General features: G+C 42.0%; 1 long non-coding RNA gene across 1 annotated transcript; it reads left to right on the plus strand.

The window, feature by feature from the left end:
- Nucleotides 1-39,456: 39,456 nt before the first annotated feature.
- On the plus strand, nt 39,457-60,096 carry LOC130277670 (uncharacterized). The gene is made up of 3 exons (XR_008845518.1): nt 39,457-39,539; nt 59,090-59,137; nt 59,857-60,096. It is a non-coding gene; the product is annotated as an uncharacterized LOC130277670 (long non-coding RNA).
- Nucleotides 60,097-62,056: the final 1,960 nt, after the last annotated feature.

Here is a 62,056-nt window from a genome sequence, read left to right on the forward strand (position 1 = left end):
AACATCATCCAGCCCCCTCTCACCCCCTTTAGTTCTGTACAGTACTCCCCTCCGCTCGGCGCTGGTCCGGTGCTGCAGGACTGTCCGGTGAGGAGGTGGTCCGGTGGGATAGTGGTTCCGGGCTGCTATCTTCACCGGGGAGGCCTCTTCTAAGCGCTTCGGGCCCGGCCTCAGAATAGTCACGTTGCCTTGACAACGACGCAGAGGTGCGTTCATTGCCAACGTACTTCTGCGTCGTTGTCAAGGCAACGCCTCTATTCCGGGCCGGAAGCGCGGAGAAGAGGCGCCCCCGGTGAAGATAGCAGCCCGGAACCAGTATCCCACCGGACCACCTCCTCACCGGACAGCCCTGCAGGACCGGACCAGCGCCGAGCGGAGGTGAGTACTCAGAACTAAAGGGGGTGAGAGGGGGCTGGATGATGTTGAAGGCCGCAGTGGTCTTCAACCTGCGGACCTCCGGTGGTTTCAAAACTACAACTCCCAGCAAGTCCGGACAGCCGATGGCTGCCCGGGCTTGCTGGGAGTTGTAGTTTTGAAACCTCTGGAGGTCCGCAGGATGAAGACCACTGAGGGCGAATGATGAGAAGAGGATGATGAAGGGGGGGTGTGGGGATGATGAAGGGGGGTGGGGATGATGACAAGGGGATGATGAAGGGGGGGTGTGGGATGATTACAAGGGGATGATGAAGGGGGGATGTGTGGGATGATAAGGGGATGATGAAGGGGGGATGTGCGGGATGATAAGGGGATGATGAAGGGGGGATGTGTGGGATGATGACAAGGGGATGATGAAGGGGGGATGTGTGGGATGATGAAGGGGGGATGTGTGGGATGATGACAAGGGGATGATGATGAGGATGTTAATGACGGGTCTGGATGATGACAGGGGGGGATGAGGTATTTCCCACCCTAGGCTTATACTCGAGTCAATAACTTTTCCTGGGATTTTGGGTTGAAATTAGGGGTCTCGGCTTATACTCGGGTCGGCTTATACTCGAGTATATACGGTATATATGCATACAGATAAGAAAGAGCTATTTGGCACCTGTGATTTTAAATTAACTCTTCGTGCGCAACTATCAATAGAGATTGCACTTTTATTATAATAGATGTTGTATGGGAAGAATGGGTACTTTACTGGGCCATCCTTGATGGTCTATAGGAATTAATTTTGGAAATTAACCCTCCATATACTGGTCTCTTGTTCTGTTGACATATAAAGCCACAAAAAAGTCGCATCGCATGAAGAAACTTACTAAATTTACTCCAGCTCAGACATGGAGCAGAAAAAGCCACTACCAAAGCACAAAAAAAAAAAATAAAAATTGTTTACGTAAAAAAAAAATTACTTACGTGAAAAAAAATTGCTTACGTGAAACAAGTTAATAAATAAGTCGCACATAAGCAAAAAAATTGTACGAGAAAAATTGCTAAAAAAAAGGAATACATAAGGAAACATTGATAAATCTCCCCCTTCGTGTTTAGTAACCATATGTGACAATATGTGTGACAATTTTTTTTCACAACTCCACCTTAACAAAAAAACCTGCATATACCCCTAAACTATACTGTATATTTTTTTGTTAACTTATGTATATGACAATTTTCAATGTATGATAGTACCATATACTTCTATAAACTTATAGCACATAACGCTCAGACCCCAATAACTCAAAACTTTTGACATGTCTGTCTGCCAGCTTTTTCTTAAATGACAGGGACACTTAAAGTTAATACATATATAACACAATGCTGACAATTTTCCGTGTTTCCAAGTAATGAGTTAAAGGAAAGCCAACTCCCAAAGACCTGCCCTTGACCAGGAAAAAAATCACAATATTAATGGTTATTCACAGATACTTAAATAACTATTAATGATTATTCTGGTATAAAAGGCTATAAAGAGTCTATGCTATCTTCCCAGAAGACACATGGCGTCAAAAGTTAACCCATAAATCTTTATGTGGTTCATGTTAAAGCTTTGGTGAGCAAATTAATTGGAATATTTTCCTGCATAGACATTCTGGATCATTTCATCATTTGCAAGTTATGGCTGTAATCTACTTCACTAAGGAAATTATCAGCATATTATCCCATGTATTTTTCTATTTTACTTCTCTCTATGGAGATAACAAACTGGAGTTCTATATAACTTAAAGGGGTTATCCAGGAAAAAACTTTTTTTTATATATCAACTGGCTCCAGAAAGTTAAACAGATTTGTAAATTACTTCTATTAAAAAATCTTAATCCTTTCAGTACTTATGAGCTGCTGAAGCTGAGTTGTTCTTTTCTGTCTAAGTGCTCTCTGATGACACGTGTCTCGGGAACCACCCAGTTTGGAAGCAAATCCCCAGAGCAAACCTCTTCTACTCTGTTCAGTTCCCGAGACAAGCAGAGATGTCAGCAGAGAGCACTGTTGCCAGACAGAAAACAACAACTCAACTTCAGCAGCTGATTGAAAGGATTAAACCCTTAACGATGCAGGACGTAAATGTACGTCCTGGTGAGGTGGTACTTAACGCACCAGGACATACATTTACGTCCTAAGCATAACCGTGAGCATCGGAGCGATGCCCGGATCATGCGCGGCAGGTTCCCGCTGCTGATCGCAGCCAGGGACCCGCCCGTAATGGCGGACATCCGTGATCCCGCGGATGTCTGCCATTAATGACGGGACTCAAACCCAAATCCAAACTGACTCCTTGCTTCTCCCAGTATCCAAACATTGACATCTTTGTTGACATTGTCACTCAAGAGATAAGTAAGATCCGACCAGAAGGGAGAAGAATTAACTCCAATTTGGAGAAGGAGGAACAACTAGCCCTAACCACATTGAGAAACAATGAGGACATTGTGATTAAGCCCAGTGACAAGGGCGGCAATGTGGTTGTTATGGATAGATCAAAATACATTGAGATGGTAACGGACTTACTGTCGGACCACACCAAGTATGAGAAACTGAGATCAGATCCTACTACAGCCTATCTACAATAATACAAGGCCCTTCTGGTTACTGCTAGAGATGATGGATTTATCTCCGAAGACGAATTTAGATTTATTTTCAATCCCCGTCCCACTATAGCCACGTTTTACGCACTACCTAAAATGCACAAGTCCACAATTCCCATTAGAGGTAGACCTATAGTTTCGGGGAATGACTGTCTCACACATGGGGGTAGTCTTTATTTGGATCACATACTTTCACCCTTTGTCACTACACTTCCTTCTTATCTGCGGGACACCAAGGACACGGTCCTCAAACTGACAGACATTACTGTCACAGATACCACCATACTTACAAGTCTGGACGTTGAGAGTCTCTATAGCAATATACGGCATCAGCTAGGACTTGCAGCAGTCTCCAGATACTTAAGCACCAAGAGCACTCGCTTTCACGGGCACAATAAATTCATTTTAGCACTTTTGGAATTTATTCTTACACATAATTATTTCTTATTTAATGGCACCTTTTTTCACCAGACACAAGGCACAGCTATGGGGGCTTCATGTGCACCAAATTATGCAAATCTTTTTTTAGGGTGGTGGGAGAGCACGTTTGTTTTTTCTGATGAGTTGAGTTTATACACAGAGCACATTTTATTTTTTGGACGATATATAGATGACGTCCTGATATTGTGGGACGGACCGATTGAACTCTTTCAGGAGTTCACTAACAAATTAAATATCAATGATATTGGCATGACTTTCACCTCGGAGATCGGAGGTAGAAGCATCAATTTCTTGGATTTGAGAATTTACATCGATGAGGAAAATCATATCCAGACGGATATCTATCGCAAGCCCACCTCTACTAATTCCCTCCTGCACTGGGATAGCTGGCACCCGGGGTCTCTTAAAAAGAGTATCCCGGTTGGTCAGTATCTCAGGGCAAGGAGGAATTGTTCTGAAGAAACCAATTTCCAACAGGAGAGCTCGAACCTGTTTAAACGATTCAGACAGAGGGGTTATCCCCGTAAGCATCTGAAGAGAGCCTATTACAGAGCTTGTCACTCAGAAAGGAATCAACTACTAACAGAAACAAGGGTAGCCGATACTTCTAAAAAAGTTAGATGCATTGGCACCTATGATGGCCATACAGATCAAGTTATGGCTGTCCTTAAACGACATTGGCATTTACTGGCAAGAGACATGGATCTCTTGCCAGTCATAGGCAAGACTCCGAGTGTGACATTCCGCAAAGGCCCTAACCTCAAAGATCAACTGGTACACAGTCATCTTAGAACTACAGCCAATAAGGAGAGTTGGCTACAAACGAGGACAGTGGGTATGTATACCTGTGGACACTGTAACTTATGTCGGCATGTTCACAAGACTAAAGAGATAATTAATCCGGTAGATGAGCGAACCTATCAAATTAGGCAGTTCATCAACTGCAGCTCACATAATGTCATCTATGTGGCCAAATGCACATGTCCCAAAATCTATGTGGGAAAAACAACCCAAGAGCTAAGGAAGAGGATCTCACAACACCTAAGCAATATTAGAACGGGTAAGGATACCCCCTTGGCGAGGCACATGCTCGCAACACATAATGGGAGATTGGAGGATCTTAAGTTTGCTGGTCTTTGCCAATTAAAATTAGGACCCCGGAAAGGTAACATAGACACTCGCCTCTTACAAGAAGAGGCGAGATGGATTTGGCGACTACGTAGTCAATCACCGTTGGGCCTGAATGAAGGTTTTTCTTTCGCAGCTTTTCTATAAGATCATATACTAAAATAATAAAAACAAGTGCACATTATTAATTTCCCCAAATTATATTTACTAATTTTTGGTAGCAGCCGGTTGGCAATTGACCTAATAGAAATAGGAATAATTCTACTCCTTTTCGCACTGGTAGCCCTGTCATAACCTTTTCCCCCCCCCTTTTTGTTTAATGTTAGTCCTTACTTTTTGAGGAATAGTTGGAATTCGTATTGAGCTACTTATTGTGTTCCAAGCTGGCACATGAGAAGGAAGTTATATGCCCAATGTGAAATGATTATATACCCCACTTTTTTATTTTTTCCCTTCCTCTTTTTACCAACCCCGCGGTATTCTGTTAATTCACCTCTTGAATGGGAACATCGTAACAAGGTTACTAATTGATGAGATAAATGACTATATCATAACAAGGTGACTAAACGGTGAGATAAATGATTATGTGTTCCCCCTTCTCCCCCTTCTCTCCTTGTGCCCTTCTGACAGCTATATATTGGTACTTGTAAGAGCTGGTCGTGTGTATCTTATATACTAGGCAGGGGTTTGATTTAGGGCACTTAGAATCTTTTGCTAACTAAGAGAGAGCATCAAGTCACTGTTTTTTTCTAAGTTCTAGCGCATGCGCGGCGAATATATGGGGAGACATTGGCGCAGGCGCAGCTGATTTCAGCAGACCGGCGGATGGTTGAAGTTCTCCGCAGACGGCTTCTGACATGCGCCGCGCATCTGGATGATGTCGGTAGCGAGTGCTGACATCAATTGATGACGGAGCATGACGTGGGACCGCCGGATCAGGTAATTCAGGTCCCGCATTGGTGAATTATCTTTGCATACAGCTGGTGTTGATTACAAGTTACACTTCATTGGTTGCCCAAGCGGCAATGTATGTCACAATGGATTACATTGGAGAACATGACTGGGCCCATATTGATGACATCAGAGGGATTGGTTATTTATACCCCCTCCGCCATTTTGGCAGCTGCCATTGCCACCATTGCCTCTTGAGAAAGCCGCGGAGGCGGCGAAACATGTAGAGGCGGCAATTGTGTTCATGTTTTAAGCGACACCAGTGTGATCCCCTCAATAGGCAGCCACTGCAGGGCTACCTTACATCTGAGAGGACATTGATCCTATAGACGCATCTACTGACTTATTTGGATCACATGGTTGTCAGTTTTAATGGTTTTCTGTTGGGGAAACATATTTTAATAAACACCAATAAAAGTTAATTTTTAGGGGGTAAGCAATAGGGGTTTACACCCCGGGCTTCGGCCTTGGGGTTTAGTTAATGTATCTGATTTTGGCCCCTTACTATCCTAGGGCATTTTTTTCATATATGTCTGCCATTAACCCATCAGATGCCGTGATCAATACAGATCACGGCATCTGCAGCATCGCGGTCATTAAAATGGATGATCGGATCACCCGCAGCGCTGCCGGGGAGATCCGATCATCCAGAACGGCAGCCGGAGGTCCCCTCACCTTGCTCCGCTGCCTTCCCGGCATCTTCTTCTCTGATCTGCCTTCCCGCAGACCAGAGCAGAAGATGCCCGATAACCCTGATCAGTGCTATGTCCTATACATAGCACTGAACAGGATTAGCAATCGAATGATTGCTATAAATAGTCCCCTATGGGGACTATTAAAGTGTAAAAATAAAAGTAAAAAAATAAAAAAATAAAGTAAAAAAAATTAGAAAAACCCCCTCCCCCAATAAAAACGTAAATTGTCCCATTTTCCCTATTTCACCCCCAAAAAGTGTTAAAAAATATTTTATATACATATTTGGTATCGCCGCGTGCGTAAATATCTGAACTATTAAAATAAAATGTTAATGATACCGTATGGTGAACGGCGTGAACGTAAAAAAAAAAAGTCCAAAATAACTGCTTTTTTATAACATTTTATTCCAAAAAAATTTATAAAAAATTTATTAAAAGTTTTATATAAGAAAATATGGTAGCAATAAAAAGTACAGATCACCTCGCAAAAAATATGCCCTCATACCGCCGCTTATACGGAAAAATGAAAAAGTTATAGGTCGTCAAAATAGGGGGATTTTAAACATACTAATTTGGTTAAAGTTTGCGATTTTTTAAAGCGCAACAGTAATAGAAAAGTATCTAGCCATGGGTATCATTTTAATCGTATTGACCCAAAGAATAAAGAACACAGATGTCAATGACTAATCTGTCAATCTGAAGAAGGGGGTATGCTAACCCCGAAACGCGTTATTGTTACCTATAGATAAAGCTTGAACCTTTATTGACTCCCATGATTTGCTTGTGACATCTTTTGGCCCTCCGAGGGCCTGGCTAAAGGTCATCTTTTTCCTGCTGTACCAGTTCCAATTCAGGATCTCCTTTGGACCTATCCTGTGACCTGCGGGCCTGCACGGACTCCTACACCATTACCTCAATTGAGGTTATATGCGTATTTCATATACGCTCCAGGTGAACGGCCATCTAACAGACCCCTGACCTGTCCCCACTTTGTGTGGAGTCCCACTTGCCTCCTAGGGTAATGCACTAGGCGCCTTTCTGGGCCCTCTCTTTTTTCTCTATTTACAGGCTATACTAATCCGGTCATACGGACACCATATCATCCACTAATCCGGCACATAAACTCAACACCCGAGTCTTTGCATGGGGACAGACTGCACATATACTGGGGGTGGTGCTCCTCTATCAGAAAAAAGACATTCCATATAGTACATCCAGAGAATTCAGAGCGCACTCACCCGGAGTCGGTCGCCGTACCAAGAATTACAACATCGGTTATACTCGGTCCATCGGGAATATCGCAGGAGATAGGGTGGGGGCGTTCTCACACGCTGGCTTCTGAGAACTCCCCTACTCTATCTCTTGCGATATTCCCGATGGACCGAGTATAACCGATGTTGGAATTCTTGGTACGGCGACCGACTCCGGGTGAGTGTGCTCTGATTTCTCTGGATGTACTATAATTTACAAATCTGTTCAACTTTCTGGAGCCAGTTGATATATAAAAAAAAAAAGTTTTTCCCTGGAATACCCCTTTAAAGGGTAATTCCATGCATTAACACATCCCCTATTAACAGGAAAAGGGAATAAGTGTATGAATAGTGGCAATCCAACTGCTGGGACTTCCTTTGATCTTAAGATCAGTGTCCTGAGTCTCCAGGCAGAATTAAGCTGCTGTCATTCATTGCCTATGGGAGCTTCTGGAGATAGTCAATTACAGTGCTTGGCTATCTCTCCTGCTTCTCTAGACAATGAATGAAGTGGTGGTGTGTACATATGCATGACCACCACTCCATTCTGCTGGGAGACTTGAGAACCCATTCTTGAGATCACATGAAGAGTCAGTCTCAGCAGTCAGACCTTCCACAATCATACATTTATCCCCTATCCTGTGTTAATGCCTGGAAAACCCCTTTAAATACGTTTCACCCAGACTGTATGAATACACAGAATAGTATCTTATAGAAGACTTAAAAAACACCCTGGGGGTTTTAAAGCTTCCCACATAGAGATGCTTGTTCAATAACTTGTTATCTCTTGTGTGATGAGTAAATATCATGTAATCCATCGTCTTCCCACTTTTTCTGGGCAAGCATTCTAAATGTTCTGGTGTATCACTCATGACTAGAGATGAGCGAACTTACAGTAAATTCGATTCGTCACGAACTTCTCAGCTCGGCAGTTGATGACTTTTCCTGCATAAATTAGTTCAGCTTTCAGGTGCTCCGATGGGCTGGAAAAGGTGGATTCAGTCCTAGGAGACTCTTTCCTGGAATGTATCCACCTTTTCCAGCCCACCGGAGCACCTGAAGGCTGAACTAATTTATGCAGGAAAAGTCAGCAACCGCCGAGCCGAGAAGTTTGTGACAAATTGAATTTACTGTAAGTTCGCTCATCTCTACTCATGACTATTGTAAGACACCCCTGTTATTACCTTTATGTTCCTTTTGATTAGGAAATTAGCTTTTCAGATTGTTTTCTATTGTTTTTCTTGCATGAAACTTAAAATTTAAGAAAATTATGTTTGAAAAAAAAAAAAGACAAGTTATAATTAACATCTAATATTGTATTGGGATAATTGCTAACCTAGGGTTTCCCATTGCTGGGACTTCCTGCTATTTCCAGAACAGGGCCCCGGCTTTAAAGAGTACCTGTCACCAAATAAGACTTTTAATATAGTGTTCCTTGTGTAATTAGCAGATACTTTCCCATTCACTTACTTTTAAAATTATCAACATAAATATGTTTAAAATGTAATAGAAAAAATACAGCCACTAGGTGGCTCTGTTCTGTTCCCTGCCACAATAAATACAGTGAGTTTGGTCTCCTCCCAGCCTGGCAGGAGACCAAACTCAGGAAGTGCTTCTCTGCACTGAGCTTGATTGAAAGCTGCAAAGAGCTTCACTGAAACATGCAAAGAGCCTCACTGAAAGATGTACAGAGCTTGAGGTCTTCCATTTATCACAGCACTGCAACGATGTAAGAGTGGAAGTGGTCCCCCCAGCAGGCTTCAGTGGTGTCATGCCTACTGAGAAATGCCCACTTTCTCCTGCTGGATTTGCATTCACATACATTTATTCTCACTTTCTGCTCTCTGCTGCCACCTCTGGTGGGACAGCATTACTGTAGTTATACTTATAATATTCTCCAGAATTTATCAGAATTTTCTAGTAAATAGGTGGGGCTATTATGATTAGCTCCCTATATTAGTCTAGCTTTCCCAGGGCATATGGTCTCAAGTGTTAGTAGAGTCTGCTAAGGTTTCTACCATTTGTTTTACAAGCTGGAGTTAGAGCAAAGTTGCTAAAGCTCACCAGCATCCTGTACAAGCACTTTACCCTGACCAGAAGGACTTACTTCTTAGTGAGTCGAAGTCTTTGTCAGGTCAGATGAGCGTGTCCTGTTGGTTTTCCAAGGTCTTCAGGGATTTTTACCAACTCAGGAACTGTTTAAAAGAACATCTACTGTTCACACCATCTACCTCGCCATCATCTACCTCAGATACTGCTCTGTTGGTACTGATTTGTGCCTCAACTATGTAGACGATGTTTAGTAAAAGTTACCCATTGTGCCGTGGCACCCTTTGAGCCTCATTGCTGCACACGTAACATCACAGGCCCTCCACACTCCTGTTTTTTATGCTACAGACATCACTACAACTGGATGCTTTTAACTTACACAACATTGTTACTATTTATTTAGCATAATTTTCTTATACAAAAATAGATTTTTAGCCATTAAATAGCTTGACGAGAAATATCCAGCTATACAGTAAGGTGTGTAAAGTCGGTTGACCTTGGGTCAAGCAGATGGACATGGACTTTTGTGTCCATTACTATGTAACACAATAGGCAGCCACAGTAATAGACTTTTTGATATCCTTGGGTAGGCTGGGCACTACATAATATCTTAAAGGGCCACAATACAAACCATAAACAATTTAGGATAGATGCGTTTTAGTGTTGCAGCATAGGCTTTACAGACCTTCAAATGATTGACCTTATTAGATAGTTAACTTCCTGTTTGGCGTTGGCTGTTCCATCCATCCGCGATCATGTCACAACCTTCTTCTGGAGAATAAACAGACTTTTTGACTTCTTTAATCTGCCCCTCATTATAAGGATTTAGGCTCTATGTATTTCAGTTCATCTGACAAATTACAAAGTATTGCCAAATGACAATTCACATATCATTTACAAAGTTTTGTCCTTGTCCCGCTCTGTATGTCTGAGGAGCAGCCGTCTGGTTCTTCAGACATCTGCTGATAACTGCGCTGCGTCTTAGCTAATCTCTATAAACACAAATGGGACTTTGTATCACACAGCTGCCACCGGGATATATTTCCTAGTTTGCTATCAATATCAGTATATATGTATGGTAAAGAAAATCGGAAACAGCAGGTAAATAACACGTAATGGCTATATTTATTTTGAAGGGTACTCCGCCCCAGACATCTATCCAAAAGGAACTGGAAAAGATTCTCCCCCACGCAGATTTAAGACTTTGTTGGTGGCGTGGACACCATTGGAGACCTTTTTAAATCAGAGGCTTTATCTACATTTCAGTCGTGAGTGGTCAGCTATCCCTCCTTGCTTCTGAATTTTTTAAGTACCTCCAAATCCGCCATGTCATCCAGGGGTTGACGGTGTTGGGTCTAAGAGCAGACAGAACCCTATTCCTTTACCTCTCAGGTTCTCAAAAGGGGTTGAAGCCAATATATACCCTTAGTTTACAACCCATCCACTTCCTGAGGAGCTGGGATGGGGAATTGGCCTTAAAAGGGTACTCCGGTGAAAACCTTTTTTCTTTTAAATCAACTGGTGGCATAAAGTTAAACATATTTGTAAATTACTTCTATTAAAAAATCTTAATCCTTCCTGTACTTATTAGCTGCTGAATACTACAGAGGAAATTATTTTCTTTTTGGAATGCTCTCTGATGACATCACGAGCACAGTTCTCTCTGCTGACATTATTATAATAATAATAACACTTTATTTATTGTTGTCCTTAGTGGGATTTGAACCCAAGTCCCCAGCACTGCAAGGCAGCATTGCTAACCACTGAGCCACAATGCTGCCCTTAGCATGCATCTGCTATGCATCTGCTATGCATCTGCTATGCATCTGCTATGCATGGTTGCTAAAATGGACAGAGATGTCAGCAGAGAGCACTGTGCTCGTGATGTCATCAGTGTTCCAAAAAGAAAGGAATTTCCTCTGTAGCATTCAGCAGCTAATAAGTACTGGAAGGATTAAGATCTATTAATAGAAGTAATTTACAAATATGTTTAACTTTCTGCCACCAGTTGATTTAAAAGAAAAAAGGTTTTCACCGGAGTACCCCTTTAAGCCTGATGGCTCAAGACTAGCTTGGCTTTTCAAATTATTCAGCGACACTTTAAATGTTCATCTCATGTAGAATCAGCCATGAAAACAATACTTAGGTGGTATTCTACACCAGACAGGTTGGCACACATGTATAGCTCAACCACTAACACTTGCTGGCGGGGATGTGGAAGTAGGGATACGCTACTACATACTCTATGGAACTGCCCCGCAATACAAACTTACTGGACTTCTTGCAAGATTCTTCTTGCCGGTATCCTACCCTCCCAGCTGACCTGGACTCCCCAGCTAATACTATTGTTGGTGGGGGTAAATTGTTGCTAAACTACAACCCCCATCATTCCCAGACAACCGTTCAAAGTGCAACTGTCATAATTTTTTAACCCCCCAGACTACTACACTGTTGTTACTGAGGACCATAAAGTGAATGTAGCCATACCTTTATTTCTGCTTTTCCTTGTTTTATAAGTCATAAAATCATTTTATCAAGCGGTCAGGCACTTTTGGGTAGGCGTGGCTTGGGGTTTGCAAAGCCCCGCCGCCACCACGCCTATCCTCACTTTCAGCGCTGGGGCTGCTGTGTAGTAAGACTTCAGCTTATGTGCCCCTCCCTGTAGTCTGGGGGGTTAAAAATTTATGACAGCGCTTTAAAAAAAATTATTCCAAAAAACACTCCCCCACAAGCCTTCGTTAACCATTTCATTTAAATAAAAAAACCTAAATAGGCAGTGTCTATTTTTTTTTAGGCAAAATTATGTGTGGAACTGACACCAAACCAAAATGTCATGTAAGCCAGTTTTTGCCACCCATTATGCCAAAACTCTGGTGCATTTGCAATAGTAAATCTGTGTATAGTGGAGCTGGGTGAACTACAGTAAAACGATTATCAAAAATTAAGGTTATTTAGTTTAGAAAAAAGCAGTCTGAGGGAGCAGACTTATAACTGAATGGAGCAAAAGCCAATAAAGAGATTTGTCCCATGATTTTTTATACCCAGGATGGTATCTATAACAAGTAAGCATCACCTCTAGAGATGAGCGAACTTAGAGTAAATTCGATTAGTCACGAACTTCACGGCTCGGCAGTTGATGACTTATCCTGCATAAATTAGTTCAGCTTTCCGGTGCTCCGGTGGGCTGGAAAAGGTGGATACATTCCTAGGAAAGAGTCTCCTAGGACCGTATCCACCTTTTCCAGCCCACGGGAGCACCTGAAAGCTGAACTAATTTATGCAGGATAAGTCATCAACTGCCGAGCCGAGAAGTTTGTGACGAATCGAATTTACTGTAAGTTCGCTCATCTCTAATCACCTCAGTCCAGAGCAGTGTTTACCAACCAGGGTGCCTCCAATTGTTGCAAAACTACAACTCCGAGCATACCCAGATGTCCAGGCATCCTGGGAGTTTAAAGTGTACCTGTCGTCAACAAAAACTTTTTATATACTGTAGATAATACCATTATATGTAAATTTGTTATATATTTTGTCCCTGCAGCTATTGCATGTGTGTCTCTTTGAGGAGTCCAAATACAGGAAGTGAGGAGAGGACAAGCAGCGCTCTGTGCACTAAGAAAAAGCAGGACAGTGTGCACCGATGTTCTATAACAGTGGTCTTCAACCTGCGGACCTCCAGATGTTGCAAAACTACAACTCCCAGCATGCCCGGACAGCCGTTGGCTGTCCGGGCATGCTGGGAGTTGTAGTTTTGCATCATCTGGAGGTCCGCAGGTTGAAGACCACTCCTCTATAATATTCTCCTTGCTCATACATCAGGATGATTGACAAGCCAGGAGTCTGCACAGAGCCCTGCTTGTCCCGCCCTCACTTCCTGTATTTGGACTCCTCATAGGCGCACACAGACAATAGCTGCAGGGACAGCATTTTTTCACCCAAAAAATATACACAATTTTTAACCAATGCATATTACAAATATACATATAATGATATTATCTACATGATATATAAAGTTTTTTTTTGACAACTGTACACTTTAACCCCTTCATGACCCAGGGTTTTTCCATTTTTGCACTTTCGTTTTTTCCTCCTTACCTTTAAAAAACCATAACTCTTTCAATTTTGCACCTAAAAATCCATATGATGGCTTATTTTTTGCGCCACCAATTCTACTTTGTAATGACATCAGTAATTTTACCCAAAAATTTACAGAGAAACGGAAACAAAATTCATTGTGCAACAAAATTGAAGAAAAAACATAATTTTGTAACTTTTGGGGGCTTCCGTTTCTACGCAGTACATTTTTCGGTAAAAATGATACTTTCTCTTTATTCTGTAGGTCCATACGGTTAAAATGATCCCCTACTTATATAGGTTTGTTTTTATTGTACTTCTGGAAAAAATCATAACTACATGCAGGAAAATGTATATGTTTAAAACTGTCATCTTCTGACCCCTATAACTTTTTTATTTTTATGCGTATGGGACGATATGAGGGCTAATTTTTTGCGTCGTGATCTGAAGATTTTAGCGGTACCATATTTGTAATGATTGGACTTTTTGATCGTTTTTTATTCATTTTTTCATGATATAAAAAGTGACCAAAAATAAGCTTTTTTGGATTTTGGAATTTTTTTGCGCGTACGCCATTGACCGTACGGTTTAATTAATGATACCACATATGTTTGTTTTTATTTTTATTTACACAGTTTTTTTTAAAATAGGAAAAGGGGGGTGATTCAAACTTTTATTAGGGAAGGGGTTAAATGATCTTTATTCCCTTTTTTTTTTCACTTTTTTTTTTGCAATGTTATAGCTCCCATAGGGACCTATAACACTGCACACACTGATCTTTTACATTGATCACGGGTTTCTCATAGGAAACCAGTGATCAATGATTCTGCCGCTTGACTGCTCATGCCTGGATCTCAGGCACTGAGCAGTCATTCGGTGATCGGACAGCATGGAGGCAGGTAGGGACCCTCCGGCTGTCATGTAAGCTGTTCGGGATGCCGCGATTTTGCCGCGGCGATCCCGAGCAGCTCCCTGAGCTAACCGTCATTAGTTTACTTTCACTTTAGATTCGGCATTCAACTTTGAACGCCGCGTCTAAAGGGTTAATAGCGCGCGGCACCGCGATCACTGCCGCGCGCTATTGGCCACGGGTCCTGGCCGTTGCTAGGTGCCGGGCCCGACCCGCTATGACCAGGGGCCACGCCGTGGCACCACGTTATAGAATGGGAGCCGACCCATGACATACATGTATGCCATGGGTCGGGAAGGGGTTACGTTTTGCAACAGCTGGAGGCACACTGGTCAGAAAACAATGCACTTTATTATGGAGTCGAGCCTTTCATTTAGGGATTTATTGGTATTGACAGATCTGGAGTAAGGAAGGATTTTTTTCCCCATAAGGTATGAAAATGTGCCCTCCACTGGATCAACGTTTCAAGAGAATAGACTGAACTAAATGCACATACGCCATTAGGCAGTCTGACAAATTAAGTTACTGTTCTATGTTAGTGTTCGCAACGTGTCCTGCTTCCATTTTGTCTGCGCTTTGGATACAGACATTCAGGGAAATTTATCAAAACCTGTGCAGAGGAAAAGTTGCCCAGTTGCCAATAGCAACCAATCAGCTTGTTTCTTTCATTTTTAACAAGGCATCTGCAAAATGAAAGAAGCAATCGGATTGGTTGCTATGGGCAACTGGGCAACTTTTACTTTGCACAGGTTTTGATAAATCTCCCCCTCATATGGGATGAGATATAATTATACAGAAACTGGATGTACACATATATATTGGCTTTATGTGTGGCATGTGAAACACTCTGTATGGAAAGGTGGGACCCGTGACTCAGAGGCATAACTTTAATTTCTTGAACCCCAGTGCAGAATCTGTAAGGGTGCGTCACATTTGTCCAGCGATCTGGCTTAATTTTCTTAGGGAGCTGTAGAAAAGTTCTGTAGGGAAGCTGATGTTCGAATTGATCCAATTCATTTGAATAGGACAGTAGGGCATATTTATCCGGTACCTCGATTAAGGGAGGGGAATGTATTTTGCAGCACTCCCCTGTTTGGCCTGCAGAAATTACTGGATGCAAGCCTATACACAACTTCATTCACACTACCATTATGCCCCATCAATAACTGACGTCAAACTCTCTTTATTTTTTTGGGGAGTTTGATGGCCGTCATTTTGACTGGGCGCAACAGGCAATAACGGGTCCCGATGGACTCCAATATAGTCAATGGGGTCCGTCGGGCGCCACTATTTTCACAGAGAATAGCGGGAGAAAAAGGCAGTGTAAGCTGTTCTAATGCCCATCACACTACTGGGTCATAACGGTAGTGTGAAAGGGGCCTAATGCAGTTTGCAACCAGTTATGGCATCAGTCCTGAGACAGATTGGCAGACATATGTGACAGCATCCTACGTAGGCCTAGCTAGAATGCGCCATTTCTAAAGTTAGGCCTTTTTGCCCTCTTTGGCATCAGGGCCAAGGTGCAACTGCTACGTCTGTATCCCCTACATCATGTCCCAGAGCAGTAACACCTTTTCTTCTTGAACTCTGTACTGGTGGTTTGAGTCTCTCTCAAGGTGTCTGTCTCCATTTTAGATCTGAGTCTGAATAAAAAAATAATTGTATTGTTTCTCTGTGCAAGGGTTAATTGTTTACAATTGTAAGAGCTGGTGAGTTGCCACATCAGGGAGGTCATCCTTGCTGCCACCCTATTCCTCAGGAAGTGTCAGTTAGTCTGGCCTCTGGCCAGGGATGGAGCAGGAGCTCCTGTGTTGGTCTTCTCTTCCCTCACTGAGGAGATTACAGCCTTACATTCTACCCTCATACTTTCAATGGTGGTAGTGGTGGAGTTACCTGTTCCAGTCTTAGTCTTCTCTGTCGAGGTAGTATCACAACTCAAGAGGCGCTTTAGAGACAAATAGCATTGCTCATGGGCCTTATAGCTCTTGGATGAAGGTACGGGTTATCCTCAAGGCCGTACCTATCCCTGTGACGGACTAGCGTCTGGGTTTCCTCTGTTGGATGCTCTGCAGTTAGTGGCATCCAGACTATACCCAAGGAAACGTAGGTGAGAGAGAGGGTCTTTTCTTGTTACCACAGACTGCCACCATGAAGATCTCGGCGGTAGGCACTTAGATTGGAACCCCGCCAGATCGAGCCAAGTCTAATGTTTGAAGTTTCTAAGAACTGTTCAAATCTGTCACATTGTTCAACAAATTAGTCTAATACACATCAAGTACAGTTTGCTGGTAGTCAGTACAAGTCCAGTATAGCTAAAACTGTTAAGTCTAAGTCCTCAGTCAGCTTCCAGTCTAAAGTCTAAGCCAAGTGTGGTGACATGGGGTGGTGTTGATGGAAATAACTGTCTTTACTGAGCTGGTGCAGATGGTAACACACATACAGCCAACTATAGATGAGAGAGTGCAGCGTAACCCCGTGGGAGCCCTGTTGCCTTGCTGAGACTTGTGGTACATACACCAAACAGATTAATACTGACTTGTGAAATGGAAGATTGAATCCTGGTTGCTAGGGTCCTGTCAAGGTACTGAAGACTGTTCCGCTGACGCATGAATATCCTCCTTGCGAGTAATCCTTGCAGGATGATCAGATGAGAGATTAGACTTGAAGTAGTGAGGCTGTATTTCCCAGCGCCCTGATATAGATGACTGCTTCATCGAAATCGTGGTAACTGGAGTTCACATAACACTACAACCACCATCATCACTGCCGGTCCACACCACTGCCACATTCTTGGTGTCACAAACAAACCACTGCCTGCAAAGTGACCCACAAACAGAGACTGCTCATATACAGCTTTGGCGCCTCATTACACCTATATCTACACCCCTGATCTGATGAAATGATTGCAGGACAAAATATTAGGTATAGGCAGCTACAGCTTTATTTATATAACCCAGAAGGCCTTTGGGTTGTATAAGAAATGATAAAGTACCCCAAAGTTTTTATAGGCAGCTGTGCAATACCCATTTTATGTTTGTGTTAAAATGAAATGATTCATAGCTAGGCTGTATGGATCATTTATAACGGTGCGAAAATAAAAGAAGCAAATTGCTGTATTATGTGACTAGCCTTCTAAATGAAGTGCTAAAGTTTCAGAGTTTTAGGATTTATTTACTAATATTGGCAGGAAAAAACTTAAGTTGTTCGTTATTTTAGGACATTGAGTGATTTTTGTTTCTCTTTTTATTGTGATTGGCCTTTAAAAAAAATATTATATATTTTTTTTATTATTATTGATCTTTTAGTGTATGGAAAAAGTAAACATAAGACAAAAAGTAAAATACAATTATCAAGTTTAAATTCATCTTTTAATCACCTTAAGTAACCCAAAGGGCTAAAGAACATAATTTTGGTCCTTATTTGGGTCAGTATTTTTACAAAGAAAACTGAGTGGAACAGACACAGAATAAAAGGATAATGGAGAAACTGTAATTTTCTGTATTATGGACCCACTTCTGGTTTTAATAAATACTTACTAGTATTAGTCTCATAAAATGTAGTGGTTAGGCTAAATTCATATGTGGCGAAAATGCTTCAGAATTTAAAGGAGTTATTTGGGATTGCATTCTTCAAAAAAACAGCACCACACCTGTCCTCAGGTTGTTTGTGGTATTGCAGCTCAGTTCCAATGAAGTAAATGGAGGCAAGTTGTAATACCTCACACAACCTGAGGACAAGTGTGCTGCTGTTTTTGGTAGAAATTAGCTCTGTTTTGAATTTGAATTGATTCTCTTAAGACATGTGAACTGATGGAATTCCCTTTTTAACTGCCATAGTATGTGAGCTCTGGAAATGGAGTAATTAATTTGTAGCAACTTCTTTTCTATTCTTTCCTTTTCTGGCTAGTAAACCTCATGTTCACTAAGTTGCACTCGTTTAAATAATTAGTAAATTCCATAAACTGACTTTCTGTCCCTGACCATATTATAAGGACATCATCTACAAAACGTACGTACAGCTTGATGAACTGAGTGAATGGGTTAGTAGATGAAAACACATATCTACCTTCTAGCATTGCCAAAAATATATTAGCATAAGTTCAGGACACCGGGGTCCCCATCGGGGTCCCGTTGTTCTGTCTATACCAAAATTCATTGAACTTAAATGTGCTGTTGGTAAGGATAAAATTCAGTGCCCCGCACATAAATTCTACAAACTTGTCAGATTTTTCCGTGAACTACAGGAACTCGCTTACTGCCTGTACACCCGCACTGTGTGGGATGGGGGTGTACAGGCTCTCAACATCCGCTGCCCCTAGGCTCCACCCCTCTTGCCAATCAATCTCAGCTATAATATTTAACAGATCTCCCGTATCTTTGATGTATGAGGGTATATTGGGGAGGAGTGGGCATAACAGCCAGTTAACATAATGTGAAAGATGTTCTGTCACTGAGCCGATCCCGGGGACAATTGGTCTACCCGGGGACGGCTCAGTGAGTTATGCACCTTTGGTAAGCAGTACCATTTAGAAGTAGTAGGTGATATAGTTATCAATTTCTCTGCACTTTTTTTTTTTTTTGGGGGGGGGGGGATAACATCCCTATCTCTACTTCTTAAAAATGTTCTTAAAAATGTTTTGAGTTGGCTCAATATTTTATGTGTAGGGTCAGACTGTAGAGGGGTGTAGGTGTTTCTGTCAGATAACTGCCTTTCAGCTTCTTCTTCTTTGTAATAACCGACAGGCGAAACAACCACGCTCCCTCCTTTATCTGATCTAGTAACCATTATGAAGTAGATTTATCATTCTTTTCAAACGTATGGCTTTTATATGACAATTTTTTTTAACTTACTTATGCTTACATGCAACCTATTTAACAAATAGTGGCACAACCTTGATGAATACATCACACATAAGCAAAACCCGGGTAACCTGCTTGCAAAAGCATTTCTTAAAGCAGAAAATGTTCCCTGCTGCTTCTGGCCTCCGGTGTGGCGTCTCCTGCGTCGTTGCTATGCGCTGCGAGACACAATGATGAGTGACGTCAGTCGTCATTGCGCCGTGCAGCGCATAGCAACGACGCAGGGGATACCACACCGGAGGCCAGAAGCAGCGCAGACCCGACCCCGGCAACAGGTAATTATACAACCGGAGATGGGGGAGGCAACAGGGCAGCGGTGCCGGCAATGGGTGCCGTTGCCCCTTCTCTCCCCCTGACTTTCGGCGCCGCTGCCCCATTGCATAGCAGGGGGAGAGAAGCAGCGGCAGCAGGGCTCTGGACCCCAGGAAAGGCAGGGGGAGAGAAGCGGGCAGCGACGGCCTCTCCCCCCCTGCCTTTCCTGGGGGCTTCTGCGGGGTCAGAAACAGTGTATCGGGGTATACACATGCACACACACGCACCCTCATTTTTCCAAGGATATTTGGTTAAAAACTTTTTTTACCCAAATATCCTTGGTAAAATGAGGGTCCGTGTTATAGGCCGGTGCGTGATATACCCCCAATAAATATGGTAATTTTTTTCTATAATTAACATTAATGTAGTAGCTTTGTTTCATGATACAGTTGTTAAAGTGGGTGTTAATGTCCTTTTTCTGCGGACCTACGCACTTTCTGTTAGCCAGGTTGGACCTGGAATACATATGCGACTTTTAAATGAAGATGCAACTTTTTTGCTTCATAAATAGCGACTATCGCATTTGATAAATACATGACCACTGCAAAGTAAAAAAAATTACTACATGAGCAGATTTCAGAAATGTGCTTTGGAATAAGCAAAAATCAAAAAGTCGCAGCATGTATAGGAAAGTCACAGGTGCAACTTTTTTACGCAAAACAAATCTACTACGGAGCTTGATAAATCTCCTTCTATGTCTTCTCTCTTTTTTAACCGTTCCAATTGCTTTAATTATTTTTTTGATAAGTTGGGTACTGTAGGGGGATGTAAGGTAGATTTTACTTCTTTCAAAACTGCCTGGGAGAAAAGGTCGAGATGGCTTCCCTGTGCAATGGGTGGAGAAAAATTAGACTGGTTGCCTTTTGTGAATATCCCATAATCACTATTCACATTATAAATCGTCCTCTCTATTTCATTTTTGAACTCTAAAGCGAGCATCTGTACATATTTAGTATCCTTATCTACAAACTCTGGTACTATAGTGAATCCCAAAGGACTAATAGTAGTAGGGATTTCTCCCTCTTTAAGATCATGCTGAGTGGGGGGTTTATTACAAAAAAATATCTAATAGGGATTTCATTTTTCTCATGTGTGGTGTCCCGGTACTGGACTCGGTCCCATACCTTTGGTTGTAAGGCCCCATAGTCAGAGTTCCTCATGCTGATAGGGCTCTTCGGGTGGGATAACCCCTAGTTGCCTCCTAGTATTCTTAAAATTGTATATATTTATTATGTTATAATATAGTGTAAGTAATGTACAGGACCTTAGATCACGTGATTAATGATCTTTGTGTTATTCTTGAGGTTAAGAACCTTCGGGTCATGTCATGTGTTATACCCATAATCCTTTGTACTAGGACTAACAGGTTTGGAGAACCAATAAACTTTGAACCTGCCCCTTGATATAAAGGCGCTGTATCCAATGATCACTCTCTTTCCTCTGGGATATGACAGCGAGTGGAGCTCTGTGTAATTCTACAAGCAAACTAGGCCTGAAGCCTACCTTTTTAAGCTGTATGCTGAACAGTGAGTTTATCCAACTCCATCCTAAAATCCTACGTGACTACTGAACCTAAAACATACCCCTAAATTCAGTGGAACTGCGTAAAGCAAGGATTCAAAGCTTATTCCCTACAAGGTCCCAGACAATCTGTGAGGAGCCTAAATTCCGGTCCTCTTGTAAAGACATTTGTTAATTGCATCCTGCATAAAATCTGCAGTAAAGTTATTTCAAGTTCAATACAATTCCGGCTGTGGACAATCCTTTATTCCTCCCTATCGCTCTTGGGACGGGTGGCGGTAGGACATATAGATACAGAGGAAGCCCTCACCCTGGCGTCACGACAATTAAGGGTTAAATCTATACCCAGCAACACCATCCTGCAACACCCCTGTTCACCCCTCATTCCAAGTCACCACATCATGGCTCTGGACATATCGATTTAGAACTGCACATAGTTAAACTTTTCAGGAATCCCATAGTTCAGTCTTTTCGACAAAAGAGAAATATATTCATTGTTTATGATAGATAGATTTATGACATTTGACTTCAATCCTGGGTCCGCCAGGACACAACTTTTCTCTTCTTCCCTTCTTTCTGCTCGATCTGTAATCTTCTTTTTCCTGCTTCTTCTTCTTGTCTTTTCAGTCTGTTATTGTCTTGGTTGTTACATTCAGGATTAATTACTATTACGTGCTAGCATCAGAATTTGGTGAGTCACTGTCTGTTTATTCCACTACATTGTTGGATATGTCCATGGGTCTTGCTGTAAAACATATCTCTTAGGGTGCGTTCCCACCTGGCGTATACGCAGCGTATTTCACGCTGCTCAAAATTTGCGGCAGCAGCGGGAAATACGCTGCGTATTCCACGCTCACTATACACACAGGGCTTTCTAGCAGCAGCCCTATGTGTGCAGTGGGTTTTGGAGGTGGAGCCGCGTGTCACAGTCACACCGGCACACGACCCTGCCTCCAAAACTCACTACACGCATAGGACTGCCGCCGGAAAGCCCTGTGTGCATAGTGAGCGAGGAATACGCAGTGTATTTCCTGCTGCTGCCTCAAATTTTGCGCAGCGTGAAATACGCTGCGTATACGCCAGGTGGGAACGCACCCTAAATGCTGTTAAAAACAACTCACTCTAAATAATGTGCAAAAAATGTAATAAATTTTTTTTAATAATCATTACATAAAAACAGATTAGAAAAAAGAGCATGTTTCAGTATCTCACTCTAATCCTAATCCGTAAAAAAATAAATAAATAAAAATAAAAAGAGACAATTTTGGCTTTAAAGTGAATGTGTCGCTTGGATGTTTATTTAATACTAAAGGGTTAAAAATATTCCTTATGGTTACTTATTTATGGTTAATAAAGAGTTAAGTTTTCTTGACACACCTTTGCTTAAAACTCAAACCTTTAGACTTTGCCCCCTGTTTCTGTCAATACTCCTCAACATGGCCGAACAATTCTACTACCCAGCCATAGCTCTGATCTACTTTGCGGTGTTGTCCTGGGAGAGTCGTAGTAGCAGGCTGCAACTAGGAATCGCTGCCTCTTTTAATGTATTTTGCCTTTTTGTTGTGGCACAGCCGATCTGCCTGTCTTTAGGTGGCTTTCAAGGAGTGCTATTATATGTTGTAATAGCAATGATATCGTATGCTTCACTGCCTAGAAAAGACAAGACGCCTAGACATGAGAAAACCAAGAAAGACAAACAGCAACTGAAGAAAAGTAAACATAAAGAAGTGAAGAAGGAGTAAGCCGCGCAGATGTGTTTGTTGAGGTGCGTTTAACCCTACAGAACTTTTCATTTTTCTATAACTATCTATGACTTCCTGCTCTGAAGCCATGCTCACTGCCCCTTATATATAACACTAACCCATCGATAACGTCATATCAGCAGAACGGCATTTCAATAGCGTTGCTCATATCCTGTCATCACTGAAGGGATTCTATTGGCTGGAGGCTTTCCTGTTCCCACCCTCTTGGAAACAAGACAAATAAGCAAAAGTCACCATTGGATCTGCATAGACACCTGTATTATTACCATCAGTCCGGCACATTGTTTGGACCCAATAGTTGTTAATGCAACATTCAATACTACCAAACTTGTGAAGGCATATGAATAATAAAAGTAGTTAAAGGGGTACTCCGGTGAAAACCTTTTTTCTTTTAAATCAACTGGTGGCAGAAAGTAAAACATATTTGTAAATTACTTCTATTAAAAAATCTTAATCCTTCCAGTACTTATTAGCTGCTGAATGCTACAGATAAAACTCCTCTCTTTTTGGAACACTGATGACATCACGAGCACAGTGCTCTCTGCTGACATCTCTGTCCATTTTAGCAACCGTGCATAGCAGATGTATGCTAAGGGCAGCAAGGTGGCTCAGTGGTTAGCACTGCTGCCTTGCAGTGCTGGGGACTTGGGTTCAAATCCCACTAAGGACAACAATAAATAAAGAGTTATTATTATTATAATAACGTCAGCAGAGAGAACTGGGCTCGTGATGTCATCAGAGAGCATTCCAAAAAGAAAAGAATTTCCTCTGTAGTATTCAGCAGCTAATAAGTACAGAAAGGATTAAGCTTTTTTAATAGAAGTAATTTACAAATATGTTTAACTTTCTGCCACCAGTTGATTTAAAAGAAAAAAGGTTTTCACCGGAGTACCCCTTTAATGCAGCTGCTATAGGGCCCATAAAAGAGGATAAGGGTGGCACAAAAGGCTAGCTATGTGCCAAACCAAAACAGAGCCATCTTCACCACTCCAGCTATACAATCAAAAGTTGGAGAGGTAAATAGAAAGAAGGTTTTCTGCCCTTTCCACATATAAACCACATCACAGAATCAAAGAATAGATAAAAAGGTGGACTTTACGTCATAAACATTACTCCTGTCACAGAACCTTAGTCTCACTTAAAGTATAAGTTTTATCAGATACACACTAATAACGATGCATACACCTGACGTCCTGACAACATTTGTACAATCAAGAAACGGTTCATGTCATATTCTGGCCACTCCAATATAGGAAGGGTGTATCATTGCAATAATGCAATCCTTTATAAGATAAGAGAATGGAACAACATAAAATGTAATTCGCTGATAGAGCTGGTTCTGACTTCAGAATTATTCCCGCATTCCAGAAAAAATCTCTATAAAGAACTGAGTCAGATGCCAGGCTCCAACATGTTTCCCTGTAAATATATAAGGGGTCATCAGGGGGGCCAAACATTATGGTAGATAGGCTATTGATAGGAAGATTGTGCTTTAATTAATTAAGAACACTACTAACAGTGTTCAGAGTATATTTCTGAAAAGAGCCTGATGGTCAAGGTTCATGTTCCCCGTTCATTTTTAGACAAATCCTCCAAAATCTCTATAGTTGTTAGTAAAAATAGAGAGCAGCATTCATTCTGGTTTGGGAATCCATGTATTACTGGAAGTTGTGATTCAGATCGGCTAATAGGATGTTATGTTACTTCTAGTTTCTAATATGCCATATTTTTTCATTCATTCATAGATTAAATGAAAATCTTCTGTACTCTGGTTTCTTCCGATCAACATTCACTTCATGGGAACAGTGAAGATGTTGTTCAGTTCTTTCATTATCAATACATGAGGATGGATCAGTATCTACAACAAAGTCACTAACACTAATGAAGAAACACATTCATGCCCATGGACTATAAAAATCCCCAATATAACTGTTCTATAGGATAAAACACTCTGTAGCATTAAAAATGGAGATACTGAAAGTACCAGATGCCTTAAAATCAACATACAAGATCATTGGTGTATTTGGTGATTTGAAGATGAGACGGAAGCTTCTTGTGATTAGGCATATGTACAGTATATGGTTTGAGTAAAAATACAATTTTTCAGATTACTATTACCTGCACCATTTGTTTCTTTCAGCAGATCCCTTAGTAGAACACTACCTTTTAACAGATAGAAATGGACAAATATTTTTTCTTTTCGCAGAAATTTTAAACAATTTGCTCCCATATTTGTGATGTGTTTGATAATTTGAATTAATTAATTGTACTTAAAAAAATAAAATAAGTCAGCTCAGGATCTCTGGAGTAGTTTGTCACATCACAGATACTCCTTTAGAGGGGTAGTTCAGGAACTGAACTTTTTAGACACTTATTCCCTATCCAAATTTAGGGAATAAGCATTTGATCCCAGGGAGCCTTGCCTTTGGAGCAGAGTAGCCCCCACCTTCCCGTACGAACGCATGTGACCGTCACTTACGTTCACCCAGGAAGCTGAGGGCCGCTCTTCTTTGAGGACAGGAAAGTAGCACAGGCCTGGTACAGATGATCAGATGGGGAGGGGGGGACCCCCTCACAAACAGAGACTCATCCCTTACCCTGTGGATAGGGGATAAGTGTCTATAAAGGACTACCCCATTTAAAGGGTACCTCTCATCAAATAAACTTTTGATATATTTTAGATTAATGAATGTTGAATAACTTTCCAATAGCATGTTAATGAAAAATATGCTTCTTTCTATTGTATTTTTCCCGATCAGTCCTGTCAGCAAGCATTTCTGACTCATGCTGCAGTCCTAAACACTCAGAGCTGCCAGCCTGCTTTGTTCACAGCCAAACAAGCTGTGAACAAAGCAGGCTGGCAGCTCTGAGTGTTCTCCTTTGTGAACAAAGCAGACTGGCAGCTCGTAGTGTTTAGGACTCCAGCATGAGTCTGAAATGCTTGCTGCCAGGACTGGTAGGGAGACCCCTAGTGGTCATTTCTTCAAAGTGGAAAATTAAATAAAAAAAGTTTTTTTTTAATAACATGCAATTTAAAAGTTATTCTGCATACATTAATCTATAATATATCAAAAGTTTTTTGATGAGAGGAACCCTTTAAGTTTGTCGGTAACCAGTCAATCACCATGTATCAGGCTAAAACACACTCCAGGCCAACTGCTAATTTTGCCTGGAGGCTGTCATGACCAGTCAGGCAAATGTATCACTCATGGCGTCTGTGTAAAATATACTGTACTAAAATATTAGCAGCTTTTCATTTTGGCAGGACAAAAGGAGTCCTATATGGACAACTCCCCTTTCTGACACTAATGTGTGCTTTGTAAGACAACCCCTTAACGACTTTGGACGTAAATGTACGTCCTAGTGCGGTGGTACTTAAAGTACCAGGATATACATTTATGTCCTATACATGACGCGAGCACCGTATCGGTGCTTGCATCATGCACGGTGGGTCGCGACTGCTATCAGCCGCCAGGGACTAGCCTGTAATGGCGGACATCAGCGATCGTACTGATGTCTGCCATTAACCCCTCAGATGCCGTGAATCCATGATCATACGCCCGTGGGTCCCTGACGCTAGCCGGTTGGGGACCGGACGGGGATGCCTGCTGAAATCATTCAGCAGGCATCCCGGCACATCGCCGAGGGGGGTCCTGAGACCCACCCATGTCGGCGATCGCAGAAAATCGCATGTCAATTCAGACATGCGATTTTCTGCTATTCCGGGCTGATCGGGTCTCTGGTGACCCAATCACCCGGAAAATAGGGGATGATCGGAGCTGTCAGTGACAGCCCCGATCATCCTGAGGGATAGGAGCGAGGTTGCAGTGCTGCAATCTCCTCCTATCCCCTGCTATTATTCAGAAATGGGTTCTGACCAATGGCAGCGCAGGACAGTGGGTTGCCATGGCAACCCCCCATTCTGCCCACCCCTGGATATAGGGCAGAACGGGGGGAGAAGATAAAGGCCTTTACCTGAGGACCAGATGCGATGGGGCCCGGCAATCATCGGAGACATCAGCGGAGATCACGGCACAGGTAGGGAAATGACGGTGGAGGGGGGGGGGGGGGGCGGGGAGGAAGGGGGCATTAAGCGATATTTACTGCTGCCCTTCCTAGTGGGTGCCAGACTGCATCTCTCAGCATGCTGGGAGTTGTAGTTTTGCAACATCTGGAGGGTCACAGTTCGGCACCCAAACGGTAGCCCTCCAGATGTTGCCAAACTACAACTCTCAGCATGCCTAGACTGCCCAGGCATGCTGGGAGTTGTAGTTCTGTAACATCTGTCCCTTCAGATTTTGCAATTTTCATGAAATGTTTTAAAATTGCTGCTCTACTTTGAAGCCCTCAATTTTTTTCAAAAAGTAAAAATATGTCCATTTTATGATGCCAACACAAAGTGGACATATTGTATTTGTAAATAAAAATTAAATTTATTTGGAATATCCATTTTCCTTACAAGTAGAGAGCTTCAAATTTAGAAAAATGCTAAATTTTTCACCAAAAAAGGATGCAAGTAACAAGGAAAATTTACCACCAAAATAAAGTAGAATATGTCACGAAAAAACAATCTCAGAATCAGAATATTCGGTAAAAGCATTTTAGAGTTATTAATTCGTAAAGTGATGGTGGTCAGAATTGCGAAAAAGGGCTGCGTCCTTAAGGTGAAAAAGGGCTCAGTCCTTAAGGTGAACAAGGGCTGCATCCTTAAGAGGTTAAATGGTACAATAATAGTAAAGCATGTTAACATGGGTATCATTTTAACCATATTGACCCACAGAATACGGTATATACGACATGTCATTGTTACTGTAAATTGCAATGCATAAAAATGAAACCCTCCAAAAGTTGCAAAATTGCGGTTTTCCTATTAATTTTTCCACAAAATAAATTATTTTTGGTTGCGCCGTTCATTGTATGGTAAAATAAAAGGTGTCATTACAAAGTACAATTGGTCACACACAAAAAGCAAGCCTCATATGGGTCTGTGGATAGAAAAATAAAAAAGTTATGTATTTTAGAAGGTGAGGAGGAAAAAAACAAAAATACAAAAATGAAGCTGGCTGAGTCCTTAAAGGGGAACTGTGGTGGAAAGTAGAAAACAAATGTTTTCAAATCAACTGGTGCTGGAAAGTTGAACAGAAATCTTAATCCTTCCAGTACTTATCAGCTGCTATATACTACAGAGAAATTAGTGAATTTCTTTTCTGTCTGACAACAGTGCTCTCTGCTGACACCTCTGTCTGTGTCAGAAATTGTCAAGATTAGAAGCAAATCCCCATAGAAATAATTTCCTGCTCTGGACAGTTCCTGACACGGACAGAGGTGTCAGCAGAGAGCACTGTTGTCAGGCTGAAAGAACTTCACAAATTTCTCTGAAGTATATCTGTAGCATACAGCAGCTGATAAGTACTAGAAAACAGGAGGGTGTAACAGAGCAGCCTGCAATGATTGGATGAAGAGACCCAGCACAGCACAGCAGACTCAGGGAGGAAGTGAATGCATGGAATAAGGAATAAGGCTTGCCTCGGACATGCCCCTTTCTGTACAGTGGATGTCAGAATGAGACAGCAGCAGAACAGAGTGATTTGTGAGCCAAATACAGAAGCAAAACACATAAAAAAGACATGTCAAGCATCTGCATGACCTAGTGAGTAACATATGGAAGCATTATTATTTTTCTGTGTTATCACAGGTATGCTTTAGAGTGGTTGTCCTGTCTTAACACCAGAGATCATTTGCAGGTCCAGCTTATTTAAACCTCAGCGGTCACTTGTTCAGGAATAAATCAACATATTTTAAAGAATAGTTTCTGAAATCTATGGCAGAAGGGGAAATGGCCTGAATTAGTAAATGCAAAGTTCTCCCACTTGAGCAGGTTCTATCCCAATCCGAATATTTCAGGGGCGACAGCATTGCTTATTTGCAAAAGTTACATAGTAATATAGTTAGTATGGTTGAAAAAAGACATATGACCATCAAGTTCAAACAAGGAGATGAAGGGCAGATGTATGGGGGGATGAAGGGGAGGGGATGCTATGTTTCTGCACATGCATTAACCCCTTAAGGACGCAGTCACCAGAGACCCGATCAGCCCGGAATTGGAGAAAATCGCATGTCTGAATTGACATGCGATTTTCTCCGATCGCCGACATGGGGGGGTCTCAGGACCCCCCTGGGCGATGCGCCAGGGTGCCTGCTGAATGATTTCAGCAGGCATCCGGCTCCGGTCCCCAACAGGCTAGCGGTGGGGATCCGGAATTCCCACGGGCGTATGGATACGCCCTGCGTCCTTAAGGACTCGGAATGCAGGGCGTATCCATACGCCCTGCGTCCTTAAGAGGTTAATATTATTTTGTTCTAAGAATGTATGGGTCTATTCACACAGTGGAATTTCCGCCTGAGATAAAAGCCTGAAATGAAAGCCCAATACAATTCTATGGGATTCCACACTCCCGTTGACACTTCGGAAATCCCGCTGGCGGAAATTCCACCATGTGAATAGACCCTAACTGTTTTAAAGTCCTCAACTGTTCCTGCTGTGACCAGTTCCTGAGGTAGACTGTTCCATAAGTTCACATTTCTCATGGTAAAGGATTGTTGCCCCTGGAGACTAAACCTTTTTTTCTCCAGATGGATGGAGTGCCCCCTTGTCTTTACTTGGGGTTTTACCTGGAACAGTTTTCCCCCATATTTTTTTATATGGTCCGTATTTTTGTTTTATTTTTACTATTGACCAAAACTGTAATATTCCATCTCTCTCTCTCTCTCTCTCTCTCTCTCTCTCTCCATCTCTCTCTCCATCTCTCTCTCCATCTCTCTCTCCATCTCTCTCTCTCTCTCTCTATATATATATATATCTCTATATCTAGAGCTTGAGAAAGGCTGGGAGAGCCAGCAGAAACGTCGCTGTATGACATTCACATGATGGAATAAAGTTTTTTCTTTTTCACCATATTGGACCTGTGTGCTGCGGATTTATATGAACTTTATATATATATATATATATATATATATATATATATATAAATATATATATATATATATATATATATATATATATATAGACAAATATATGTTGCCATATATATATATATATCTATGTATATCTATCTATATCTATCTATCTATATATATACAAAAAAAAGAGAAAAAAGAAAACTATTTTCATGTAGGCCTAAAATATTGTTTTGTGCAATGGCGTGAATAAATTGATGTCACATTTGCAAACAGGAGACAGAACCGGCTAATATACGTACCAATTATGTAAGTATTGTTTTATTTGGACATTAACATTTTTTTTTTTTAAACACACCAAAGTGGAATCTATGGTTAGATAGATAAATAGATATAAATATAGATAGATGAATAGATAGATATAAAGATATAGATATACGTATAGATAGACAGTGATGTTGTAGAGGAGTGCTCTCCAAACTGTGGACCTCCAGCTGTTGCAAAACTACAACTCCCAGCATGCCCGGACATCCTGCGGTATACTACTATTGTCTCTCTGGCAAGGCCTCTAGTACATCGCTCTGCTCACTGTTGTCGTTATAGTATTTTGTCTATTTGCCCAGTGTTGAAGAAGCGCTCCAAGGAATCCTGCAGACTCAGCAGTGGTCCTGGCTGTGCCGGGCAGAGTTTCAATAAACATTGATTCCCATAGAAGAAACTCTAGAGCTTGTTGTGGCTCAGGGAGAAGGTTTCATCGAGAAGACAATTAACTAGTTCATCAATCAACGGCATAAAAATAAGAATTACTGCTTGTTGGGATATTAGATTTATTCTGTGCATCGTGGAAGAAATGACTGACCCAAGCTGTAAAATCCAGTTACTATTTCCAACCTGTTACTTGTATTTGTGCCTCATCAACCAATGAGAAGATGTCATATATATTCATTTCCCCTGGTCTGATCTGAGAAGTAGATTCTTACTCTCCACTAGAGAATGTAAAATAATGGGAACATTGACTGGGGTATTTATCAAAGGATTTATGTGTTTTTTTTCACGTAACTTTGGCGCAATACTTTGGCGCAGTGTCTTTTTGCGCCAAAGTTTGGCGCATCTTCTCCCCTGTCATTTTTACAACTTTCTCAAAATCACACGGTCCTGTGTGTGATTTCAACTTTAGTCAGTAATTCATCATTTTGCGCCAATCGATCTTTGGAGCAATTTTGTTGCAAATCCCGTTTTTTGGGCGCAAATTTTGCACATGGAAAACACACTTAGCAATGTCAGAAAATGTAAAGGCGTCAAAATACATTAAAACATTTTTTTTTGTGAAAGCAGCGACGCTTCCAGGGCTGCGCAATACTATCCTGCGACATAGTCGTCTCTGAGGAACCTTCACCCTCCGTTGAGCCGGCATTGGACATGGCCACACAGGTTCAGGAAAGGTAAGTACTAAAGCAGTGGTCTCCAGCCTGCGGACCTCCAGATGTAGCAAAACTTCAACTCCCAGCATGCCCGGACAGCCAACGGCTGTCCGGGCATGCTGGGAATTGTAGTTTTGCAACATCTGGAGGTCCGCAGGTTGAAGACCACTGCACTAAAGTAACAAAAAAAACTACCCAAGTTGAAAATAAAATCCATTTCACATGGTGGCTATAAACCCCACAAAAGAAAATAACTCAGTCGCTTGCTGATATACTGCAGGAGGGACCCCGAAATGGCTGCTCTACCGGGTAAAATACGCGTCCATGTGGCGGTAAGTTCTGTGTAAAAGGCGCTGTGAACAGCTGATTTCAACATTTGAGCCAAAATTACTAACAACTTGCACCAAATGATACATTTGGTGCACGTTCACGAAAAAACCAAAGTGAAAAAAAAAGGGTAAAAAGAAACTGTCAACAGGCAAAATTGATAAATACCCCCCATGGACTGGGGTATACAGAGGCGTAACTTGTAGCTTGTAGCTAGGCGCCAATGCAAAATCTGCACCAAGGCCCCATGTGCTGGTCTCTTATGGGGCAGATGTGCTTTGGGGCCCCCTTAGGCACCAAGGCCCTGATGCAACTGCTACATCTGTACCCTCTATAGTTATGTCCCTGGGGATACATGTTGTTTCAGACATAGTAAATAGTGTTGAGCGGCATAGGCCATATTCGAATTCGCGAATATTCACGAATATATGGACGAATATTCGTCATATATTCACAAAATTCGCATATTGGTAATATTCTCGTTTTATTTTTGCATATGCGAAAATTTGCGTATCCGAAAATTAACATATGCGAAAACTAGCATATGCAAAAATTAGCATAAGCGAAAATTTGCATATGCGAAAATTCGCACGCCAGTCTCACACAGTAGTATTAGAGCCTTCTTTACACCACACAAGCTGGAAGAAGAGAGGGGTGATCACTGTGATGTGTACTGTGAAAATAAATAAATAAATAACGAATATTCGTAATTACGAATATATAATGCTATATTCGCGAATATTCGCAAATTCGCGAGCAACACTAATAGTAAAGGGGTGGAAAAAAATTGCAAAGGAAGCAATGATTACACAGCATCCTTGTGTCCAGCACTATTCATATATATATATATATATATATATATATATATATATATATATATATTCAAATATTATTCTCTTGAATTTGGGGCATTTTTTTGTAGTCATCACAATGGTTTATTTAGCACAAAAACAATGCATTTCTGGCATGGATCAGGCCATTCGTCAGGTAAGGTGCATTGAAAACAATAGGACTCTGCTACAACAGAATTTTTTTGCTGGATTCCGCTTGGAAATTGAGACGTGGGAACATGGCCTTACTCTTGGCCAAAAGTGCTAATTTTCTTGCTGTCATTCTACAGGAATTGTATATTGTCTTGTATATTGAGGTGATTGGGGCTTATCTACACTATCAAGAACAACTGGACAAGACTGGTGCTGTTTCTAGTCCTTTACACGAAAATGATCTGCTGCTGGTTACCCACAGTTGAATTTCCCCAAGCAGATTAAATGGATACCCCATGAAGTCAATAGAGAAACCTTGCATTATATCTGCATTGTATTCAAAACAAAAATTAACATGTTGCAGATGTAAAGTCTGTACACCGGTTAATTTCCACATTGATTTTTTTTGCAAATTTTTCTTCCACATTCTTGCTATTGTACATGCACATTTTCCGCGCACAAATTCTGTGCAGAAAATCCACAGTAAATCGTCCACTAAGGCTACGGAATTTTCGACTGCCATTCAGCTTAGGAATTTGAGTCAGAAATTTCAGTGCAGCAGAACCCCATTGTAATTCCCACTGTCAATGGAATTACGCTGAACAATGCACACTACGAAATCACAGAGGTGGACGTTCTGCTATGGGGATGGCAATGTCCTTGCTGTCCTAGTGCTGACTTGGAAGACGAATGTCTGATTGGTTGATTGGTTGAAGGCCATGGAGGACAGTGTTTGAGTAGTTTAGCTGGGGTATGAGAACAATGCGCACAAGTATGTCAGGCACCTACTTTGTCAGTCCTTTCCTTGCAAACAAACAGCCTACGCAAAGTCTACATCTGCCATTTTGGCATGTGTCTCATTTCCCGTGGTTGCACCTTGAGGCCTAGTTTAATAGGAGTGGTTGCACTAGGGTGTAACAACAGCTCGTACTGTCGCTGCCAGGCAGGAACTGTCACATACACTTGCTTAGGAAGGAAACAGAATATTAGTCATTCTTTATTCTCCTTGGGCTGGATGATTTCCTAATTTTTATATTGTTTTTAAAGGGTATCTCCAAATTCTATTTATACGCAGATGCAGTCATTGTCAATATATAGATATAGCATCAGCAACTTTTTATTTCTTGCACTCCACATGAACACATTACCTTAAAGGACCTACATTACAGTTCAGAAATGTACTATATGGTTTCTAATATTAAATAAGTCAGTACTAAGAAAATTAAAAAGAAGATGTCATCTTTATTTGCTGAGAGTTGCAGACACCGATAGCTGCTATAAAAGCAAACTGTACCTTTCCTGGAGATGATGCAGGTTTCCAAACTTAAAAAAATTGCTATTTTATTTTTCAGCCAAGTGTCAAAGGGGAGGGGGGGGGGGTGGAGCTGCTCAAGTGCCATAGCCTTGAAAGGTCCAGGAAAGGTCCAGTTTGCTTATACAGTATACCCTAACAGCTATGCAACATGTCTACAGCTCTTACCAGCAAACACAGCTGGTTAACCCCTTTTAAGGCTGTGTTCACTTGTTTCAGATGTATTGCAGTACTATTGTGGTTCTGTGGTGCTATTCTGTGGTTTAATGCCAACATTTTTGAAAATCAAGTTAAAACTACAATGGTTCCACAGTGCATCTGCAACATGTGAAAACAGCTAAATGTTTCATTTTCCATCACTATACTTAAAACAATTACTAAAATCTTGTAGTTTTTCACTCTGGACACAAAGCATAGCGATACTTTCTATTCTGTATAGATCACAGCAGTCAGCTTATCATTATAACACTCGATATCATGACAGGCAATACCAGTATATAGTTGACACACGATCCACTATTCACAATAGGTTATGGTCAGACCTCACCTCCTTCCCCTCCCTTCCCAATGACCTTTGTGCAGGTCACAGAGCATGCCTACAGTAACCAAATCTTTAAATGATACTAACAGCTGTTTCAGCAAGATGGCTGTCCCCATAATTATCCCCTTAATGACCATGTACATATATTTATGTCCGTGGCCGGCTCCAGACCTGTGAAACACGCTCAGAAGCTCAGCATGCTCCGTATCTGCAATCGGGACCTGCAGCCAATACCAGACATCGCCAATCGGGCTGATATCCAGTATTAACCCTTTAGATGCCACGATCAAAGTTGATCGCGGCATCTAAAATGGGAGAAATTCATGCCGGCTAGTTTAGCGGAGCTGTTCGGGACCGCTACGGTGAAGTTGCGGCGTCACGAACAGCTGAGTGGACAGCGGGAGGCTCCCTACCTGGCTCCACGCTGTCCAATCGGTGTTTGATTGCTCCAAGCCTGAGATTCAGGCTTGAGCAATCAAGCACAGATATCACTGATCAATGCTATGCTATGGCATAGCACTGATCAGTGCCTGCAATCAGTGTAATGCATGTTATAGCCCCCTATATGCAAAAAAAAAAAGAGTTAATCAATTTGATTTAACTCCTTCCCTAATAAAAGTTTGGTTCACCCCCTTTTTCCATCAAAAAACTGTGTAAAAATGAATAAAAATAAATAAATTTTCGTGCATGTAGTTATGATTTTTTCCAGAAGTATGACAAAATCAAACCTATATAAGTAGGGTATCATTTTAATTGCATGGACCTACAGAATAAAGATAAGGTGTCATTTTTACTGAAAAATGCACTGCGTAGAAACAGAAGCTTCCAAAAATGACAAAATGGCATTTTTTCTTCAACTTTGTCGCACCATGATTTTTTTTTGCCGTTTCGCTGTACATTTTGGGTAAAATGACTGATGTAATTACAAAGTAGAATTGGTGGCACAAAAGAAAATATGGATTTTTAGGTGCAAAATTTAAAGGGTTATGGTTTTTAACCTCTTAAGGACACAGGATGTACCTGCACGCTCTGCTCCCGGTCTCAGTATAAAACGCGGGGTAACCCCGCATCATACCGGTTCATTTCCGGAGGCTAATGACAGCCAGGACCCTGGGCTAATAGCGTGCGGCATCAATCGTTGTGCCGCGCTCTATTAACCCTTTAGACGCATCGAAATTGATCGCCGCGTCTAAAATGAAAGTAAAAGCTTCCCGGCAGCTCAGTCAGGCTGATCGGGACCATTGTGGTGAAATGTCCCAATCAGCTGGAACACAAGCGGAGGTCCCCTCACCTACTTCCGTCTCTTCCGATCGGCGATTGATTGCTCCAAGCCTGAGATCCAGGCTTGAGCAATCGACCGCTGATTACACTGATCTTTGCCATGTCAATGATCAGTGTATGAGATCGGTATGTGCAGTGAAATAGCCACCAGGGGGGGCTATAACACTGCAAAAAAAAAAAAAAGTGTAAAAAAAAAAAGTTTATAAAAATCATTTAACCCCTTCCCTAATACAAGTAAGAATCACCCCCCTTTTCCCATAAAAAAAAACAAAAAACCTGTGTAAATAAAAATAAACAAATGTGGTGTTGCTCCGTGTGGAAATGTCTGAACTATAAAAATATATTGTTAATTAAACCGCACGGTCAACGGCATATGCGCAAAAAAAATTCCAAAGTCCACAATAGCTTATTTTTGGTTACTTTTTATATCATGAAAAAATGAATAAAAAGTGATAAAAAAGTTTGATCAATATACAAATGGTGCTGATCATGGCGCAAAAAATAAGCCCTCATACTGGCCAGTATGCGGAAAAATAAAAAAGTTATATGGGTCAGAAGATGACAATTTTAAACATATACATTTTCCTGCATGTACCGTATTTATCGGGGTATACCACGCACCGGCCTATAACACGCACCCTCATTTTACCAAGGATATTTGGGTAAAAAAAGTTTTTTACCCAAATATCCATGGTAAAATGAGGGTGCGTGTGTGCGCGTGTATACCCCGATATACCCCCAGGAAAGGCAGGGGGAGAGAGGCCGTCGCTGCCCGCTTCTCTCCCCTGCCTTCCCTGGGGTCTAGAGCGCTGCTGCCGGCCCTTCTCTCCCCCTTGCTATCGGCGCCGCTGCCCGTTCTGTCCCCCTGACTATCGGTGCCGACGCCCCATTGCCGGCGCCGATAGCCAGGGGGAGAGAAGCGGCGCCGACAGCCAGGGGGAGAGAAGGGGCAACGGCACCCATTGCCGGCGCCGCTGCCCCGTTGCCTCCCCCCATCCCCGGTGGCATAATTACTTGGGTCGGGTCCGCGCTGCTGCAGGCTTCCGGCGCGCGTCCCCTGCGTCGTTGCTATGCGCTGCACGGCGCGGCGCATGATGTCAGTGCGCCGCGCCGTGCATAGCAACGACGCAGGGGACGCACGCCGGAGGCCTGCAGCAGCGCGGACCTGACCCAGGTAATTATGCCACCGGGGATGGGGGGAGGCAACGGGGCAGCGGCGCCGGCAATGGGTGTCGCTGCCCCTTCTCTCCCCCTGGCTGTCGGCGCCGCTTCTCTCCCCCTGGCTATCGGCGCCGGCAATGGGGTGCCGGCACCGATAGTCAGGGGGACAGAACGGGCAGCGGCGCCGATAGCCAGGGGGAGAGAAGGGCCGGCAGCAGGGCTCTAGACCCCAGGGAAGGCAGGGGGAGAGAAGCGGGCAGCGACGGCCTCTCTCCCCCTGCCTTTCCTGGGGGTGTATCGGCGTATAACACGCACATAGACTTTAGGCTAAAAATTTTAGCCTAAAAAGTGCGTGTTATACGCCGATAAATACGGTACTTATGATTTTTTTTTAGAAGTACGACAAAATCAAACCTATATAAGTAGGGTATCATTTTAACCGTAGGGACCTACAGAATAAAGATAAGATGTATTTTTTACCGAAAAATACACTGTGCAGAAACGGAAGCCCCCAAAAGTTACAAAATGGCATTTTTTCTTCAATTCTGTCGCACAAGGAATTTTGTTTCCGCTTCGCCATGGATATTTTGGTAAAATGACTAAGGTTACTGCAAAGTAGAATTGGTAGCGCAAAAAATAAGCCATAATATGGAATTTTAGGTGCAAAATTGAAAGAGTTATGATTTTTAGAAGGTGAAAAAGAGGAAAAAATGAAAATGTAAAAACGGAAAAAGCCTGCGTCCTTAAGGGGTTAAAAGGTAAGGAGGAAAAAATGAAAGCGGAAAAATGCTTGGTCCTTAAGGGGTTAAGTACAGAAAAATCTTAAATCTGAAAAAAAAATGAATAAGTATCAGTATCTGGTTTTAATTAGTAAAAAAAAAAAACTATAATGTTTAATACATAGAGACAAATTGACATAAAGTAATCCACAGTATGTCATGAGAAAATCCCTTTCCAGAGTCTAGAAATCATTAATATGGATGTAAATAGAACATTTATATTTATTATGTTTGATGTTTCTACAACTACTTGATTTTTAGTATTTTTCAATATTTTGCCAAACCTCTGATCTATAATTTAGCAATGAGAACATTGTACTATCGACCATACAGCCAAGAAGAAAGTATGTCTTACATAAAAAGATTATTTAACGCAATATGCCAAAATGAAAAATGACACTTTGGAAATTCCTTGATATTAATGAACGGGATCTCAAACAATGTACACGATATGTCATGGATAAGGTCCAGTTGTGAAGGAGTTTGATTGAATTCAAAATATATTCTGTAATAGTATTTGGGCTGCAAAAATATTTATTACATCAGTGAACATAAAACCAGTTCTGACAGGAGAGAACTACCTGTGGTGAGTGTACTTTTGGCTATTGACACTCTATAATAGATCCATATACAGAATGACCGACAAGACTCCTACATATAAGTATGTGATGCTGCCTGTTATACACATACAGTATATAAGATATATGTCAAACCTATATACAAGGAATAAAGGTCGAGAGACTGTTAATTGTTACCATAACAGCACCTTTTGCTGTATTTTTGGCAGTCTGTAGTCTGCAGTCTGAGGCCAATATGCTGATTACAGGTTGGTGTAAACTATGGCTCTGCCATGTTACCCATTAGCCTAACCTGATATTTTTGGCCCTGATGCAAAATCTGTAATGTGCTTCCAACTATTGTCTAATAATACTGGTCTCTTCACATGGGGCAGAGGAAACTTATACCACTTTAGACATCAGTGCTTGGATGCAACTGGAACCTGTGAACCCAACATAGGCCCTTTTCTATATTTAAAGAGAATCTGACACCCTGTTCACTCGCACTAAACCCAATATACTGGGTTATAGTGCGGGTGAACAGCTTTACAAAGAGGGGTCACCTACTTAAATCCATTCAATATATGCACAGTGATGGCACTGTAATCTTCTTGCTGCATTGCTCTCCAGCACACAATGGAGGCAGGGAGCCAATTCTCCCAGCTCCCATGCCTCCTCTATATTCTCATTCTGCCGCACCCAGTGTCATTATTATGCTAATAAATGCTGCAGGTGAGCACATAGAGAGCAGAGCACTCACTCACAGCATTCATTAGCAGATTAACGAAGGGGGCGGGCAGAGAATATGAAGGAGACAGGGGAGCTGGCAGCAGGAAGATCACAGTGCCAGAACTCTGCATATACTGAAGGGATTTATATAAGTAGCCCCTCTTTGTAAAGCTGTTCACCCACACTATAACCTAGTATATTGGGTTTAGTGCGGGTGAACAGGGTGTCAGATTCTCTTTAAAGGGGTTGTGCAATGGGATAAAGGGACACAGATTGTGATGTAATGTGGGGAGATTTATCAAAACCTGTGCAAAGGAAAAGTTGCCCAGTTGCCCATAGCAACCAATCAGATCGCTTCTTTCCTTTTGCAGAGGCCTTGTTAAAAATGAAAGAAGTGATCTGATTGGTTGCTATGGGCAACTGGGCAACTTTTCCTCTGCACATGTTTTGATAAATCTCCCCTATGGTCTTTACTGCAGAAACATCTGTTTTGAAACATTACAGCTCCCTATTGCTTCTACAATGTTGTAAGCATCACCTGTAGTTTATTGAAGCTACTTCTAGCACCAAGCTTTCCTCCTTCTATGGATTACAGGCAATCAAGCTGTGCCATGGTATCTTTGAAAAGACTATGTTACAGAGACATGGCATAAATCCCTTTTAACAGACTCACATGAAATGCAGGTGTATAGTATAACCGAAGATATATATATATATATGCAGTGGTCCCTCAACATACAATGTTAATTCGTTAGTCGAATCCATCGTATGTTGAGGGATCCGTGCAAGGTAAAAAGTGCATTTAATACTCACCTGTCCCTGCCGCTCAGGAGCGCGTCCTCACCGCTCGCGATGGTCTCCCAGGGGCTCCCGATGCTGTCCCGCTGCTCCGGCATCTTCTTCTGGGTCCTCCGACATCTTCCGCATCTTCTCCGGTGTCCGGGCCTCGCTTTCTGGTGACGTTATTACGTTAGTGCACCGGGACGGCGTGCGCAGCTACGTAATAACGATGCAGGAAAGCGAGGCCCGGACCCCGGAGAGGACCCGGAGCAGCAGGGAGAGGTAAGTGAACCTGCTGGGGCACATTACACTGCTATATGACAGCAGCTTAAGCATTTTGCGCTGCCGGATAGCAGTTAATGCGATGGCCCCGACATATAAAAGCATCGTATGTCGATGCTGACATCGACATGCGATGGCCTCTGAGAGGCCATCGTATGTCGATTTGATCATATGTCGGGGGGTTACTGTGTGTATATATATATATATATATATATATTCCCATTGAATACAATATATATATATATATATATATATATATATATATATATATACTCAAAGAAGTAGAAGCGGCACTCCAAAGTCACATCAAATAGTGGTTTATTCACTCATCTGTGAAAGCGACGTTTCGGCTTATCAATAAAGCCTTTCTCAAGCCTTTCTTTATTGATAAGCCGAAACGTCGCTTTCACAGATGAGTGAATAAACCACTATTTGATGTGACTTTGGAGTGCCGCTTCTACTTCTTTGAGGATATTACGTTGGGGGTCGGTCTGCCCCTGAAGCTGAGCACCTAGACGGATCTAGAATACTGCATCACGGTGCTTCTTCTTTCTTTTCCCTTTATATATATATATATATATATATATATATATATATATATACAGTTCACAAGATATGAACAGTAAAATCACATAAACATGGCATGAAGAAGACACATCATAAGGCATTATAACTAGGAAACCCAGCATTCCATTATTCATGGAGACCCCCATATTCTTACAAGCCAACCAGTGACTGCAAAACTGCCCCCCCCCCACCACCAATGATTAAGACAGTGACTTCATCAGAAGAAGAAAATACCAACTTTGAGCTGCTAGAAGTGACTGTACTGCAAGGCCATGTTCACACGTCTGGAATTTCTGTGCGGAATTCCACTGGAGATTCCACTACAGCAGAGTCCCATTGTATTCAATGGGATTCTGCCGCACTGTGCACATGGCAGAATTTCCGCACCAGATGTTTCTGATGCGTAAATTCCGATTTTCTTTGTCCGCAGAAAGAATGAACCTGTCCATTCTTTCTGCAGAATCCACACGAAAAACATTGCTGTCTATGAGATGGCATATCATGTTATGTTTGCACCCGCAGTCTGCAGAATGTCTGCATGGAGATTTTCAGTGCAACATTCTGGATGTGTGAACAAAGCCTAATGTTACGCAGAGTGTTTGTGTAGAGCTTACTCGGATGTGGGCCTTAGATATGTTTTGCTCCCTTCCCTTTCTCCCGTGCTAAACCCCCTAACTACACCTCTGGTGTGAACATTACAAGTTAAAAGAAAAGACCTTCCCATTATAAGAAGTAACAAGGTCAAATTGGTAAACTCTATTTAGTTATTTCTATGTAAAATCTAATTTTAGGAAAGTTGAATAACAACAGTTGTGTGCATTGACAATTTGTTGAGGTGAGAACTTTGCCTCACCAATCTCAGACTGTAGGGGTGAAACATTTTGGTGGTAGAGAGGTCCATCCATGTACATCCCATCTCCTATAGTGTTGAGTGCGAATATTCGAATAGCAAATTTTTATTGCGAATATCGGCACTTCACAATTTCACGAATATTTAGAATATAGCTAAATATATTCGTTATGACGAACATTCTTTTTTTTCACAGTACACATTACAATGATTTCTGTACACAGTACACATCACAATGATTTCTGAACACAGTACACATCACAATGATTTCTGTATCCAGTACACATCACAATGATTTCTGTACACAGTACACATCACAATGATTTCTGTACACAGTACACATCACAATGATTTCTGTACACAGTACACATCACAATGATTTCTGTACACAGTAAACATCACAATGATTTCTGTACACAGTACACATCACAATGATTTCTGTACACAGTACCCATCACAATGATTTCTGTACCCAGTACACATCACAATGATTTCAGTACACATCACAAGGATTTCTGTACACATCAACAAGATTTCTGTACACAGTACACATCACAATGATTTCTGTACACAGGACACATAACAATGATTTCTGTACACAGTACACATCACAATGATTTCTGTACACAGGACACATAACAATGATTTCTGTACACAGTACACATCACAATGATTTCTGTACACAGTACATATCACAATGATTTCTGTACACAGTACACATCACAATGATTTCTGTACACAGGACACATAACAATGATTTCTGTACACAGTACACATCACAATGATTTCTGTACACAGGACACATCAAAATGATTTCTGTACACAGTACACATCACAATGATTTCTGTACACAGTACACATCACAATGATTTCTGTACACAGTACACATCACAATGATTTCTGTACACAGGACACATCACAATGATTTCTGTACACAGGACACATAACAATGATTTCTGTACACAGGACACATAACAATGATTCTGTACACAGTACACATCACAATGATTTCTGTACACAGGACACATCACAATGATTTCTGTACACAGTACACATCACAATGATTTCTGTACACAGTACACATCACAATGATTTCTGTACACAGGACACATCACAATGATTTCTGTACACAGGACACATCCCAATGATTTCTGTACACAGTACACAACACAATGATTTCTGTACCCAGTAAACATCACAATGATTTCTGTACCCAGTAAACATCACAATGATTTCTGTTCACAGTACACATCAAAATGATTTCTGTACACAGTACGCATCACAATGATTTCTGTACACAGGACACATCACAATGTTTTCTGTACACAGTACGCATCACAATGATTTCTTTACACAGTACACATCACAATGATTTCTGTACACAGGACACATAACAATGATTTCTGTACACAGGACACATAACAATGATTTATGTACACAGTACACATCACAATGATTTCTGTACACAGGACACATCAAAATGATTTCTGTACACAGGACACATCACAATGATTTCTGTACACAGTACACAACACAATGATTTCTGTACACAGGACACATCACAATGATTTCTGTACACAGTACACAACACAATGATTTCTGTACCCAGTAAACATCACAATGATTTCTGTACCCAGTAAACATCACAATGATTTCTGTACCCAGTAAACATCACAATGATTTATGTACACAGTACACATCACAATGATTTCTGTACACAGGACACATCTAAATGATTTCTGTACACAGTACACATCACAATGATTTCTGTACACAGTACACATCACAATGATTTCTGTACACAGGACACATCACAATGATTTCTGTACACAGTACACAACACAATGATTTCTGTACCCAGTAAACATCACAATGATTTCTGTACCCAGTAAACATCACAATGATTTCTGTTCACAGTACACATCAAAATGATTTCTGTACGTAGTACACATCACAATGATTTCTGTACGCAGTACACATCACAATGATTTCTGTACGCAGTACACATCACAATGATTTCTGTACACAGGACACATCACAATGATTTCTGTACACAGTACACATCACAATGATTTCTGTACACAGTACACATCACTATGATTTCTGTACTAGGGCACATCCCAATGATTTCTGTACGCAGTACACATCACAATGATTTCTGTACACAGTACACATCACAATGATTTCTGTACACGGTACACATCACAATGATTTCTGTACACAGTGCACATCACAATGATTTCTGTACAAAGTACACATCACAATGATTTCTGCTTCTAGCTTGTGGTTCAAAGAAAGTGATTATGCGAAAATTCGTGACTATCGGCACTTCCACAATACATTGATCCCTCCCTTATTTTAGCTTGTGGGCCAATGAGAAGGATGCGAATACAGTTGTCAGAGGTTAACAACATATCGAGGTTAAAGATATAATCGCGCATACGCCTTTAGGAAATTTCATTACGAATTTTGCATGGAAAAAAGTGAACGAATGTGTGAAATTTGTGAATATAGGACGAATCTTCCTCCATATATTTGCAAAATATCGCAAATTTGAATATGGCCTATGCTGCTCATCACTAATCTCCAATTTAGGACCAAGTTGTTGTGCGTCACTAGGATATTTCGATTTCAGTAATTTCTGGGTATTTTTGATGCCATTTTGGCTTTCCCAGAAGTGGATTAGAATGTTTATAGAGAACAGCTCAAGTGTCTCTATTTAATAAGATATTATTTAAATTTTTATTTTTACTTACAGGGAAATGTTCTTAGCATAGTTACCATGGTGTCTTATAAAGAGATCTTATACCCAGTGAAAGTTGCCAGTTCTTGTTTAATTAAGCCAAGGGATTAGCCCAACTTAGATTGTTTCCACAATATTAGTCATGTCTAACAATGTATTATCAGAGCATACGACATGAACTGTAGTGTGCAACTAGCCTCTAAGGTCATATTACAAAAGTTGTCACTCCCAGAGCAGACACAAGCCCTTAATATCTAAAATTTGTTAGCATTCCAGAAGCTCAAGCTTAGATACCAGATAATATTCTGTTAGTAAAAACCCAACAAGTGAGTCTAGACTGGATAAGCCAAAGTGATTAGGAAATGCTCAGTGTGAAATATACACTTTAATTTAATTCTTTATTTTCATAGGAATAGAAACTTAACTATTTGTTGGCGCACGAAGGAGCCTCAGTTCAGTAAACATCTGACCTTGTAGTCAGTATAAAATAGTCGCTTGTCTTAGTGTAATGTCCTGTTCAATGTAAATAATGTGCAATTCATTCTTTCGCTAAATTATCCATAACAGGCACTAAAGTCTCCTCTTCAGAGGATAATCATCCATTCTCTAAATAATATCTTAAGTAAAAAATAATATTTTTCCTTGAAATATAAATTCTTAGCTTTAGTAGTGTAATGCCTCAGAAAACCCTCTGTGTATGATTGTATGAATCTCATTATGATTCCCTTTAGCTGTATAATAGCCATTAGAAATGAGAGAAACTACAGAAAGACAGGGGTGGGATTCAGCCAGTTCTCACCGGTTCACTATATGGAGCAGTGTGGGGGCCTAACTACTATATGGGGGCAGTGTGGAGGGCATAATTACTATATGGGGCAGTGTGGAGGGCATAATTACTATATGGGGCAGTGTGGAGGGCATAATTACTATATGATGGTCCTAACTACTATAAGGGGCAGTGTAATAAAGATTGAGAGCTTGTATAAAGGTGTGTATCTTGCTGGGGCGAGAATTTTAATGTTTTTCAGACAGATTCTGCGGAGACGAATCATGACTGAGAGTAGTCTATATGATGGTCTGGGCTGATTGGAGAATAAAGGGAAAGTGAACGACTCCGATCAGAGAGGACATCACCTGAAGTCACTTTGTTAATTCTGCCTAAGTGTATCCCATCAGAGCCGTAGTCACTTTTATGATTAGTGAAACTACAACTCCCAGCATATCCTTAACACTACTGGGATCATACTGGGAGCTGTAGTTTCTCATTATAAACATTTCTTTAGTGCATTCCCCTTACTTGGCAATAGGTATATTTGATTATTATAGTCAAAATAATTTTCCGCAACATGCTAGATCGTGGGCGTCTGTTATGCCAAGTATGGAACCTGTTGTTAAAAATGTAAATCCCACCCCCGAAGTAAGGCCAACCCATTCCAAAACGTATGGATCAGCTGTTGATTGGTTTAGTCTGCAAAAATAAGTGCCTCTTTCAAAGTGCATGGGTTGTCTGAAAAATATTGTTAAAGTCCTAGGAAACCTTAGACTGTCATTCTGGACTTTTCGAGGCAAACTTTAAAGGCACCACAAATTTTTGCAGACTAAACCAATCGATGGTTGATTCATTGGTTTTCATTTTGGAGGGACTAGTTGTGGCTTCACTCACCTCTAATAGTTGCAAAAGGTAATCATAAATAGCCTAAACTGATAGGATTGTGTTCTGTATATTACTTAAATTAGTCTTTTTCAGTCCCACTTGGAGACTTCACAGTGAAAATTTCAATCATCTGATCTCATATAATGCTTTGGAAGACTTTGCAGACATATAGTCATGACAGGCCTCAGCACCTTTATTAGGCACCCAGCTGCCTTGACATCCTGCTGGCACACTGTGATCATGGTGCTAGAAGCCAAGTGACAGAGGGAGGCTCTGCCCTCTGTTTAATCACATTGATGCCACAGTCATTATTGACCATAGCAACTAAAAGGTTAGTAGTATTGTCCCGTGATTTGTTATAAATTATTTATTTATAATGGCCGAATAAGTGAAAAAAGAAGAACTCACCTGTCATAATTCCTTGCTGCCAATTACTGGTGATATCTTTTTTTTTTTTTTATCAACCCAACCAGCCACGAATAAAAATGTAAAATAATCCCTAGACAATCTCTTCAAAGAGGTACTCATTTATTTTTTAAACCAACTGGTGACAGAAAATTATACAGATTTGTAAAATACTTCAATTTAAAAATCTTAACCCCTTAAGGACCCAGCCCATTTTCAACTTAAGGACCTGGCCTTTTTTTGCACATCTGACCACTGTCACTTTAACCCCTTAAGGACTGAGCCCTTTTTTGCAATTCTGACCACTGTCACTTTAAGCATTAATAACTCTAAGTTGCTTTTACCGAATATTCTGATTCTGAGATTGTTTTTTCGTGACATATTGTACTTTATTTTGGTGGTAAAATTTCTTTGTTACTTGCATCATTTCTTGGTGAAAAATCCCCAAAGTTCATGAAAATTTTGAAAATTTTGCATTTTTCTAACTTTGAAGCTCTCTGCTTGTAAGGAAAATGAATATTCCAAATATATTATATATTGATTCACAAATACAATATGTCCACTTTATGTTGGCATTATAAAATGAACATATTTTTACTTTTTGAAAAAATTAGAGGGCTTCAAAGTAGAGCAGCAATTTTCAAAATTTTCATGAAAATTGCAAAATCTGAAGTGACAGATGTTACAGAACTACAACTCCCAGCATGCCTGGGCAGTCTAGGCATGCTGAGAGTTGTAGTTTTGCAACATCTGGAGGGCTACCGTTTTGGTACCACTGTAATAGTGGTCTCCAAACTGTGACCCTCCAGATGTGGCAAAACTACAACTCCCAGCATGCTGGGAGTTGCAGTTTGGCAACCACTAGAAGGGCAGCAGTAAATATCGCTTACTGCCCCCTTCCTTTCCCCCCCAACGTCGCCTCCCTACCTGCGCCGCTGATCTCCGCTGCTGTCACCGATGATCGGCGGTCCCCACGGCATCTTCTCCTCAGGTACTGGCTGCCATCTTCTTCCCCTGTTCTGCCCGACATCCAGGGGCGGGCAGAGCGGGGGGTTTCCATGGCAACCCCCTGTCTTCCACTGCCATTGGTCAGCATTCATTGCTGACTAATGGCAGGGGATAGGAGGAGATAGCAGCACTGCAACCTCGCTCCTATCCCTCAGGATGATCGGGGCTGTCACTGACAGCTCCGATCATCCCTATTTTCCAGGCGATCGGGTCACTAGAGACCCGATCAGCCCGGTAATAGCAGAAAATCGCATGTCTGAATTGACATGCGATTTCCTGTGATCGCCAACATGGGGAGGTCTCAGGATCCCCCTCGGCGATGTGCCGGGATGCCTGCTAAATGATTTCAGCAGGCATCCTGGTCAGGTCCCCGATCGGCTAGCAGCGGGGACCGGAATTCCCACGGGCGTATCCATATGCCCGCCATCCTTAAGAGCATTAATAACTTTTACTTTTCATTTTGATTCCGAGATAGTTTTTTCGTGACATATTCTACTTTATGTTAGTGGTAAAATTTTATCGATATTGCATCATTTCACAGGGAAAAATTCCAAAATTTGACAAAATTTTTTAAAATGTTGCATTTTTTTTTTTACTTTGAAACGCTCTGCTTATAAGGAAACTGGACATTACAAATAAATGATATATTGATTCACATGTACAATATGTCTACTTTATGTTTGCATCATAAAGTTGACATGATTGTACTTTTGGAAGACATCAGAGGGCTTCAAAGAATAGCAGCAATTTTCCAATTTTTCACAAAATGTTCAAAATCTTAATTTTTCAGGGACCAGTTCAGTTTTGAAGTGGATTTGAGAGGATTTCATATTAGAAATACCCCATAACTGACCTCAAAGTATTCAAAATGACATTCAGTAAGTGTGTTAACCCTTTAGGTGTTTCACAGGAATAGCAGCAAAGTGAAGGAGAAAATACGAAATCTTCATTTTTTGAATTTTTAAAAGGAGAGAAATCCCCCTAAAATTTGTAACCCAATTACACTCGAGTAAGGAAATATCTCATGTGTATGTAAAGTGCTCTGTGGGTGCACTAGAGGGCTCAGAAGGGAAGGAGGGACAATAGGATTCATTTTTCTGAAAAGGTTTTGGGGGACATGTCACATTTAAGAAGCCCCTATGGTGCCAGAACAGCAAAAAATAAAAAAATAAAAATAAAACACCCCTCAGGGAACGTAACAAGGGTTACAGTGAGCCTCAACACCCCACAGGTATTTGACGACTTTTCGTTAAAGCTGGATGTGTAAATGGAGAAAAAAAAATTTTCACTAAAATTGGAAATACACTATGTGTGGACATCAAGTGCTCTGCTGGCGCACTACAATGCTCAGGACCCCCCTGGGCATATGCACAGGATGCCTGCTGATAGATATCAACAGTCATGCCGGTCCGGTCCCCGGCGGGGACCAAAATTCCCACGGGCGTACAGGTAACCCCTTAAGGATGCAGGGTTTTCTTCCTTACTTTTAAAAATCATAACCCTTTCAATTCTGCACCTAAAAATCCATATGATGGCTTATTTTTTGCGCCACCAATTCTAGTTTCTAATGACATCAGTAATTTTACCAAAAAATCTACGGCGAAAAAAAAAAAAAAAGAAAACATTGTGCGAAAAAATTGAAGAAAAACAACTATTTTGTAAGTTTGGGGGGGGGCTTCCGTTTCTATGCAGTAAATTTTTCGGTCAAAATTACACTTTTTCTTTATTCTGTAGGTCCATACAATTAAAATGATACCCTACTTATATAGGTTTGATTTTGTCGTACTTCTGGAAAAAATCATAACTACATGCACAAAAATTTATATGTTTAAAATTGTCCTCTTCTGACACCTATAACTTTTATTTTTTGGCTCATTTTTTGCACTGTGATATAAAGTTTTTAGCGGTACCATTTTTGTATAGATCAGACTTTTTGATCGCTTTTTATTCATTTTTTCATGATCTAAAAAGTGACCAAAAATACGCTATTTTGGACTTTGGAATTGTTATGCACGAACGCCATTGACCGTGCAATTTAATTAACAATATATTTTTATAGTTCGGACATTTATACATGCGGGGAAACCACATGTTTGTTTTTATTATGGTTACGTATTTTTTTAAAAGGAATTTGGGAAAAGGGGGGTAATTTAAACTTTTAATAAGGAAGGGTTAATGTGTGTGTTTTTAAACTTTTTTTTTACTTTTTATTTTTACACTTTTAGTCACCTTAGGGGACTTTTAGGAGGAATCATTAGATTCCTCATACAGATCACTGTGGTTTCATAAAACCACACTGATCTGTGTGCTCTGCGCTTGATTGATAAAGCCTGGCCCGGCAGTGAAGCAGTGGTAAGCCCTCCGGCTACCTCAGCAGTGGATCTCCCCCCCCGCGATCGCTCTGCGGGGGGGGGGGGGGGGGGCAGGGGGGTGATCCACCCCACTGGACCACCAGGGAGCATTTAAATGTCCCTTTAGACGCCACTGTCAACTTTGATCTAAAGTGTTAATAGCCGGCCGCGGCAATTGCTGCATGTCGGCTATTAACACTATCCCCCAGCTACAGGAATCAGCTGGGGGCTGCGCGGTATGACGCAGGCTCGAGTCTGGAACCCGCTTCATACACCGCTTGCTATCTCAGGACGAGCCGGCTCGTCCTTTGTCGGCAACCGGTTAAGTATCAGGGAGCCAGGGCGTACCCATACGCCTTTGGTCCTTAAGGGATTAAAGGGGTATTCCAGGAATTTTTTTTTGACTATACTGCAGGGGCTGTAAAGTTAGTGTAGTTCATAATATAGTGTCTGTACCTGTGTGTGACAGTTTTCTGACAATTTTAACCCCAATATTTATTTTTAACAGCATACAAAATGACTGTTGTCTCAGATTATTCCCAGGTTGCAATGCGGCCGAGACCTGACTCACTAGTCATCTGGTGAAAGGGAGCCTGTCTGCTTCAGAGGGTGGAGTGATCGCTGGGTGGGAGAGAGATCCATCTGCAACTAATGCAACAGCTGTAGGCACCCTGATTGAAAACCACAGGTCTTTTGAATGGATGCAGCTGATTTATGTTTCAATGGGTGGGGTGACTGATGTGTGGGAGGGAGGGGAAAAAAAGCACTGTGTTCAGACTGGAAAAAAAATATGCATCTTCCTCTGGAACATATGGCAGCTGATGGGTACTAGAAGGATTAATATTTTAAATAGACTTAATTTATAAATTTGTATAACTTTCTGGCACCATTTGAATTTTTTTTCTTTTGGAGTACCCCTGATGGCAGTGGGCACAGCTCCTGTATCTATGTCATCCACTATTAATACAAAAATGCAAGAATTTAGGTGCAGTACTGTGGTAGATGTAAACAATTACATTGGCTAACCCTCAAAACTGATGTTAAAATTGAGACATTAGCCAGTATATCCTTATATGAAGGACATACCTGAGCCTGCACACCAACGCCAGGGTTTCTCAAGTGGCACGGGACCTAACACTAAACCTACCTGTGCCGTATGGGCAATACCAGGGGCCAGTGGGCAATTGCAGCAGCATTAGGTCCGACTCACAGCCTGCACCCAGGTTACCTCCAGTGTGGCTGAGCACACATACAATGGGAGGAGGGAGACAGACTATAAGCCCCACCCAAGTTGGCTGATATGTTGCCGGGCTCACAGGTGGACCTTAATGCTGCCTTAAGGCTAAGTTTCCACTTTTCTGTCAGTTTTTGGAATACTGCCACTGCAGTTTTTGAGCCAAAGTCAGAAGTGGATCCATAAGGGAGGAGAAGTATAAGTCCTTACTCTATATTTCCTATTCCTTTTGAATACACTTCTGGCTTTGGCTCAAAAACTGGAGTGGCAGTATTCCAAAAACTGCCATAAAAAAAAAAACAAGTGGAAAGTTAGCCTAATAGTGATCAAGTTAATGTGGAGTTCATATACCTACAAGTATAAGATTTAAACAACAACAAAGACGTGATCTCAACTGGCTGGAGGTGCTCAACTCCAAATGCAGTTGTGCATTTTATGTTGGGGGAGCAGATCCTGCACTTGTGGTCCGTTGCTAGGGGCAACCCCAGCATAAAATGCATGCAATGGGGGATGCCTGCAGCGGACTACAAGTGCCACAATAGCATCCTACACCAGATGAAAGGTGTGGATGTGTAAACCTTAGCGTTGGTGTGCGGGCTCTGGTATGTACTTCATCTAAGGATAAACTGGCTAATGTCTCATTTTTAACATCAGTGTTGAGGGTTAGCCAATGTCATTGTTTACATCTACCACAGTAGTGCATCTAAATTCGCGTATTATTCTAATTGTTACACATCCACACCGTTTATCGGGTGTAGGATGCCATTGTGGTACTTGTAGTCTGCTGCAGGCATCCCCCATTGTATGCATTTTATGCTGGGGATTGGCCTTAGCAACAGACCACAAGGGCAGGATCTGCTCCCCCAATATATATGCACAACTGCATTTAGGGTTGAGCACCTCCAGCCATTTGAGACCACGTTATTTGTTGTTGTTTATGTCATCCACTAGACATAACTGTACATCCAAGAGATTCTTGGGGGGGGGGGGGGGGTTGCAGGCTGTGCGGTGGGGAGGGGGTACCAACTTTATTTTTTGATATGTTGTAGTACTTATGTACTACAACATATCTCTAATATACTTTTATTATTTTTTTTTTTCATTAAAAAGGTTTAATTTACATTTAAAAACCGGCCACTGAAAAAGGACTGATTTTGGCCCGGCAATCAGTCCTTTTTCAATTAGGCTGCACTCGCTCCCTGCCTGTCAATCAGACAGGCGGGAGTGAGCGCATTGGCTCCCCTCGCTCCCTGCCTGTCAATCAGACAGGCGGGAGCGAGCGCATTGGCTCCCCGGCCACTGGCTGGGAGGCCACTCCTCCCGCACATCGCCGCCGCCTCGTTGCCACCGCTGTCCCTGCACGCCCGCTGCCGGACTCTGCAGTAACTGCAAGTGTGTAAGTGTAATGAGGGAACGGGGTAAGCGGGGCGGGGGAGGGGGGGAGGAGTGAACGGGCTAGTGCCGTAGTGGGGGGGGGGGGGGGGGAAACGGACTAGCAAAAAAATAAAAATAGGATTGTGGGAGCTACCCTTTAAGCAACTTTTGGGCACTTCAAGAGGTGTCTCCCATATTGCTAACAGAAAATGAGCAAGCCAAAGGATGAGATTTCTAAACTCTGACATATTCATATAAATCTAAACAATATTGGCTACAGACTAATGAACTAAATCGTTGAACATATTTAGAATGTTACCCATCATAAAATACTGTACTGTCTTTTATTTAAAATTTCAGATCTGCCAAGTCTAATCGTTCCGTTAGGCTGGATTTCCGCTGAGAAATTAAACTTGAAAATTCTGTTGCAGCAGAATCCCATTGCTGTCATTAGGATTCCGCTGCATGGTGCACATTGCTACATTTCTGTGGCGGAGTTTCTGCCGCTAAAATTCTGCCACCAAAAGAATGATTTCTGTTACTCTTTTGACGTAATCCACCTGGAATACATTGCCGTCTATGGAGACAACAATGTATGTGCGGACCTAGTTCCTGACACAGACAGAGGTGGCAACAGAGGGCACTGTGGTCAGATTGAAAATAACTATACAACTTCCTCTGTAGCATACAGGAGCTGATAAGTACTGGATTGATTAAGATTTTTCAATAGAAGTAATTGACAAATCTGTTTCTGGAACCAACTTTCCGGCACCAGTTGATTTGAAAAAAATAAATAAAAATGTTTTCCACCAGAGTACCCCTTTAAGTAGACAGTGTAAGATGAGGGAGATTTGTAAACAGCCTGAGCTACAAAAAAACAACATGTGCACAGCGGAATTTCTGCTGTGTGAACATAGCCCAAGGCATCCCATTCTATGTATTTGGTCATTAATTCTTCCTTTCATCCTCATAATTCAACATATCTTCTCTGACATAAGAATGTATTCAAAAGACAATTAAAAAAAACATTTTGTTATGTTGAACCCTTGTGCTAAAATTCACCTCTTTAATCTGCACTCAATACCCTATAATGAGACTGTTAAAAAATAATTTTAGAAATGGACTACATCTAATAAAAACAGATGTATTTCATAAGCTATTGTCAAAATTAGAACAAATATGTTACGCCGTGCGCTCCGGGTCCCTGCTCCTCCCCGGAGCGCTCGCGGCGTTCTCCTCTCTGCAGCTCCCCGGTCAGACCCGCTGACCAGGAGCGCTGCACTGTCACTGCCGGCGGGGATGCGATCCGCGTAGCGGGACACGCCCGCCCGCGGGTCGCATCCCAATCTACTCACCTGTCCCGTTCCCCGGCTGTCATGTCCCGCCGTGCACGGCCCCACTCTCTAGGGCGCGCGCGCGCCGGCTCTCTGTGATTTAAAGGGCCAGTGCGCCATTGATTGGTGCCTGGCCCAATCAGTACCTGCACCTGTGCCCTCCTTATAAATACCCACTTCCCCTTCCTGTCATGGCCGGATCTTGTTGCCTTAGTGCCAGTGAAAGCATTTTGTGTGTGTTCCAAGCCAGTGTTCTAGACCCTCTGCTGTTGCCCCTGACTACGATCCTTGCTGCCTGCCCTGACCTTCTGCTACGTCCGACCTTGCTCTTGTACCGCGCCTGTCTCAGCAGTCAGTGAAGTTGAGCCGCTACCGGTGGACACGACCTGGTTGCTACCGCCGCAGCAAGACCATCCCGATTTGCGGCGGGCTCTGGTGAAAACCAGTAGCAACTTAGAACCGGTCCACCGGTACGGTCCACGCCAATCTCTCTCTGACACAGAGGATCCACCATCAGCCTGCCGAATCCTGACAAAATATGCCTATAACTATGATCCGGCCATGGATCCCGCTGAGGTGCCGCTGCCAAGTCTCTCTGACCTAACCACTGGTCGTCCAGCAATCCCAACAGATCGCGCAACAAGGACAACAGCTGTCACAGTTGACCACCATGCTACAGCAGCTTCTGCCTCTACAGCAGCAACCATCTCCTCCGCCAGCTCCTGCTGCTTCTCCTCTGCAGCAAGTTGCCATTCCAGACTTCGCTTGTCCCTACCTGACAAGTTTGATGGGGACTCTAAGATGTGCCGTGGGTTCCTGTCCCAATGTTCCCTGCACCTCGAGATGATGTTGGATCTGTTCCCCACAGAACGGTCTAAGGTGGCTTTCGTGGTCAGTATTTTGTCTGGAAAGGCCTTGTCCTGGGCCACACCGCTTTGGGACCGCAACGATCCTGCCACTGCTTCCGTCCAGACCTTCTTCTCCGAAGTACGTAGTGTCTTTGAGGAGCCGGCCCGGGCTTCCTCAGCCGAGACGGCTCTTTTGAATCTTGTCCAAGTGAACTCTTCTGTGGGCGAGTACGCTATCCAGTTCCGCACCCTCGCCTCTGAGCTATCCTGGAATAATGAGGCCCTCTGCGCGACCTTCAAGAAAGGCCTATCCAGTCACATCAAAGATGTGTTGGCCGCACAAGAAATTCCTGCCACCCTGCCTGAGCTTATCCAGTTGGCCACCCGCATTGTTATGTGTTTTTCTGAAAGACGCCAGGAGCTCCGCCAAGAAAGGGACCTTGATCACGGGGTACCTCTCTTCCAGAATCCTCTGCAATCTACTCCTGTGCCTCCCACCGAGGAGGCTATGCAAGTGGATCGGTCTCGCCTGACCCAAGAAGAGAGGTCTCGTCGCAGAGATGAAAATTTGTGCCTGTACTGCGCTAGTACCGAACATTTCCTAGTGGACTGCCCTATTCGTCCTCCGCGTCTGGGAAACGCACGCACGCACGCTGTTCACGTGGGAGTGGCGTCTCTTGGCATAAATTCTGCCCCTCCACGTCTGACTGTACCTGTGCGGATTTCTCCTTCCGCCAACTCCTCCTTCTCAGCAGTGGCCTTCTTGGACTCAGGTTCTGCAGGAAACTTTATTTTGGCCTCTTTCGTTAATAGGTTCAGTATCCCAGTAACCCGTCTCGTCAAGCCGCTGTACATTTCTTCTGTCAATGGAGAAAAATTGGACTGCACTGTGCGTTACCGCACAGAACCCATGCTTATGAGCATTGGACTGCATCACGAAAAAAATTGAATTTCTTGTTCTGCCCAACTGCACCTCGGAAGTCCTCCTCGGTCTGCCATGGCTCCAACGTCATTCTCCTACCCTTGACTGGACCACCGGGGAGATCAAAAGTTGGGGTCCTTCTTGTCACAAACAATGCCTCACATCTGCTCCCACTTGTCTAACTCCTGATGTTCCACCTTTACCGGGCCCTCCCAAGGCTTACCTGGACTTTTTTTTATGTTTTCTGCAAAAAGCAAGCAGAGATCTTACCTCCTCATAGCCTCCTTCCTGGTACCACTCTGCCCCATGGCAAGATTCACCCTCTGCCCCCCTCCCCATTCCCACTTCTTCTGGAGTTCCTGCCATAGATGAAGTAACCTGGGACTTCTCCGTTACCTGGAAAGAGACTCAAGAGTCGCTCCTACTGGCCTCGTCTCATATGAAGGGACATGCAGACAAAAAGAGGGGGAGACCTAAGGGGGGGGGGTACTGTTACGCCGAGCGCTCCGGGTCCCTGCTCCTCCCCGGAGCGCTTGCGGCGTTCTCCTCTCTGCAGCTCCCCGGTCAGACCCGCTGACCGGGAGCGCTGCACTGTCACTGCTGGCAGGGATGCGATCCGCGTAGCGGGACGCGCCCGCCCGCGGGTCGCATCCCAATCTACTCACCTGTCCCGTTCCCCGGCTGTCATGTCCCGCCGCGCGCGGCCCCACTCTCTAGGGCGCGCGCGCGCCGGCTCTCTGTGATTTAAAGGGCCAGTGCGCCATTGATTGGTGCCTGGCCCAATCAGTACCTGCACCTGTGCCCTCCTTATAAATACCCACTTCCCCTTCCTGTCATGGCCGGATCTTGTTGCCTTAGTGCCAGTGAAAGCATTTTGTGTGTGTTCCAAGCAGTGTTCTAGACCCTCTGCTGTTGCCCCTGACTACGATCCTTGCTGCCTGCCCTGACCTTCTGCTACGTCCGACCTTGCTCTTGCCTTGTCCCTTGTACTGCGCCTGTCTCAGCAGTCAGTGAGGTTGAGCCGCTACTGGTGGACACGACCTGGTTGCTAACGCCCCAGCAAGACCACCCCGCTTTGCGGCGGGCTCTGGTGAAAACCAGTAGCAACTTAGAACTGGTCCACCGGTACGGTCCACGCCAATCCCTCTCTGACACAGAGAATCCACCATCAGCCTGCCGAATCCTGACAAAATATGCCTATAACTATGAATATTTAGAGAGTTACGAAGTAAGCCCAACCCTTCCAATCAAAGTGTAACTCATTTGAATCATACACCCTTCCTATGCCAAAGGAAAATAAACTAAAGAATAACAACACACTCTTTTCAAGAAATAATAATAATTTTTTTTTGCAAATAACAATGTTGCATATAGAGTGGGAAAACCACCTATATATGGAAACCTGGTTCCTCTATTTGTACGGCTGTCTGGAACATTATTTTCAGACAGGATAGGTGACATAATGCTTCCTATGGTGTTGTTCTGCTGAGCCATGAACTTGCAATCATTTCCAGATATATTCCATAATGGATCTTGCCACAGAATTGGTAAAAAGCTTTTGATTATTCCCTAAATCTCAGTGTACTCTCCTCTATACTTCAAGAAAACACAGGCGATTTAAGGACATCAGGTCTCTCTTTTTTTTTTTTAACCTCCTTTTGGTACACGCCCCTTATTAATACCAGAACCAAACCCCTTTTGTCAGAGGCTTGTCTACTGTTATTATCATTTTGTTTCAGTGCAAGATTGTAATCTGTCTTTTTCTATTACTTGCTAAAAAGTGTCCATACAAGGTGCTTGGGGCACTACACGGAAAGAATTTGAGTCCTTCTAGCTGTTGATGTAATAGAATTAATTCCAGCAAGCTTTGTGCCTTTCTGCTGCTCTGTCACAAGCTGAGATTTTGCTGTGTCAGTGCTCACGTGGCCAGAGGGGGCAGCAGAGAGAACATTCATTTTTACACACAAGGCAAGGCGTTTTTTTTCCCCTATCCCTTACTGTATTGTCTGTCTGGCCTATGTTCCTCTCACCCTGTTTACTCAATGTAGACTTGCTGTTACACATATGTGGCCTTACCTTTACTAACTAACATTTGTATGCTGTTTTGCACCTCTTTGAGTTGTAAATTTAAAGGGGTATTCCAGGCAAAAACATTTTATCCCCTATTCAAAGGATAGAGGATAAGATGTCTGATCGCGGGGGCCCCGCTGCTGAGACCCCCCGCAATCTCCCTGCAGCACCCGCTTTCTATGCAGGTGCTGAATCTCCAGTTTCGGAAACCTCCGGAACTGGGCACGTAACGTCATGCCATGCCCCCTCCATCCATGTCTATGGGAGGGGGCGTGACGGCCATCACGCCCCCTCCCATAGACATGAATGGAGGGGGCTTGGAGTGACGTCACATCCCCCTTTGGATAGGGGATAAAATGTTTTTGTCCGTAATACTCTTTAATTTAATTACAGTGGCCAGAAGGAGTCGGAAAAAGCCTAAAGCGCCTAAAGCAGGGAAGTTGTATAATTAACGTAAGACCTATTGACTTCAAATGGGGTTGTGCAAATGGTGTAGCCCTGCGAGCTTTATTGTTTACGTAATCCTGGTCCCCTCCATGCATTCTCTAAGGGAGCACCATAGACAGGGAGGGGTTTCGGAGATCGCGGGTGTTCCTGTGATCAGACACTTTTTCTATGACCTGTGACATAACTCCTTCAAAGGGGTATTCCAGGCAAAACCTTTTTTATATATATCAACTAGCTCCGGAAAGTTAAACAGATTTGTAAATTACTTCTATTACAAAATCTTAATCCTTCCAATAGTTATTAGCTTCTGATGTTTTCTGTCTAACTGCTCAATGATGATGTCAGGTCCCGGGAGCTGTGCATGATGGGAGAATATCCCTATAGGAACTGCACAGCTCCCGGGACGTGAGTCATCAGAGAGCAGTTAGACAGAAAACAACAACTCAACTTTTTAACTTTCTGCAGAAATCTGAACCTGGTGGATTTTTTTGTGACCACAGTGACTATAGTTAGTTTGAATTTAGGGGTTGGGTCACACGTGCTGCGGTTTGCTGCATATTTTCTGCAGCTGATTTTTCTTCCCATTGACTTCAATTGGTAGGAAAATACGCAGCAGCAAATATGCAGCAAAATAGAGTATGTGTGACCCTTCCCTTAGCGGCACAACATTGCAGTCTTACGTCACGTGGCCATAGGTTCTCTTGTAGCCCTAACCTTATAGACAATAGCTAATTTATCCAAAATTACCAAAAGGAATTTTACAGACTAGGGTAATGCAGTATATTGAATTAAACTATTCCCTAAGCAAGGACTGTTTAAAAAAAGTTATTGCAGTTGTTTTTATATGATTTTTAGAAATTGTACCAAATAGGTATTCCAACTTTAGCACATTTCCAGTATCAACAATAAACACAGACAAAAAAGAAAGATATAACCATAAAATAAATATCCTGTTCTTCTGCATAAAGTCTGAGTCTCCCCCCACCCCTTTCCTCACTTACCGTACTTTGTGGAAAGAGAAGGCCAATTGTCCCTTATATAATACATTAATATGGAGTTGTTACTCGCATCTAAATGATTGTTTATTGATCTACAAGGTCTAAAATGCAAAAGCAATAACAAAAAGTGCTGATTAGCAAAATGTTGACACGTTAAGTAACATCCCCCACAGCGTCCGATACCCCTCACTGTCTTCCATTATCTTCCAGACAGAATGCAGGACAACGTGACCCTTTCCAGTTGTTTCACAATGAATGGTGAGATGGCGACAGCACCGGGACATTAAGAAATACAATTTTATTTATGAGCTGCATTTATCACAATGCCGGCCGCTTTCCTCATCAAGGACAGGAGGAGATTCTGGAATCAGAACAGGGGAACATCTCTCCAGAGTAGAGTCTGCATCATCTCTATTTAAAAGCACATTCTGCTATGCTTGGAAACGTCTGATTCCAAACCTGGCAGGACGGAGGCGGCTGAGATTTCACACTAACAAATTAAGGATATTTTGCTGACACCACAGATTGATTTAATCACAACTGCAACAAGTAGGACAGGATCCAGTTATAGATGCCAGCTCTTCCCAAAATGAGAACCAATAGTCTGGTCTCTTTCATTTCCCTCCCACGTCTCTGGGGGTTATGTAGTTATTGGGTCTTGGGCAACGCTAGAGACTGCAATGAGTGATAGCGCGATCAGCCAGCCAAGAACCCAATGACAACACAACTTTATATCTTACCATATGGAGGGGTTATTACAAAATATCATGGATATAGCTGTATGTACTTCATTATTTATGTAGATTGGGGTTTACAGAATATAATTTTATATTTTCAGTACAATAGATGTAACAAATATATAACACTGCCTGTTTCTTATTGGGTGGAATTCTGTTATATTTCATATGTATTAAATGTAATGTACTAAACTCTGTCGCTATTACTTTATAAATGTACTGTTTCTTTGTAATTTGCAGGTTCCACTCCTGGTTGTGACCAAAATGATGCTACGTGAAAGAGGCCTCAGTCTGTCTTGAAACCCTGCAACACATTTTTTATTTTAAAACATGATATATTCCCATTGAAATCAATAGGATGTCCTGTGTATACTCCGTCCCCCATAGAGACACTCTTATTTGTAGTTGTTCTATGCTTTAGCTAATAGATTGGGGTCCTCATCAGGGGGCCTATCAGTGCTAAAATAAAAAGAACTTGAATACCCCTTGAATACCCCTGCTTGAAGGTTTTACAAGAATAGCTTAAAGCATTAGTATAATTGCTAAAAACATTTGATACGTGAAAGAGACATGTTAAATGTTTTTACTAGTCTGGGTGCTCACACCTCTACCGATGCTACAAACGACACAGGTAAAGCTTGCAGCTAAGGGTGGGTTCACACCACGTTTTGTACTTACGGTTCCCGTATACGGCTGAGAGGAGGGGGGGGCGGGGCTTAATCTAATGCATGTCTATGAGCCGACCGGAGTGAACCGCAGCCTCCGGTCGGCTGAGTTTTCGGCCGTATGCGGTTTCCGGACCGTAGGCAAAAACGCAGTCGGATTAAGATTTTTTAATTGAAGTAATTTACAAATCTGTTTAACTTTCCGGAGCCAGTAGTTATATAAAAAAAAGTTTTGGCTTGGAATACCCCTTTAATCAAGCTGGAGTGATTACAGCCCAAAGTACCGTGACTATTTCAGGATCCGACATGCCTGGATGACTACTTGTGCCCCTTTACCATAAGGTGCGGGAGACTTTTAAAATTAATTTGCCCTGATCGTGGTGATGACGGGTATTAACCCTTTATTTAACTTTTTTTTTTTTTGCAATGTTTCACCGCGGTGATCCCGATCAGCCCAACTGAGCTGCCGGGATCAACTTTGATTGCCGCGTCTAAAGTAAAAAAAAAAAAGCATTCCTGGTGAAACATTGATGAAAAAAAAAGTGTTAAAAAAAAAGCCCCCTTCCCTAACAAAAGTTTGAATCACCCCCCTTTTCCCATAAAAAAAAAAACCTATGTAAATAAAAAGAAATCTAAACATATGTGGTATGGCCCCATGCCTAAATGTCCGAACTTAAAAAATATATAGTTAATTATACCGCATGGGCAATGGCGTACACGTAAAAAATTCCAAATTCCAAAAAAGCGTATTTATGGTCACTTTTTATACTATAAAAAAAATTTATAAAAAGTGATCAAAAAGTCCGATCAAAACAAAAATGATACCGATAAAAACTTCAGATCACGGCGCAAAAAATACATTCTTGTATGAAAAAAAGTTTAAAAGTTATAGGGGTCAGAAGAGGACATTTTTAAACATATTCATTTTCGTGCTTGCAGTTATGATTTTTCCCAGAAGTAAAACAAAATTAAAACTATATAAGTAGGGTATCATTCTAACCGTTTGGACCTACAGATGGAAGATAAGGTGTAATTTTTACCGAAATATGCACTGCACAGAAACGGAAGCCACCAAAATAGCAGTAAATTTTAACAATTTTTTCCCACAAATATATAAAATTTTTTGGTTTCAGCATAGATTTTTGGGTAAAATGACTGATGTCATTACAAAGTAGAATTGGTGGCGCCAAAAACAAGCCATCATATGGGTATGTAGGTGCAAAATTGAAAGGGTTATGATTTTTAAAAGTTAAGGAGGAAAAAATAAAATGTATTGAAACTATTCTCTAATATAGTGCTATTGATGACATCAAATGCTTTGCAAGTAGGAAGGATCTAAAAAAAGTGGTTGCTGGGAATTGAGTCTAGTAACAGGACATAATACAAACTGCTATAGTACAGAGGCCATGTCTGCAACTAGCACCAAACAGACTGATTTGCTCAATTATCATATCTTGTGTTATTAACCATTCCAATAAAAATAGCATATACATATGTGGTAATGGGGTTTAATGAGGGCAGATGTTGTTACCCTAGGGGCAGATGGAATTAACCCCTTGTATTTGTGACGCCAGGGCGTGGTTTATCCTCGATACCAACCGAAGGTATACCGCTGGATCCTGGGCTAGGCACGGGGTCAATAATGACTCTGACGTCAAGTTATGGATAACTTTAGCTTTACTGAGGGTAGACAGATGGTAAAGTCTATACAGTTCAGCCAGGGTCCTCAGAGGTGACCAGTAACTCAGCGACCTCAAGGGTTGGCTGGGACTTTT

The sequence above is a fragment of the Hyla sarda genome, chromosome 6 (genome assembly GCF_029499605.1).
Source record: "Hyla sarda isolate aHylSar1 chromosome 6, aHylSar1.hap1, whole genome shotgun sequence".
Taxonomy (NCBI): Eukaryota; Metazoa; Chordata; class Amphibia; order Anura; family Hylidae; genus Hyla; species Hyla sarda.